Source organism: Nuphar pumila, chromosome 9, assembly GCF_984573655.1.
Source record: "Nuphar pumila chromosome 9, dmNupPumi1.hap1.1, whole genome shotgun sequence".
NCBI classification, from domain to species: Eukaryota; Viridiplantae; Streptophyta; class Magnoliopsida; order Nymphaeales; family Nymphaeaceae; genus Nuphar; species Nuphar pumila.
The window spans coordinates 5,864,243-5,936,331 of NC_143257.1; the positions used below are offsets into that span (position 1 = coordinate 5,864,243).

At 37.9% G+C, this 72,089-nt stretch overlaps 2 protein-coding genes across 5 annotated transcripts; one reads left to right on the forward strand and one right to left on the reverse strand.

Annotated features, from left to right (window-relative positions):
• Window positions 1-4,388: 4,388 nt before the first annotated feature.
• Window positions 4,389-32,855, forward strand: LOC149828299 (KRR1 small subunit processome component homolog). Of its 3 annotated transcripts, XM_090017501.1 has the most exons (13): window positions 4,389-4,666; window positions 5,891-5,967; window positions 14,777-14,887; window positions 22,783-22,851; window positions 28,801-28,857; window positions 28,939-28,977; window positions 29,103-29,204; window positions 29,296-29,378; window positions 29,486-29,567; window positions 30,641-30,784; window positions 30,960-31,034; window positions 32,311-32,464; window positions 32,583-32,855. In XM_090017501.1, the coding sequence occupies exons 1-12, from the start codon at window positions 4,465-4,467 to the stop codon at window positions 32,416-32,418; spliced, it is 1,149 nt and encodes a 382-aa protein (XP_089873627.1). In that variant the 5' UTR covers window positions 4,389-4,464; the 3' UTR covers window positions 32,419-32,464; window positions 32,583-32,855. The 3 variants fall into 3 exon arrangements, with proteins under 3 accessions (XP_089873627.1, XP_089873626.1, XP_089873628.1); XM_090017500.1 differs by having other exon boundaries at window positions 32,311-32,855; XM_090017502.1 differs by lacking the exon at window positions 14,777-14,887 and having other exon boundaries at window positions 4,407-4,666; window positions 32,311-32,855.
• Window positions 32,856-58,672: 25,817 nt separating this feature from the next.
• LOC149828300 (uncharacterized) lies at window positions 58,673-60,317 on the reverse strand. 2 transcript variants are annotated; one of them, XM_090016811.1, is made up of 2 exons: window positions 59,116-60,317; window positions 58,673-58,914 (listed from the first exon to the last, which is right to left on the reverse strand). In XM_090016811.1, the coding sequence occupies exons 1-2, from the start codon at window positions 60,007-60,009 to the stop codon at window positions 58,876-58,878; spliced, it is 933 nt and encodes a 310-aa protein (XP_089872937.1). In that variant the 5' UTR covers window positions 60,010-60,317; the 3' UTR covers window positions 58,673-58,875. The 2 variants fall into 2 exon arrangements, with proteins under 2 accessions (XP_089872937.1, XP_089872936.1); XM_090016810.1 differs by having other exon boundaries at window positions 58,673-58,924.
• Window positions 60,318-72,089: the final 11,772 nt, after the last annotated feature.

Below are 72,089 nucleotides of genomic sequence, written 5' to 3' on the forward strand. Positions count from 1 at the left end.
GGAAGGAATTTGGTGTTCATATTTTGAGAATTTGTCTCTGACATCTTAGGACAATTCTAGTTAAATTTTTAGGGTCAAAACTACTCTCTGTGTTTTTTTTTTCAAAAACAGTAAAACACGAAATCAAATTTCTATAAATGCTTGTAGTAATTTATAATCATTTTGCTATATTTCTAATCATGATCAGTGATAGATAAGACCTATTTTATATTGTTTTATGCATAAATGTGTATCATGTTGAATCATGCATGTTAAAGAGTTATGTATCACGTTACATGATAATGTGCATTATGTATCATTACGCATGATATTAAGATAGGATGAAGACATACATTACCATGATGGATAAGTATGATAATTAACCACATAAAGTAAGATGCCAATATGTGAGCATGTAAATTAGTGCATACTTGTATGCTTGATGATAACATAAAGTGTTATGCATGACTTAAAAAGTATAGCATTATCAATGAGCTTAATGAGGTAAAATTGATATATGAAATGCATTGTTGTGCATTATTGTCTCAAGTTGTGTTTTTTTTCAAATATGTGGTATGGTATGTGTGCATGGCTCATGAGTGGGCCTCAGTTCAATGGAACACATAAGTGTTTGTTGGACACTAAGCAAAAAAAAATATATAGTAAAACATGCACATAATTACATATGCTTAAAGGAGACCAAGCTCAAAGTTACTCAAAGAGGGGGCATGTATGGTGAGCTGTTTGAATGGGTTAATGAATGACCTTGTATTATGAAAGCATCCCATAGTGGAGCTTGGGCTATGGAGCTCATGTGCTAAGAGTACTTGAAATTAAGTTATGAGCATAATTTTAAATAACACCTAATGACCTGTTCAAACACAGGACCACCTTAGAGAGGGTGAATGTACATTTTACTAGTCGACCATTTGTTAGTTTAGAGAGTTAGGTATCTCTATTAGTCTCTAGTAGTCGAACTACCATGTGACCTAAGTGGTATGTCAAAAATATATGCATAATAGGAATCAATTTCGTATGGACCATTATAAATTCTCTCGGTCATGGACCACTTTAGTGGAAAACTCCACCAAGAATTTGCAGGTTCTTTAAATCAATAGGGCTAATAAATCACATGGCATATTAGACACCCCATTTACTTGGTTGAATCAAAGTTAAAATCCCTAAGTGTATACCTTTAGCTTAAGAAAAGAGAAAGAAAAACTAAATTACAAACTCATTCGCATTAGTACAATTTGTATGTGCATGTAGGGTTTATTATGAATTGTTGGTTTACTTATGAAATTATGCATAATAGGATACTTATTTTGAATATTTATATATAATCATGACTTAATTATGAATTTGTGAAATATGATTATGTCTATGCATTATGCTGCATGATTTGAATTTTTATCAAAATTTTGACATATATATATTTCTTGTGTTTAGACTATCCATATTTATATCGTTGGTGTATCCTATTGGGGTCATGATTTAATACCCCTTATTTTAAAATTTTATAGATAATGCATGAGCTTGCATGATAGAGGGTTGCTTGGTGATGTGAGACAAATCATCATCGTTCTCCTTCTCGGAGAATCCAACTTTATTTTATATATTTTCATATTAATTTGGATTTTGTTGAGACTTATAAACTTTGAATTTATTTTAGTATTTGTTTGAATTAATCTCTTTGATCAAGTTATTTAAATCTTGTTGTACACGTGTTTTAGTTTATTATAACTCGCCCAATGTTTAAATCAAGTTTAAATTAGCTATTTTGTGGTGCTTACAAAAAAGACAAGTCAAATTTAAAAAAAATCAATTTTTTTTAATACAAATTTGTGGTGTTACAACTCATGCATCAAGGTTGATCATGTTGAGAAGACAAATATAGCCAATATGAGTTCTTAGTGATATATTTCAGACTCACACATACGCCACCAACTTTCATGGATACTATGAATCGTACGTTTAAGAGTTTTTTGGATTTGTTTGTTATGGTATTCATTGATGACATACTAATATAATCAGTAATGAAGAGTGATACATTGTATATATTTTTATCTTGTTAGCAACGTTGAGAGAACATGATGGTATCCAAGCTCTCGAAATGCGAGTTTCGGCTAGATCATGTTATGCTTTAGGGCACATCATTTTTGGTAATGGCGTGGAGGTAGATCCAACCAAGGTGGAGGAAGTGTTGTCGTGACGACAACCCCAAATTATTTATGAGATTCATAGTTTCTTAAGATTAGTTGGATATTATCATTGATTTATCCATAAGTTCATGAGGATAACAATTCATATTACAAAGTTATTAAAAAAGGTAGTCAAGTTAGTGTGAAATTCTCAGTGAGAGGAGGGATTTCAGAAATTCAAGGAGAAGCTAACCATAATGTTAATATTAGCATTGTCAAGTGGATCAAGAGGCTTTGTCGTATATAGCAATGCCTCAAGCATCAGGTTGGGTTGTGTGTTTATGCAACATGTAAAGGTAATCACTTATAGCTCCAAGCAGTTGATTATTCATAAGCAAAATTATCTCACCTATGACCTCGAGTTAGCAATCGTGGTGTTCACACTAAAGATCTAGTGTTACTACCTGTATGGTGACAAGTTTGATGATCGCAAGAACCTCAAGTACGTATTTTCAGACAATGAGCTAAACAAGAGGCAAGGAAGATAATTGGAGTTTCTGAAAAAGTATGATTATTCTATCACCTAGGAAAGACTAATGTAATCACATATGCCTTGAGCATGAGTACTATAGCCTCCTGTTTGATTAGCCATAGTTGGGAATTGGCAGAGGAATTATAGCCTGACAACCATTTGTGGAAGAGTCAGGATGAATCCAGTGTTCAAACTTGAGTGCATGATCAAATTTGTTTGATCGAATCACCCAGTTATAGAAGTCGGACATGGAGTTCGAGAAATTTGTGGTTGCTATGCGGAATCCCGAGCCCTAATTCCTCTATGATGAGGATGAGAGTATTAAGTTTATGAGAAGATGGTGGATCATGAGTGATTGGGTCTTGTGACAAGAGTTGTTTGCAGAGGCACACAAATCCAAGTACTCTATCCATCCAGAGAATACAAGGATGTTTAAGTATCCGCAACATACTTTTTGGTATAACGGAATGAAGTACAATGTCGCTGAGTTCGTATTCAAATGTCTAATCTGCTAGAAAGTAAAGACAGAACACCGGAGGCCAGGTGGTTTGTTATAGCATTTAGAGTTTCCAAAGTGAAAGTAGGATGATATCACCAAGGATTTTATGGTTGGGTTGCCTCAAACCCGCAAACATTATGATGTGATATGAGTGATAGTACATTGTCTGACTAAGTCTTCATACTTCTTATATGTTAGAATGAATCAGACTTTAGACTGTTTGGTAGATTTATACGTTAAAGAGATTGTTCGGCTGGTTGCACAGAGTGCCAGTGCCACAATCTATTGTATTTTATTGTGACTCGCGGTTTACATTGTGTTTTCGACGACAATTGCATAAGGCTTTGTGGATAAAATTATAGATTCACACTACATTTCACCCGCAAACAGTTTGATAGTCATAAAGAACCAAACAAACATTGGGGGACATGCTAAGGGTGTGTGCCTTGGATTGTTAAGGTAAATGAGATCGACACATGAAGTTGGCAAAGTTTGCCTACAACAATATCCATCATGTAAGCATTAGGATGGCACCATGTTGTGTTGAGCTTGTGATAATAAAAGTCAGAGAATGCACTTGTGCTTGTAGATGAAAGTTGATGAAGGCTACTATTGAACTTACGACAACAAAAGTTGAAGTTGTTTGCTTATTGTTTTTTTTTAGGATAATAACTTATGTATATAACAAAGAATGAAGTTGTTTGATTGTTGATTTTTGAGTAGAATGAATTGTTTATATAAAAAGAGATTGATTAATTGATTCATTTATGACAATGAATTGTGTTTTTACAATTTGTTATTTGATTGCCACATTTCTTCTGTAATTAAGCACCTTATTCATATTGCAAAAGACTTTAAGATATAGGTTGATATGAGTATACATGATTTGACATGTAAGCACATATACTCACACTTACTATTAATATTATAATACTATTATAATATTTTAATGATTTAAAGCATTATTTCAACAAAAACTCATTTTTTAATATTAAAGTATTTAAAATTAATTTTTATTAAGAAATAAAAAATTCCTTGTCCTTATGTCCTGTGTTTAAAAAAAAAACCAAACTTGAACGTCGAATCTGTATCACGCGTCCTCGTGTCAACGTGTCTTTGGGACAGATTTCTCACCCTTTCCGTTGGTCGGGAACCGGAAGCTTCACCCGGCAAAAAGCCGAACCGTTCAACAAACCAAACAAACTGCAAGGGCATAGAAAAACCATAGAGAGAGAGAGAAAGAGGTGAAGTGAAGCGGAATAGCAGAGAAATAGGGCTAGGGTTAGGGCAAGAAAAAGAGGGGAGCGAGGGGAATGGAGGAGGATGGAGTCGCAGGAGGAGGGGAAGGAGAGCAGCAGCAGAGGAAGCCGAGGCACAAGGGGAAGCACGACAAGCCGAAGCCGTGGGACGACCCTTCCATCGACCACTGGAAGATCGAGAAGTTCGACTCCTCCTGGAACGAAGGCGGCATGCTCGAGACCAGCTCCTTCTCCGTCATGTTCCCCAGCTACAGAGGTATATCAACCAAAACCTTCCCTTCAGACCCGATCTCCTTTCGTCGTCTTATCTCGATCCCCGTTGAGAATGAACAATTCTGGGATGTCTTTCCCTGTGAGGGAAGCAAGGTTAGCACAGTGGTATCGGTACATGCATTGGTTGGGGGTTGATTTATGACTAACTGAGGTTGTGCAGGTAGTGTACGAATTTCTGGTTTGGTATGTTCGGGATGCTGGTTTTACTGGGGATAATTGGTGCAGTGCCCGTTCATTTTTTTCACACTCACCAATGAGTAATGACCATTCGTTGTCGGTTCTTTATGGGAGTTCTTGGTTGTGCTAGCTTATCCGCAAGAGTGGGATAAGCTTGTAAATCTCATTTTATTCTATGATGTGAAATTGCTGACTATCTCACTTTTCTCGGTAAGTGGATGCATTTGAAGGCCCTCTTAATAGTGTTAGGCAGAGGTATTGTTGTATCTGATTTCTATTCAAAATGGTGGTATAGGCTTTCTGTTATCTTCCCCAAAAATGCTGCCTCGTAGTTGAGGTTCACTACAAGGATTTGTATCATTGGTGACAACAGGATTTCTGTTATGCAGTAGGCAGATTGTATGTCATCTCCAATGCGTCGACTCCATACATGTGGATGATGAAGTCTCGTTGCTGAATGTTTTCAAGTGGCTGTAGGTCGTGCGTAGTCTTTTCGAGGTCTGAACTTATGGTCATTATGTGGAAGAAAATTTGCAAGACTGATTTGCCAGAATGTGTAAACAAATGATCAGCTGTTTTCCTGCTGGATATCTTGGATTTTTCTTTTTATATGTTCAGTACTCGCTTAGGGGAAATTCACAGTTTGGAATGGCCGAAGGTTGTTACTTATGGCTCATGGTCACTGCTGAGGATATGGTGATACAGCCATTTTTATGAAGTTTTGTATATGCCTTTTATATAAGGGGATACTGAATGGTAGTCAAAATGGAGCACCCATGTTACGTGCGTTGTCTCATGCAGGCTTGCGTGACAATAAAAAATACTTTGTGAAGGAATTTGACACATTATTAATGCTTTTGGCGTAGTTTCCATTGCTAATGATGCTATCAATGGCACAATTTATTTTTTCAGTGCACAGGATTTGGTTAAAATGTCTTAATGAGCATTTGTTCTTATAGTGTTGGCAGATATATCAGCAGCAATGAGCATATGCTCCTTGTTGACCACCTTCGTGGGTATTTTGTTTCAGAAAAGTATTTGCAAGAAGCATGGCATATTGTGAAGCAAGCACTGAAAGAGTATGGTGTTGCATGTGAGCTCAACTTGGTAAGAATAGTCTTTTTTTTTGTTGTGATAGCATGGCAATTACAAAAACTTATGATGGATTGGTTACATTAGTAAATATGCTTGAAATTATGTAAGTTGTGAAATGATTGGCTGTTTTCCTGCTTTCTTTGGTTTATTGTAGTTGTATGCATGTGAAATAAAGAGCATATGAATGGCATCCAATACACAGTAGGATCATGATCAGCTGTTTTTGTTCATCCAAGTGCATCTCTTTTCTGGACCTTTATATTTTTTTCTAATGCATTTTCTCAATCTCTCTTTCAATTAGTAGACGGCACCAATTTCTATGAGAAGTACATCATCTGGTGAAATATAAAATTTTGATGGTATCTTGATGAGAAGTTTGAGTGCAACATTGAAACACTATGGGAATAGGTTCCACTGTATGCATCATGATGATGTGTGATTTTATGAGGCATAAGGATGTGCATAAAACACATGATAATGGAAGCATTAGGATGAACATGAACTGTATCAAACTGGAAGCATACTATGTGGAAATCTATGTCACATAGATGCGAGTGCGGGTGCGGATGCAGCGCTTTAAAAAAACTTGGGTGTGGGGAGGGTATATATATATAATTTTTTTAACAGTTTTAAGTTAACACTACGTGTATGTGTGTGCATTTATGTATATATATATATATATATAATATAAATAAAAATAGACTTGATTAGGGTTAACTGAATCTACTTTTGGATAGAAATTGACCTCAGTGTGGTGGACTTCTCCTAACACAAAGGAAACTGTGTCCAAGTGTTGCACCCGCCTGGGTGCGGGTGCGACGCAAGTGCGGTGCCCTGTTAGAATAGTCCGTGTGACATAGGTTGAAAGGATATTTTTCTTTCAGAAAACTTGAGAGCATTGAACCAGCCAAGTATGGATTAGCACATACGACTTTTGACTACATCACGTTCCTACCAAGTAAAATCACGAGCAATGTCTAGATTCTAGAAGTCATTTGTTTCTCCATTTCTAATGATATTTTGTTGTGCATCTGTGGCAGCCTAAAGTTTGAACCTTCTACCAAGTTCTTATGGATATACATGTAGTTTACAATTTACGAGAGATGTACTTTTCAATATAGAAACATTGTTTTTGTTTGAACCACATTTACCAGTTTCTATATTTTGATAAGAACCCTTGTCCCGTGACTTACAAACCAACATCCATTTTTTTATTTCAAATGATCCTACTCCCATTGTTGGATGTGGTTGCTTTGGTGACCCACAACCTGCAACGGAGGGCCCTAGTGACTATGATATGAACCACTGTCACTGATATTTTGAAAATATTGTAATATTATCATCATTTTCAGCTAGGCCGATAATATAGGCAAAATGTTGCGATATTTTCAATACCGTGATAATCTCACAATATTTTTGTGATATTGTTTAAAAAATCTTATTTTTATAAATTTTAAGTTGGTTTTTTAATAGAAATCCTATTATTTTCCTATCATTCGTATTATTTATATTTCTTTAATCATTAAAGGTTTCAAGATTTTCCTGAGAAACATCACCATTTGAAAATGTCTTCGAGCAAAAACCTTGCCGAGAAATTACCTTTAACAATATAGGTTACTATGATATGAACCAATGTCATAGTTTTTGTTATCAATTTTTTTTAATGAGGAAATTTTTTAGGACAAATAGTCACCGATATAATGAAAATATCACAAAAAATATCAGCAATTTCGAGACAAATGTTAGTAATGGGAATATATCGGCAATTCACGATAATATCGCGAGATATATTGCTACAGAAACTGCATGATTTTCAGTTTTTAATTTTTTTAAAAATGCCCCAAATTTATTATAGATAATTTTTTGGAAAAACCACTATCATTTAAAGAAAAAAATGAACTTGGCCTCAAAATTTTGTTAAAAACCAAATCAAATCGATGTGTTTTGCACATTTCGTGTTTTTTTCAAAAGTTCTAGTTTTCAACAATTATGAAAAATGGAGGATTTTAAAAACAAAAAAATTGCTATTAATTTCTATTAATAAAAACATAATGATTTGACATAAAACATGGGGTTTTAAAAAGTTTAAAAGGGTAAAATAGGAAATAAAAGTAGGAACGTGTTTTAAAAGTTTTTTTAAGAGACATGAGGACCTCGACTGGCTCAGTTGGGTGGGTTATGGTGAACAACAACAAGAGGAGGAAAGGAAGAAGGAAATGAAGGAAAGGAAAGAAAGGAAAAGAAGGAAAGAAAAAAAGGAAGGAAATGAAAGAAGGAAGAAAAATTTACTTAGTTTTTTATTTTTTTTCTATTTTCTGTATTTTTACTTATTTTTTAGATTTTTTATTTAATTTTTAATATATTGCCGAGATATTCCCTAGATTTATCAATTTTTGAAAATCTCTCCGAGAAATACCCTCGTCGGGAAACTACCTTTAACGATACATGTGACTATGGGATAAATTATTTTTGTGTGGGAACCTTGGTAAACTCTTGACAAATAAATTTTTAAAAATCAGGAAATGAGTAAAACATAATAATTATAAGATATAAAAATTAAAAAATGTTTTAATATCATGCTGAAACCATCGTGAATATATTGAGATTTCATTTCATAACTAAACTCTATAATATTTTGAAAATATCTCTGATATTTGTTCCATAGGTTTGATTCATCTCTTCCCATAGAAGCACTAAATTGGTCTGAGAATTATCTATGGAACTCATACTTCATTTTGTCGCCATGCTTTAACATTTAAAGACTTGTCCTGCAAGAGTAGTTACTGGATCAAGGGGCCGAAATATTTGAAGAAACCAAAAAGTTACTGATAATAAGAAAAAAAACATGCAACTATGTCACCTGGGTATGGGTACGACACGACAATTCCAAAAAATGTCGGTACGGGAACACGACTAAATATATACTAAAAAATATATATTATCAACAACAACAAACAACAACTACGCCTTCATCCCAAAACAATTGGGGTCAGCGATATGAACCAAAAAAGAAATTCATTTTGGGTCTTCCACATGAATCCTTTTCCTCCAATCATTTCTATCCAATGCCATGTCCTCGGTGAGGTTCAAAGCATTCATATCCTTTCCTATCATCTCCATCCAAGTCTTCCTAGGCCTACCCCGACCTCTTTTAACTAATGTATTTTCCCATTTCTCCAACCTTCTAACTGGAGCATCATTAGGCCTTCGCCGAATATGTCCAAACCACCGTAAACGATTCTCTCGCATCTTATTTTCAATGGGTGCAACACCTACCTTCTTACCTATCTCCTCGTTCCGAATCTTATCTTTTATTGTATTTCCACACATCCATCTAAGCATCCGCATCTCAGCTACACTCATTTTTTGAATATGATGTCTCTTGGCAGCCCAACATTCCGTACCATATAGTAAAGCGGGTCTAATAGTCGTCTTATAAAACTTTCCCTTCAACCGCAATGGCATTCTACGATCGCACAACACTCCAGTTGCACTTTTCCATTTCATCCACCCAATCTTTATCCTATGATTTACATCTCCATCAATTTCTCCATACTTTTGAATGATGGATCCCAAATATTTGAAATAATCATTCACCGGTATTTCTTGCTCACCAAGCTTCACTACACTCCCATCACTACTTCGATGCTTACTAAACCGACATTCCATATATTCAGTCTTACTCTTACTCGATTTAAAACCTCTAGCTTCCAATGTCTGTCTCCATAATTCTAACTTAGCATTAACCCCAGCTCTAGACTCATCAATCAAAACAATATCATCAGCAAACAACATACACCACGGTACATTTTCTTGAATTGATCTCGTAAGCTCATCCATCACTATCGCAAATAGGAAAGGGCTTAAAGCAGATCCTTGATGTAACCCAACCGTTATCGGAAAATTGGTTGTCACCCCTCCACAAGTGCGGACATTGGTTACTACTCCTTCATACATATCTTTAACTATACTAATGTACTTGAGAGAAACACCTTTCTTTATCATTGTCCACCAGAGAACGTCCCTAGGTACTCTATCGTATGCCTTCTCTAAATCAATAAAAACCATATGCAAATCTTTGTTCCTCTCTCTAAAATATATATTGTATATCTAAAATATATATTGTATATCTAAAATATATATTATATATCTAAAATATATTATATATATATATATCTTAAATATATATTATATATCTAAAATATATCTTATATATCTAAAATATATACTGAAAATATATAATATAATATAATACAATACAATACAATATAATATAATATAATATAATATAATATAATATAATATAATATAATATAATATAATATAATATAATATAATATAATATAATATAATATAATATAATATAATATAGGACACAACAATTGCCGTGTCCAGGTACCCAGTACCCGTGTCAACATGGATACGACACCTTAAGTGTCGTGTCCCGGTCACATAGACAAGCACGGACAAATGATGGTTGACCAAGAGACCCAATTGTATTCACAAGAACAAAAAAAATAAGTACCAAATAATGGTTTCAACCACTTTTATTCATTCCTATCTATGTAACATAGACACGCCATATGGGCTGCCGTACCCGTGTCGACATGGCAAGACACAGGTATTGGTACCGGACTCAGTGCGAGAGTATCACGTCATATCCATACCTTTGTGACATGAGGGGGTAGAGTGACCATACATTTGACCAAGCTCTGGACATATTAGTTTGGTGATTCTTTTCTTTGACCACTTGAGAATCATAAAAAGAGACATGAGGTAGGAGAGGGATGCATGCCAATGCAAGTTTTACCAAGGTAGCATGACCAACAACCAATTTTCATGATTGGAGTTTCATCACAATCCTCTCCTGCACCATCACCCAATGAGTAACTCTCACTTGACTTTTGATGAGTGGTATATCGAATACTTCAACAGAAGTCATCCCATCTTGCATCCAAAATCTAAATCATTACCCTGCAGCCAGCGGAGTTTCACAGTCTGAATTAAAATCTAGCAAATGGTATTTTGCTTCATTTATGGTAAGACTCAAAAGCAAGTCCAAGTTATTTAGTAGAAGCAGAATGCAACTCATTTGAGGAATAGATGCATCACTAATCATTAGAACATCATCTACGTACTTGATAATGGTAGAAATCTGGCCATGAAATGTAACTAGGGTGATGAATCTTAACTCAACCGCTTTCCTTGATAGATTTGGAGACCTTCAATAATGATATTAAAGAGCTGTGACGGAAGTGAACATCCTTGCCGTAGCCCACACTGCATTTCATAATATTCACTGGATAACATAGACCACAATTGAGGATGTGGTGATCAGCTCCTTTAGAATTCAAGTACAAGGCACAATAGTTGATCCTACTACACCTTTAAAAGAACCAACTCAAAAGGAAAACTACTTCAAGATGAACTTGTTTGAAAGGTAGTTCTGTTTTGCTTGACTGACATCATATTGAGTCATTACTTTCATGATTCAACAACCTCAGGATGTAAAACACTTGTTTTTTAGCGAAAGATGTCATAATTTGGAAGATTCTGTCTTATCTATTAATTGACAACTACTGATTTGACATCAGTGTTCTGGACTGTAGACTTCTTTGTTCAGAAGCAGAACCTAGGTTAACTTCTGAAGTATACAATGAGATGGAGAAAATATTATGCAGTAATTTTAGTTATGTGGTTAAAGAGCTTAAAGATTAATTTCAAAGGTAAAATTAAGACATGCATGATACAACAGGATAGAGAAAGCAGATGTGACTTTTTTGCTTTCTTCTGGCAATGATGCGAAGGTCAATTGGATACTATTATGAGAGCCAACTATAGTTACTTATCATATGATCATTGGCTATATGATATGATTTAGTGGGGTTTAAATTATTGTGAAACATAGTCAGAGATATCGCCGATATTTTGAAAATATCACAATATTAAAGTTGTAAAATGGAAAAATGATATTAAAGGTTAAATATCGCTATCGCAAACCTCAGCAAACGATTGTTGTTATTTTTTCAGAAGTGTTAGTGTAGGGGTATTTTGGGATTTTAGAAAAAAGGATATAAATGTTAGTAGTTTTTTAAAAGGTTACTTTTGGAATGAGTTTTTTAAAAGACCCCTTAGGGTTTTAAATGTTTTAACATAAGGGGGTCTTTGATTGTTGACCCTCGATACTCGGTGGCTGCCTTAGACAGGGAAAGAAAAAAGGAAGAAAAGAAGGAAGGATGGAAGGAAGGAGAGAAACAAGAAGGGAAGTAAGAAAAGAAGGAAAGAAAGAGGAAGGGGGTCTCGGTGTCTGCCCCTACATCAGGGGAAGATATAAGAAGGAAAGGAAGAAAGGAAGGAAATAAATAAAGAGGAAGGGGGTCTTGGTGACTCCTTTTCTTTACATATAATTTTTTCTATATTTTTTCAATTTTTTTCGTTTTATTTTTTAAATCCTAAGATTTTCCCAAAATTTATTGGAAAACCTATAATATCCTGATATTATACCTCGCCGATACTGATATTTGTGACTATGTTCTGAAATAAATAATCACTTGATTTAGAAAACTTTGATTCCATTGCTGTTGCTACAATATCATAGGATAAGATAAAAATTTGAATGTGAATTTATAAGAGACTATATGCAAGATCTTTGACATGTTAGAACAACATGGGTCACACTCTTCTTGGCTGGTTTTGGCTTCTAACATGACCAACATACTTCTAGAGGAGACCAACCAACTGTTTACAACAAACTGGGGCCCATCCATATCAGGCTTCATCAGCACAACATTATTCTTGGAGAGATCTATGGCAGTCATTCAATAATGCCATGTGGTAATCATTATATCAGAAATGTTCAACCCTTTGACTAGGCTATTTCCATTGCTGAACTTCACTTTCTAACAATCATTCACATAGCAGGTAAACCAGTTTGTACATATATACTACATAGCAGCAATAGAAGTATCTGGTCAGTAGCTCATAGAACAAACTTCTGCCCATTCCCATGGTTTCTCCATATCTAGCTTTCATCCATTTAGATGCTGACACAATCCTATCTGAATTTCCATTTGATTAGAATGACCCCTATATAAAGGCTACTCAATAGTCTCAACTGTTCCAGTAATACATGAAAAACAAAAAAAAAAGGTTTCCTTTTAGTGATGACCTTTTATTCAAATTTCTCACCCCATGCTATTTCTCAAAATGTTCAGAAAATTGAGAAATCTTAACCACAGGAAAATTCCTATTGGAGAACCAACTGAGGTGCAAATCAATCATAACTTGCACATGCCACTTTCGGAAAACCACTTTGTAACTGCAAATGTGAAAATCCACTAACGTTGGAGACTGGAGCTCAGGTGGTGCAAGTCCAACTACGGGCACAAACCCTTGCTACATCCGAGTTGTCCATGATCAACATCTTTATTTGAAACTTGTGAATACTTGATTGATTCTAACTAATGTACAATTTGAGGATGGCTGTTCATTGAGCTTGTGGTTATGAGTGTGATTGAGCAAGTTATACTGATTTGTACAATGTCAAAAGTTAAGTAATATGCTATTATTTGTTACTTTGTTTAGTTTCACATATAGAGAATATGCAATATAGTTTCTGGAAACATCACAAGATGTAAATGGTGAAGGTCCATAGAAGTTTAAAGTTTGGCAGCATCTTTTCCTTTTCTTTATTTGTTTCTTTTAGGAGTTCAGGTACAGTAACTTTTCTGGGGAATCTTCTTCTCATACTTGTTTCTATTAGGTGCACTTGTGAGATAGGTTTGGGAAACTTCTACAAATTTTTCTAATATTAATGAAATATATATAAGCCGGTGGTTTCTTCAAGTTATTGGTGAAACAGGTTCTAGGATTATTGATATCTCAAAAATAGTCACAAATATCACTGATAATTTGAAAATATCGCGATATTATCATTGTAAAATGGAAAATTGATATTAAAGGTAAAATATCGTGATATTTTCAAAATATCAGAATTTTATATATATCGCAATAGTATTGGTATCGCAGCCGGCAACAATTGTTTTTTAAAACTGTTAAGGGAGGGGTATTTGAGGATTTTTAAAAGAAAGGGGATATGTATGTCCTTATAGATTTTTTAATAGGGTATTTTTGGTATAAAATGTATACCTTTTTGTTTAGGGTTTTGGGTTAACTTTTAAAAGTTAAAACAGAAACGTAAGGGGGGTCAACCCGATATTCTCGAGTTCTCTAGGCTGCCTCAAGGCCCTCAATGTCAACAGGGAAAGAAAGAAGGGAAAGAGGAAGGGAAGGAAGAAAGGAAGGAAGGAAGGAAGGAAAGAAGCTCGACTTCTTGAGAGGTTGCGGCTGGTGCTGGAAGGAAGAAAAGAAGGAAAGAAAGAGGAAGGGAGAAAGAAAGAAAGAAAAGGGGCGTGGGTGGCTGCCCTGCGACAGGAGAAGAAAGAAGGAAGAGAAAAAGGGAAGGAAGAAAAGAAGGAAGAAAGGAAAGAAGGAAAGAAAGGGGAAGGGAAGGAAGAAAAGAAGGAAAGAAAGGGAAGGGAAAGGGGGCGTGATATTTTTTCAAATTTTTTGTTTGATTTTTTAAATCCAGAGATTTTCCCGAGATTTATTGGAAAACCTATAATATCCTTATATTATAGCTCACCGAGATATAGCCGATACCAATATTTGTGACTATGATCTCAAATGAACTTTGTTTTTTGAATGATACTGAGATATACTGATGTATTGCCTTGTGTATGATCAGGGATTTGGCTATGTTTATATCATAAGGGTGCTGTTGGTTAATATGAGTTTGATTACAAATTATCTTTGTTTGCAGGTTGAGGGCACCATGAGTATTTCAACAACTCGGAAGACAAGGGACCCATACATCATTATAAAAGCTAGAGATCTTTTACGGCTTCTAGCTCGTAGTGTCCCTGCACCTCAGGTACATACATAAAACGCTTCCATTTGTTAATACTTTCTACCAATAATGAATTTCTTATTTTCAGACACATGGTCTCTCTATCTCTCTCTCATCTGCAGACATGCACACACACAATCACTCTTCCTTCCTGTATTTCCTGTGATTATGTCAAGCAACCTCTCACTGTTAATATATATATATATCAGAATACCCATCAGGGATATTCCGGTCATTTCAGTTGTAATAGGCGTCAGCCCATTAGGGGCTGACTATGTTTTTTGTTTTATTATTTTTTTGCACCTTTTTTACTTTTGATAAAGTGATTGGGCAGCTCCAACTAGCTGTTGGAGCTGCTCCCCAATAGCTAGTTGGGCTGCTCTCTTGTGGCTCCTTGTATTATAAATAGATCTCTAAGGCCCATGTATTTTCAATGCTTTTAGAGAGCATTTTTATGCAATACAAGAATATTTTAACCCTTGTGTGGGTGGTGTCGCTTGATCAATCAAGTATTTTTCTTGATTGATTGTGTTCTTGCAAGTCCATAAGTGATGTCTCTTTATATTTGCTTAATTTCATTACATGATATCAAAGCTTTGGTCTTCTGGAGGTATTATTTATTCGGATAATATCAAGCGGATCGTGAGCTTGGTGGAGTATCTGTTCGTGGATCGTTGCATCGAGAAGTGCACTATCAAAGTGCTCCTCAACAAATCTTGTGTTATCTTCCTCTCTTTCTCTCTCTCCTCTCCTTATTGTAAAACATGAAAAATAAAAGAGAAGTGATCGTCTCCATTCTCTTGCGACTCAATAATACGAACTATGTGATGTGGGTATCCATAGTGAAGTACAAAATATGAGAAAAGGGTCTATGGGGTTTGGTTGATGGTACCGAAAGAGAGCCTAAACTCATTCTTACCAAAATTGAGAATGGAAAGGAAGTAGCTCTTCAAGGAAAAAAATGTTTAAGGCCGTCTCCGATTATGAAAATAAATGGAAATAGTGGAGGATGGGTCATTTCAAGATAATTGGATGACTTATCAATAGTGTGGACATCCACAACTGCTCTAGCTTAGCGAAATTTGATTTCCCTAGTGATGCATGAAAATATCTTAAAGATATGTATAGTCTCAAGGATATTGCTCGTTCATGCAATGTGCAAAACAAAGTGAGAACTATGATACAAGGAGAGATGAGCATTGGGGAATATTAGAATTCTTCTTTGGGATGAATTGACTATTCTAGAGCCAAAATTGAATAGCCCCCAAGATGTAGAACTCCGTGAAAAACAAATTAGAACAAAGCATTTCTACCATTTTGTTAATGGGCTTAGACCCGAATTTGATGGGACTAAGTCTCTTCATAGAGGGAGTTGTACCTACCATAGTTGAAACTCTTAAAGAGTTAACTATGAAAGAAAATAGATTGAAAAAACCATCCGCCTTGAAGGATGAAGAATCCGTGCTTGTTATGTCAAAGCCCATAAAGCACACTAGGAGTTATAAACCTCCTCACTTTGTAAAAAATGAAAATGAAAGAAATTTCAATGACTATGAAAGAAGTCAAAGTGATAAAAGAAGTGATCATGAATACAAAAAGGGTGGCAAAAGCATATGCTACCGTTGTTATGAATCGGGACACATCAAACCATTTTGCCCCTAAAGAAGAAAAAAAGATCAAAGAGATGAAAAAATGGTTGCTTCGGTGAGACCATCCTTTGAAAAAAATGGTGTAGACGACTCCAAATGCATCGACTCATTGTTTTTGGCACAACTAATAGAGACACTACAATCAATGTTAAAAAATCAAGCTTCTTCCTTCTCAGGGGCGACCATATCCACAAGTGGTGATCCTGGTAAGATTCCTTGGATCCTTGACTCCGGTTCCTCTTTCCATATGTCTCCAAACAAGTCCATATTATTCGAATGTCATACTAACCCAAATAAATTTTATGTTTCAACTGCTAATGAAACTTCCTTAAAAATTAAAAGTTTTTTTTTTTAAAAACAACAAACCTTTTTTATACCAAATATTAGAGTAATACCAAAATTGAATTTAAATCTTTTATCTGTTTCTCAAATTGCGGATCATGGATGTGAAGTTTTGTTTTTAACTAATGATTTTTTAATACAGGATCTCCAATTCGGGAAGCCGATTGGGCGAGGCCATAAAAAATGAGATTTCTATATTATGGACAATCTTGAGTTATCAAAACATACTTTTTGTAATTTTGTGGAAAAGAAAGATATAGAAAATTTGTACAAAAGACTAGGACATTCTAGTGTGTCCAAATTACACTTGTTTCCATTTCTTACAAGTTATAAAAAAAGAGATTTTGTTTGTGAAGATTGCATCCTTATTAAAATTAAGGCTTTACCCTTTGAGCTAAGACATTTTATTTCTAAAAATCCATTTGACTTAGTACATTCGGATGTATGGGGATCAACTCCGGTTGTATCAAAATGAGGCGTATCTTATTATGTTGTGTTTGTGGATGATTATAGTAGACACTCTTGAATATTTTTTCTGTATTTGATTGTTTTAAAAAATTTCATTGCAATACAAAGACTCAATTTAAAACCAATATTCAAATCTTTAGAACCGATTTCAAGGGAGAATTTGTGTCAAAAGAGTTTAAAAATTAACTTGACCTACATGAGATTATCTATAAAAAATCTTGTCCTTATACTCTTCAACAAAATGAACTAGCTGAAAGGAAGCATAAACATATTGTTGAGACCACTAGAACACTTCTTATATCAAGAAATGTTTTAAAAATGTTTTGGGCCGAAGGCAGGGCCCTTACAACAATTTATGTGATAAATAAAATGCCTTCAAAAAATATTGAAAACATCTCTCCTATTGAAAAATTATTTAAAACATCTCCTGATTATAAAAGGTTAAGACTCTTTGATCTAAATGTTTTGTCCTTACCAATAAAAATGACAAACTTTTCCAAAAGCAGTTGCTTGTGTTCTTTTAGGTTATGTCGAAAATCAAAAGGGATACAGATGTTATGACACTACAAGGAACAAATTATATGTTTCAAGAAATGTTATTTTTATTGAAAATGAAAATGGTTTTGACAATGAGAAAATCCAAGAGAATTGTGATTATTCATTTCTTTTTGACCTTGTCAATGAATATGAAAGATGTGAAAACATTCATGATGTGCATGAGAGTGATAACGAGGACACTCATGATGCATATGGGAATCTGAATGAGGGTCTTGATGATATAGACCTATCTCATAATGAAATACAAATCTATTCTCGATATACCGAAGACCATCCATCATGTGCTTTAGAAAGATATTCTCAACATCAAGATGTAGATTCTTCTAGTCAGTGTTATTAAAAACGCGCCTCAAGGCGCAAAAAGGGCGCCTCGCCTCAAGGCGAGGGGCTTTATGCCTTGAGGCGCGTATATAAAGCGTAAAACCCTCGAGGCGTGCGCCTCATACGCCTTGAGGCGAGGCACGCCTCAAATTGAGGCATGTACGCCTGAGGCTTTTGGTTAAATGACAGTCAAATCCCTCATTTGACCAAAAATTAGGGTTTAAAGTTTAAACAAACCCTAATCTTTTATGTTTTCACGCAGACTCTCTCTCTCTCACGCGAAGTCTCTCTCTCACACGCAGACTCTCCCTCTCATATTTTTCTCACACAGGTACTCTTACCTCTCTCACACGCAGTCTACTGCTTTTTCTCATTTTCTTTTGGAGGAGGGATCACATGGGGATTGGGGATGTTTTCATCATGTGTGTGTGTATCATGTGGGGATCACAGAAACAAATTTACTAGTTTTGGGTGAGGTTTCATTTAAGAAAATGAGACTTGTGAAACTTATGGATAGAGAAGACCAGAAAATATTGCTTTTGGGCAATGGTGCATCGTGTGGCATGTGGTTCAGTTAGGCATTTTTTCAGAACTTTCAGCACTGTGCAGCATGTGATAATAAAACATATCTCTAGAGAGGGCTGTCTATTAAGAAGGGTATGTCCTATAGTATTTCAGTATGTGTATTTCAGAGTTTGAAGATTTTGATGCTATAAAATGTAGCAGTAGCTTGCTAAATTGTGCATGATATCCCAAATTTTGGTGCTGTACATTCTGACTGGAGAGTGCACATACCAAACTGTATGTTTGATGAATGTGTTATAGTTCAGGATCTGGAGCATAAGGACTGTTCAGCCTGTTTTAATTGTGAGTCAAAGGTTAGTGATGCCATGAGGTTTGGTTATAATCACAAGTGACTTGATTAATGTTGCTTATAACATGGGTTATTCAGTAAGGGCACTCTTTATCGCTTTACCATAGTTGAACCATAACAAAATGTGTAGGTTGGCTAACAAAACCCATTCATGATGTGTATATATGTAATCACTAGAGTTGGTCAACATTTGGGAGTGATATAATTTGTGACATCACATTTTTTTGTAGGTTACTTAGTCTTTGATCTGGTGGAAATAATGAGTGTGATTGATTTGGTTATGGTTATTAGGACCTAGGGCTGGCAAAGAACACCACCCGCTCATGGTTATTTGCATTTTCTAATTATGACATGATGTTGTTAATGCTAATATGCATTTCGTTAATGTTAATTTTTTATTGAATGAATACTCATATTTTATTTCTTAGATACTTACATAGATCAAGTTGTTACATTAATGTTATTTTTACATGTTAATCTCATATTTTTCAGTATTTATTTGAGATTTTTTATTTCTTGTTGGTTGTTGCTTCATCAATAAAACCTTTTTTATTTATTTATAATTTTAGATATTTTTTATAGTTTTTTTAAGTTAATTTTTTTTGAGGCTTACGCCTCACCTCAGATTTTGTGGAGCGCCTCACTACGCCTCAACGTTTTTTCACAACACTACTTCTAGTATTAGAAAATTCATGAGAACTTCAAAAGATGCTAGTAGATTTGTATTCTATGATTCTTTTGAACCTATGTATAAATCGTGTCTAATGACTATACACTCGTACCTAGAACCAACATCCTACCGTGATGTTAAAAATCATCAAGAATGAATTAAGGCAATAAATGATGAATTAAAAACTTTAGAAAAAGGCAAAAAGTTGAGAAATTCAAACATTACCTAAAAGAAGAAAAACTATAGGATGTAGAGGAGTCTACAAGATAAAAACTAAATGGGTTGGGACATTAGAAATATATAAAGCTAAGCTAGTAGCCAAGGGATACAATCAAGAATATGGGATAGACTCTCTGTCACATGGGTGCTGGTGCGACACGGGTGCAACACAATTTAAAAATTTTGGACACAAGAACTCGGCTATATATATTTATATATATATTTTAAAAAAGTGCACAGTCTCTGACTGTGCACACAACACAGTCACTGTGACTGTGTACACAACAGTCTGGTTATATATATATATATATATATATATATATATATAGAGAGAGAGAGAGAGAGAGAGAGAGAGAGAGAGAGAGACTGTGCACACAACAGTCTGGTTATATATATATATATATATTAAAAAAACATATATAAAAATTCAATTGTTTTTAGTTTTTTACCCTAAAAAATGGACGAATATAGACTCGATCAACGTTGACCGAGTCCAAAACATGGACGAACTCGGCCCCAGTGTGTTGATCGAGTCCGACTCTTCGTTGACTGTGTCCGCCTTGTGTCCGAAGCTGCACCCGTATCGGGGCATGTCGACGCGGGTGCGTCGACCCTCTAGCTGAGTCCGTGTGACCTAAACCATGACGAGACATTTGCTCCAATCGCTCGAATGATTGTTAGAACCCTTATTTCTATAACATCAATTAAAAAATAGTCAATCTTTCAAATGGATGTAAAAAGTGCATTTTTGAATGGTAATCTCAGTGATGAAGTTTACATCGATCCTCTATCAAGCTTAAGTTTAGCACATAAAAATCCTTTGGTTACAAAAAAATTTGTATAGTTTAAAACAAGCCTCCAAAGCTTGGTATGATAGGTTCAATAGTGTGATGACACTTCATTTTAAATCTTGTTACAATAACACTGCATTGTTTGTTAAGTCTTCTAATGCAGGAATGATAATATCACTTCTTTACGTTGATATGATTATTACATGAGGTGACAAACAGAAAGTTAATCATATCAAAGATGTGCTCAAAGACAATTTTGATATGATAAATCTTAGTTTTTTACGATACTTTCTTAGAATAGAATTGGCCTACTCACCTCGTGGTTTTTTTTTGACGCAGACAAAGTATGCAGAGATCATAAAATGGTCATGACTCTTAGATGGAAAATGAGTTGATACTCCAGAGGTTATAAATGCGAAAATGAAGAAAGATGATTTAGAACCTCAGTAGGATCCAACTTCATATAGACAAATGATTGGAGCTTTGTCTTATCTCTCTACTACTCGCATTGATATTTTTCATGCTATTCATTATGTTAGTCAATTTCAACATGTTCCCATTACAGTACATATGAGTGTTGTAACGAGAATTATTAGATATATTAAAAATTCTGTTAATTTTGGATTATTTCTGTCATCTTCTTTCTCGTTAGAAGTTATTGCATATTCTGATTCAGGCTGGGCGGATGTAAATGATAGATGCTCAACCACTGGTTCCTGTGTTTTTGTAGGTGATTCTCTAATTTGATGGCGATGCAAAAAGCAACAGAAGGTATCCCTCACTTCCATTGAAGCAAAGTACCGTGCCATGACAATAACTACATTTGAGTTAGTATGGTTAAGAGTCTTGAAACAATTATTAGGCGATTTGGGAGTTCACATTTGAAGAACCCTTAAGATTATGTTGTGACAACAAGAACGATGTATACATTACAATCAATCATATATTTCATGAGAGGACAAAACACATTGAAATGGATTGCCGCTACGTTCGTGATGAATTCTTGAGGAAGACCATCACATTACCTTACATTCCATTTGAGTATCAACTGCCAGATTTCTTCACTTAAGTGCTCCTGGAATACCCATCAGGGGTATTCCAATCATTTCAGTTGTAATAGGCATCAGGCATTAGGGGTTGACTATGTTTTTTGTTTTATTATTTTTTTGTACCTTTTTTACTTTTGATAAAGTGATTGAGCAGCTCCAACTAGCTGTTGAAGCTGCTTGTGACCTATAGGAGCAGCCTAACTGCCAGTTGGGCTGCTCCCTTTGGGCTCCTTGTATTATAAATAGACCTCTAAGGCCCATGTATTTTCAATGCTCCTGGAGAGCATTTCTATGCAATACAAGAATATTTTGACCATTGTGTGGGTGGTGTGGGTGGTGTGGCTTGATCAATCAAGTATTTTTCTTGATTGATTGTGTTCTTGCAGGTCCATAAGGGACGTCTCTTTATATTTTGCTCCATTTCATTACACTCACCATAATTGAAAAGACATGTTCTTTCTTAGTAATTTACAAAAAACCAGCAAATGTATCAACTGTTTACAAAAATCCGCCTAACATTTTGATAATTGCATTTAGCCATATGCTCTGTAATTTATGTTTTGAAGACAAGCATGCTCTTAAAATCACTTAGTTGACCTTTGTTTATCAAAGAAAGCCACTAAAACTCCAGTTTTTGCTTAAAAAACCCATAACATTATATGAGATGTAGTTTTAAAAAATGGACAAAAAATTGCCATTTTATACCTCAGGCGTGTATTTGAAATGCATTCAGATAAAGTAGGCAGTTAAATATAATAACACAAATATTGGGTGACTTCTAGCAGCTGATAACTTGATAAGTTAGGAATTACTCTTGTTTTTATTTATTTATTGGCCTGTTCTGTCATCAATTGCTGTACCTTAATATATTCATAGCAGTTTCATGCATCTACTTTAATTGGCTGTGTTTCCCGTGCATAAATTCTGATTATAGATTTACAGCTAAGAAATTGCTAATTTCTTTGCTTTTTATTGTAGGCAATCAAAATTTTGGATGATGAAACACAATGTGACATCATACAGATTGGCAACATTATTCGCAATAAGGTACCTATCTTTCTTTCCCCCCCCTCTTTTATTGTGCCTCTTTATGTTAGTGGTTCATTATATGCGTGCATGCATGTCTGCATGTCTTTTCACACTTGTTTTCGTAGGCAATTTCGTAAATACCTTTGTGTCAAAATGCTGCATTATTGGTGCCTTTTCTGCTTTCAAGCATTTGTTACACTCTCTCCCTCTCTCTCTCTCTCACACACACACACATACACACACACCTATGTCACATGGGTGCGGGTGCGGGTGCGGGTGCGGGTGCGACACGGGTGCGGCGCAATTCCAAAAAATTTGGACACGGGGACTCGGCTATATATATATATATTAAAAAATATATATTATAAATATATATATTTTAAATATTATAATTATATATATAACAATAAATTAACACATAAAGATTGTAAATTTTAAAGCAAAAAAAAAACAATTCTTAACAACACAAACTTACCAAAATATAACACATAAAGAAGCTTGTGAGTGTGATAAACAACAAAACTTATCATAAATCTGCCTCATCGTCTGAATTAGAAGAACAGGATCGAGGTAGTCCATGTTGAGAGTATGTAAATTATGTTCTCCCTCCAAGTCAAAATCTTCTGGATTTACATCCCAATTCTTGGATGGTCCACAACTGCATCAAAAAATCACTATATTAGTATCTAACTTAAAACTTTGAATACAAATATGAAATATTTAAATACAAACTTTGAATACAAAGAAAAAAAAGTACCTATACTCTTCTTTGGTGCGGCAAGAAATTAATCGTAGATTTGAGTGAACATATACCAAATCCTCTGCTCTTTTACTAGTGAGTTTGTTTCTTTTAATGTTGTGAATTTGAGCATATGTACTTCAATTTCTTTCACAACAAGATGATGTAGCAGGTTGGGATAACAACTTCATTGCAAGACGTTGCAGATTTGGTGTCTCTGATCCATATGTTGCCCACCAATTAAGGGGATCTTCCTCGTCCCTTGCCACAAGTGCTGCTAAAGAATCAAATCTTCCAGTAGAAAACTTGCCAAACTCACTATTTACAACCTTAAACATGTGAGGATCATTAAAAACTCTTCCCAAATATATCATTCTATTTCTTGATATCTCAGGATCTTCATTTGGAGAAACACGACCAACACCTGCTGTCAACCATTTTTTTGCATAGTATTTTGGATTGAGAGAGTGTGCCATGCAATGCAAAGGTGTATTGCTTTTATCCCATCTTCTCACTAAAACTGAATGTACATGATTGTAAAATTCTGAATCATCAAGTGCAATATCTTTCTTCTCATGTTTAAAAATGATACTTTGAACTTTTTCAATCATATTGTCCCACATTTCATAAATTCTATGAAGCATGGGTACATCTCTGTCAACTTCTCTCAGCATTTCCCAAATAGGCTCTGTAAATTCAACAAAATATGTAATTTTATCCCACCAAAAATCATCACAGATGCATTTTTTGATAGCTTGAGCCTTGACATCATCTTCAGTACGATAAAAATCCCAATCTTGATCAGCCACCATCATCATTAATGCATTCTTGAGTTGCTTAATTCTTTTTATCATAACAATTAGAGAAGCAAAACGAGTTTCAGCAACTTTCAGTAACTTGAGATCAGAATGCCTATTAAATATAGAAAGGGCATGATGATGGTTTACAACAAAATTTCTAATATTTCGAACATCATGCTCTATTTCCTCAATCCATCAGCACATTTCATGTGCATGTGCATCATCTTTTGATGGATTGCATATACTCTTAAGTGCCAAATTTAAACTGTGTGCTGCACAAGGAGTCCAAAAAATATGTGAATATGTATCTTCACTTGCCAAATTCATTCCTGCACGACTGCAAACTGGAGCATTGTCAGTAATGATTTGCACCACACTTTCTTCACCCACTTCTTTTATCACTTCAACAAATAATCTCTTTAAATATTCAGCATCTTTATACTCTCCAGATGCATCAACAGTCTTCAAAAAGATTGGCCCATTTAGTGAGTAAGCAATGAAGTTTTTCAGTGGTCGCCTTTGTATATCAGTCCACCCATCAGAAACAATCGACACTCCATGTCGTTTCCATGCAAATTTTTGGGTCTCTAGCAAGTCTTCAATTCTATTTTTTTCCTCTGCAAGAATGACTGTTCTTAGTTTTTCTGAACTAGGAGGCACATAACCACTCAAATTGCAATTAGCCAAAGATGTAATCATATCTTTCCAGTATGGACTTCTAGCTACATTAAAAGGAATTGAGCTTGAGTAAAAGAATCGACCAATCTTTTTATCAATTTCTGCTCTTGCCATGTTTTTGAATGACGCTTGTATTGTTTTATTGCTTTCCATCTTTCTTTTCTTTAAAAGCTCTTCTTGTGTATCACTAGCAGTAGGAAAAGACAAATTAATCGAATCGCTTTTCATCTCTGCAATTTTCTTCTTTTCAGCTTCCTCTTGTTCTTTTTTTAATTGCTTTAACATGTCTTTGTCAACCTCAGAACATGCCCTAATTCCTTGACCACGAATATGCAAAAGATGTGCTTTCACACGCGTATAAGAACCTGTGAAAACAGTCTTACATAGATTACAATGAAACTGCACATTCCCACCACCACCACTACTAGCTTTTATCCCTTTTGTCACAAGCCTCCAAAGTGGTTGAGAAACATCTAATTCAGGGTTAGAACTTGAACCAAATGTATTGACACTACCGTTAGAACTCGCCATTATATCTGAAAAGTGAAAACTGAAAAGAAAATAATTAAATAAGTAAATACAATAATGTTAATAAAACAGGGAATATTGGAGGGGCCGAGCCCCTCTTCTGCGAGCAGAGGGTGCAGGGAGGGGGGCCGAGCCCCTCCTCTGCGAGCAGAGGGTGCAGGGAGGGGCCGAGCCTTTCCCCTACGAGCAGAGGGTGCAGGGAGGGGGGCCGAGCCCCTCTTCTGCGTGCAAAGGGTGCAGGGAGGGGGGCCGAGCCCCTCCTCTGCGAGCAGAGGGTGCAGGGAGGGGGGCCGAGCCCCTCCCCTGCGAGCAGAGGGTGCAGGGAGGGGGGCCAAGCCCCTCCTCTGCGAGCAGAGGGTGCAGGGAGGGGGGCCGAGCCCCTCCCCTGCGAACCGAGGGTGCAGGGAGGGGGGCCAAGCCCCTCCTCTGCGAGCAGAGGGTGCAGGGAGGGGCCGAGCCCCTCCTCTGCGAGCAGAGGGTGCAGGGAGGGGCCGAGCCCCTCCCCTGCGAGCCAAGGGTGCAGGGAGGGGGGCCGAGCCCCTCCCCTGCGTGCAAAGGGTGCAGGGAGGGGGGCCGAGCCCCTCCCCTGCGTGCAAAGGGTGCAGGGAGGGGGGCCGAGCCCCTCTTCTGCGTGCAAAGGGTGGAGGGAGGGGGGCCGAGCCCCTCCTCTGCGAGCAGAGGGTGCAGGGAGGGGCCGAGCCCCTCCCCTGCGAGCAGAGGGTGCAGGAGGGGGGCCGAGCCCCTCCTCTGCGAGCAAAGGGTGCAGGGAGGGAGGCTACGAGCAGGGTCGACATACCTGACGGAGGGGGAACCGGTGGCTGCCTGTCGCCGGAGTTCGGATCGCCGGCGTGGTTGCAGGAGAAAGCTGCAGGGGCTGAGGGGGAGAGGCAAAATCGAGAGGGTAAGCCCCTCTCCCTGTCGATAAACCCCTTTTAGGGTTCGGCTGCCAAAAAAAATTTGGATCTGGGTCGGGTTTGGACCCGACCCGACCCGGATCCAAAACAAAATTTAAAACTCGAACTGGACAATTTTGGACTCGGTCAAAGTTGACCGAGTCCAAAATGTGGTCGGACTCGGCCCGGACTCGTTGACCGAGTCCGACTCGGAGTTGACCGAGTCCGGGCCGAGTCCAAAGCCGCACCCGAGTCCGCACCCGAGTCCGTGCGTGTCGACGCGGGTGCGGCAACCCTTTAGCCGAGTCTGTGTGACATAGACACACACACACAACCTGCCCCAACCCAAACCTTAACAACCCTTCCTCTCCCAGAAAGAGAAAAACAAATGCTGTTGGGACTTGCAACATTTTGTTGTGAAGGAAGAATAGAATCTTATTTCACAATAGGGTGATGAGAACTCACCAAAACTAGAAGACAAAACATAGACGAACAACATTAACCACCTATCCTATCAGAACCTATCCATGTTAAGTCATATTCTGTCCATTTTGCAATTGCTCACGCATGAACATGGTGGTGGGTGAAAGTGAAGAGGGAAGGTACCAACTGAAAGATGTGGGATGAGAAAAGGGGAGAAAAGTCACTCTTTTAAAAGTTAGGAATGACAATTACTGCCACCTTGGAATTCAAATAAGATGAGAAAAGGGGAGAAAAGGGGAGAAAAGTCACTCTGAGGACACTGGGAATTTTCAGTCGATTTTCCAAAGGAAACCCAAAGACAAGAACCTTATGTCATGGCTATGCTAGGTGAAGGCTGATGATTCTCATTCTTCTGTTTTCTACCCTATTCAGATGTACCCACTTCGGTGAGTGGGAGAAATGATTTTTTGGCTACAGCTATTGCTGGATGAGGCAACTTTCATGCTAAGTCACGTATGGCTATTTACAGATCAAGGCATGTGCAAGGTCTAAATTCTTGGTAGATGGGCTGTAGATGAGGTGCAATGGATCCTCAAATAGGGTTCATAGGTTGAGCTAATGGTTACATGGAAAAAGTGCAACTTAGTATGATAATATTGGATTTATCTCCAATAAATGGGACAACAAATTCTGTTTCTGGTGCCACTGTTTCAGAACCTGCAATATTGACTGTAAATGGGGGGGGGGGGTCATGGCCTATGTAACTGGGACACAGCACTTAGGGTGCTGTACCCGTGTCGACACGGGTACTGGTACCTGGACACGGCATTTGCCATGTCCTATATTATATTATATTATATATTTTTAATATATAATATTATATATTTTCAATATATAATATTATATATTTTAGTTATATAATATATGAGTCTAGAGTTGGGGTTAATGCTAAGTTAGAATTATGGAGACAGACATTGGAAGCTAGAGGTTTTAAGTTGAGTAAGAGTAAGACTGAATATATGGAATGTCGGTTTAGTAAGCAACGAAGTAGTGATGGGAGTGTAGTGAAGCTTGGTGAGCATGAAATACCGGTGGATGATTATTTCAAATATTTGGGATCCATCATTCAAAAGTATGAAGAAATTGATGGAGATGTAAATCATAGGATAAAGGTTGGGTGGATGAAATGGAAAAGTGCAACTGGAGTGCTGTGCGATCGTAGAATGCCATTGCGGTTGAAGGGAAAGTTTTATAAGACGACTATTAGACCCGCTTTACTATATGGTACGGAATGTTGGGCTGCCAAGAGACATCATATTCAAAAAATGAGTGTAGCTGAGATGCAAATGCTTAGATGGATGTGTGGAAATACAATAAAAGATAAGATTCAAAACGAGGAGATACGTAAGAAGGTAGGTGTTGCACCCATTGAAAATAAGATGCGAGAGAATCGTTTACGATGGTTTGAACATATTCGGCGAAGGCCTAATGATGCTCCAGTTAGAAGGTTGGAGAAATGGGAAAATATATTAGTTAAAAGAGGTCGGGGTAGGCCTAGGAAGACTTGGATGGAGATGATAGGAAAGGATATGAATGCTTTGTACCTCACCGAGGACATGGCATTGGATAGAAATGATTGGAGGAAAAGGATTCATGTGGAAGACCCAAAATGAATTTCTTTTTTGGTTCATATCGCTGACCCCAATTGTTTTGGGATGAAGGCGTAGTTGTTGTTGTTGTTGTAGTTATATAATATATATTTTAGATATATAATATATATTTTTTAGTATATATTTTAGATATATAAGATATATTTTAGATATATAATATATATTTTTTAGTATATATTTAGCTGTGTCCCCATACCCACAAGAGAATTTATGTTGATAGAAATTAATTTATGTAGGAACGCTTCCACAAGAGAAGACAACGCCTCTTGGGTACCAATAACACCACTCTGAGGGTATGTTGATGATTAACTCTTTGCAATTTATGAATTACCCTTGTTGGAAATTTTAAAATGAATCCCTTTTGGCAAATGCAGGCCATTGAGTTGGTGACTGGTTGTTATGTTTTGGTTCAGGTTTGCAAGCATGGTTTGTTATTTGTTCTTGGCATCAGTTTTCTTTTGCCTTTCTGATATATTCAATTTGAATCCAGTTGTGGGATCAATTCTCTTTCCAAGGGCTAAGTAATACCTTTTTCTAGGGATATACTGTTGCTGCCATGGGGTCATTCAAGGGCTTGAAACAGGTTAGAAGAATTGTGGAAGATTGCATGCATAATACACATCCAATATATCATATCAAGGTATACACAAGGAATTGCTTCCGTTTCTGGTAGTAAAATTTCTTTGTCTGCAGTTGCTGGAGACGTGCATTAATATTTGTCTTGTTGCTAGACTCTTATGATCAAGCGAGAGCTTGCGAAGAACCCTGCACTTGCAAATGAGAACTGGGACAACTTCCTTCCTAAATATAAAAAGTGCATTATCTTTTAAACTATCTACTGATTGCTCTTTGCTGCTACTCTTTTGTTTTATTTATTTATTTTTTTCACATCTAATGGTACTACATCCTCTCTTTATTTAGGAAAAATGTTAAGCGACCGAAGGTGAAGACTAAAGAGAAGAAACCATATACACCATTCCCGCCACCGCCAAAACCCAGCAAGGTTAGATATTTTGCACTCCTGTGTACATGGTCCTTGAAATATGATTAATGTTCTATGATTTTTAGGCAAGATCTTTGTTTTAAGATTTCTCTACTGCATCTCTGGATATCAGTTTGCCCTGCAGATGCAAAATTTGTTTTTTTGCTTATAGTGCCTAGTGATCTTTGTTATCCGAAAAAAATAAAAATCATGAGGAATATGATATAAAAAAACATGTTGATTTTTAGATCACTGCTGTCCCCATGCCACAACGAATTTGTTCCTCTTATAGAAAAGAGGGATCAAACTTTGTAGAAGAGGAGAGAAGAATTGATTAATAAATTCTTAAAGGTCATCTTTGAGATTTAAATAAATTCTTAAAGGTCATCTTTGAGATTTGATAAAAATTTAATGTCAAAACTGTCCATGGAGTTTTAATGATTAACCATAACAAAGTTGAGGTGCATTTTTTGAAAATTTTCGAAGGTTCATTTTTGAATTATGCTAAAAACTTAGGTGCCAATTTGAAGATTTCACTTTGTAAAATAATGCATTTATTTGAGTTTCTAGTGACGCCTGGGAAGTTAGGACGCTGGTGCCTGGGTATCACCTAGTGCTCTTGATTTATAGTTGTGTAGCAAGTTTTTCATCTATTTGTGTTTCTTTTGTTTCCCGCGAAACCTCAATAAGACTCTGTTTGGGAGTTGGTGTTGGGGAGAAGATGAGAGGGGTGATGGGAGTGGAGAAGAAAATGGGAGATGAGGCTGGAGTTGTCAACAGCATCCTTGTGAGGATGTAATTGGAAATGGGCTATCTCCACTCCGAAGTTCGGAACACCATTCTCTTTTTCCAAAATAGGGTTACACCATTCTCTTTTTCCAAAATAGGGTTCCCAAGCACCTGTGGGGGTTGGTGGTATTTATTAAATCCTCCTTAAATACCGTCTCCCTTCTCATCTCTGGCTCCCAAACAGAGAGCCTAAACGAAGTTTATTACTGTTTTCTTGCTATTCTGCATGCTTGATTTTTAATGTTTATTACCATTCATAAACACCAGGAGCAGCTAAAGTTACTGGTTAAATATTGCATTTTTAGATTGACCTCGAAATAGAAAGCGGTGAATACTTCTTAAAAGCTGAAAAGAAATCTAGAAAGAAGTGGCTGGAGAAGCAGGAAAAGCAAGCTGAAAAGACAGCAGAAAAGAAGAGAAAGAGAGAGGCTGCATTTATTCCTCCTAAGGTTCAATCTTGAATTGGTTTCCTCTTTTTTTTTTGAATTGTGTATGTTCCTAGTGGCTAGCACAGGTCAACTCTCTCATCTGTGTGTGTATGCATGCACATGAGACAGTTGCTGCATTTGTTTCTTGAATGGTTTTACATTCTTCTTTTGATAGTCTTTGGGATTCTCTATGCAGGAGATATCTTCCGACTCTATTAAGCCATCTGGGGATGGCAACAGAGAGTTGGCCGAGATGGCTGCATCCTTGAAGGTATGTCTATAGAATATGCTCTTATTCTTTTGTTTTTATATTACAAGCTATATGACTAAATTTATCATTTTTCCTCGTAGCGAAGTACCTTCAAATATGTGCATTTTCTTTTAGTTTCAGAGGCCAGAGTTGAACAGAGGCAAAGTTTATATATGCTATGCAAAATACAAATAAATATAAACGTGGGCTTGGTTCTTGGAGTTAAAAATTAGTAGCATCAATTTTTGTTTGTTATTTGTGTGGTCTGTAGCTCTGTATCTATGTAATATGGGTAGTAATACCAGCCCCTTGTACCTGGCTCCTACCCACAGTGGTACTTGGGTACTTCAGGTATGGGCCAACTGAGTTTTAGGCTTGTATCATTTTATCTATTTATGATCCAATCAATGTGTAGATAATACTGGGGATCAAAAGATCCTAAATGTTTTGATTATTAATTGTTAGTTAACTCTTCATCTTGAACATGTTTTAAACCTTTAGTAAAACTCTGTTGTAGAGCATTTTGTGCTATATATATATATATATATATATATATATATAGTCACCTGTATTGTTAAAGGTAATTTCTCGGCGAGGGTATTTTTCTGAGAGGTTTTCAAAACTTGATAAATCTCGGGAATATCTCGACAATATATAAAAAATTAAATAAAAATTCTAAAAAACAAGTACCTTAAAATAGACAATATAAATTGATAAATGAGCAACTAAGTTAGCAGCTAACAACTAACAAACAATAAATTAGTAACTACATAACACAAGTAACAAAAAAATCATGAAATGTGCAAAACTCATCGATTTGATTTGTTTTTTGAACCAAATCAAACCAAATTTTGGGGCCAAGGTCTTTTTTTTTTTAAATGTGTTTTTTTCCAAATTTTTATTTTTAATAATTTTGTTTTTTTTAAAGAAAAATCTGAAAACAGACAGTTTTCTGTAGCGATATTATCCCGATATTATCAGCTACCATTAATAATTGCTAGGTGACTGCTCCACTTATAGCCTATATTCAGATTTAAGTTGTATGGTAGCTTTTGTGTGAGTTCGCTCGTGTGTGTATGTGAAACTCAAAGACGATAATCATTCTTTATTGCTTTACATTGCTAATTGTGGGCGTGCGTGCATGCATGCAACCCATAAACTAGCTTAAACTTCACTCTGTTGCAGTTCAAACTTTTTGACTTATTTATTTGTACACCACTCGAATAGCATTGTATTTTTATGTGGACCGTTTGTGGGTACACTAGCTCATTGCTTCATTGGTATGTTCTTTTTGCAGGAGAAGGCAAAGGCTCATCGCCAACAGAATACGTTTGAAAATATAAATGCAGAACAATACCTTGCTGTACCAGAAAAACATTCAAAGAAGAAGATGAAAGAGACTTGAGTGTCTGGTGTTATATGGGATTTTCCCTCTCCTGCATGCACAAAAGGTCTGGTGATTGGTGCTGCCTCATTTTGGAGATTACTGTTATTTATATTGCATGATATTTAACTACTTACAATTACATTTTGGGGTTCATCAAATGAGGCTTCATTCTTTAACTTCAGTTTTGTCCCCTTTTGCTGGTCATCATTGTTAATAACTGCATTGGATACATCAACTGGAAAGGGACGATCTGACAGATAATCAGGCAAATGCTAGTTGCAAAATGCTTGAATTTTTTGTAAATCACATTAGAGTTCCTGAACTTTAATGAACGATGCTATTGATTGTAACACCTTTATGAAATTGTTTCAATTTTTGTTCTTATACACTTTCTGTAATTTACACGAATGACAAAAAAAGAAAAGAAAAAGAAATCGGAAGTTCTTTATGGTTTTGTAAGTGGCAAGGAAGCAAACTGCAAGAAAAACAGCATCTGGGGGTTACCTTTTCGCAAACAGTAAATCTCTCTCTCTCTCTCTCTCTCTCTCTCTCTCTATATATATATATATATATATATATATATATATATATATATATGAGAACTGAACATATTAGACCCTCTTTTCTCGTTCTGCCCGGTTAGGCCCAATAGTTTGAAGTGTTTTATGATAGATCTGAACCATTAGATGTGTTTATATGAGAACTGAACATTATATATATATAGGGCATGTGCTTAATACAGTTGATTGTAGATGCATTCTAGTGGGAATCTCAGGATTCTGATTGTTTTGATTCAATCTAACCCCATGGAGGTGTTCAACATTGTTGATTTAGTGGGATTTGATCCTTGGATTATGTTTTTCGAAGAAAAAACAGGTATTTTATAAAAAAAAAATCAGTGCACCTGCCTATAAAAAAGAAAAATCAATGCATCTACGACCATTGAGTTTTTGCATAATCAGAAAAACTTCTACACGGGTTGGATTCCGGCGATTCAAGTGTTGTTTGGACTAAAAAACGAAAAAAAAGAGAGTTTTCCAAGTTTGTACGTGAATTTGTTCTATGGATATGATTTATATGGATTGTCTGTTTTATTGAAGTATTCTCTCTCATGACTTGCTGTTGTACTACTGTTTGCTAGGGCTAAAAGCAGCTCATCAGTGGTGGTGCCACCATCAGGTTCATTGGTGTCCCAACTAACAAATAAGCTGTAGGGGACTTTAAAAAGTTCTGTTGACAATATAAATTTCTCAAGGATCTGTTCATTGTGCAAATGCCTCTTTACTGGGTTGGATCCGACCGTATCTGGACCTGGGCACCACCCTGTGCTTTCCCCTTTTATGCAGAAAAAGGGGAACCCCTGACTCTCTCTCTCTCCTCGCTGTTCTCTCCCATCCTGCCCTCCTCTCTCCCCGAGCTCCGCCTCTCCCTGGTGCCTTCGCTGGTGACACCCAGCTGACCTCCTCTCAGGTGAAGTCTCATCTCTCTCTCTTCTCTCTTTGTTCTTCGATGGGGGCGCCGGGCCTCTTGCCTGCACTTTTTCCACCCCTTGTCCTTTTAGCAGAGGAGCTCCTCCCCTTCCTCCTCCATCTCTTAGCAGAGGAGGGGTTCTGCCCCTCCCTGCTCCCTCTTTTAGCAGGAGAGGGGCACCACCCTTCCCTGCTCCCTTTTTCCAGCCAGAGGGCAGGGGCAATGCCCTGCCCTCCCTGTTTTCCTCCTTCAACAGGTTCCTTTTATCGCCAAGCAAGGGGAGGGGGGGGGGGGGGGGGAGGGAACGCCCCCTGCCTTCTTCATTTTGTGGCCAGCGGGCAACGCCCCCTTGCCTCCTCCCTTTCTGGCCCGAGGGCAGGGGCGCAACCCCTGCCCACTTCCTCTTCTTTTGTCAGGCTGGCGGGCAAGGGTTGCACCCTTGCCCCCTCTTGCTTTTTGACAGGCCAGCGGCAGGGGCACAACCCTTGCTCCCTCTCTCTTTTCTGCTGTCGGCAGGAGCACGACCCTTACCCTCATTCTTCCTTTCGAGGACGGTGGGTAGGGGCGCAACCCCACCCACCCTTTTTCGACTTTCACCCTTCGTGACTCAAATGCAACACATGATTCTTACTTTTTTTTGCCGTACGACAAACTCATTAACGCACTTCATTGGCGCAATAGTCTCTATGCGTGCATCGAGGCATGGGCCACTGATCACCTACACTAAGAAACGTCATCATAGTTGACATTCTTCGAGATAGGAGAAAGTTACACGAACAATAAAGAAAAGGACAATGCTAAAACTTGTCAATATATATATATATACACACACACACATTTAATTCAAGGATGCAGTCTTGCGATCCTTGTCTTCTTTTCTTTATGTCATTTATTTTGCCGTCACACTATCTTGTGCACAGGCTACTGTTTATACATTTAATTCAAGGACGCAGTTTTGTGATCTATGTCCTCTTTTCTTTATGTCATTTACTTTGCCATTACACTTTTATATAATTGGGGTACAGTTTCGTACTTCATGCACTGTTTACATATTTATTTGCTTTATACATTGCCATTACGCTATAATTTGCACAAGTCTGCATGATGTAATGGATGTATTTTCCTATATATATATATGAAACCTTGTAGGATACACAAATGTGTATCCTTTCTTACCCTATATCATGCTTGTGCTTTTACAAAAAGACACGGATTTACACATGAACGTAAAAACGTTATTGAATAAGGGTTTTCTTGTGAGAATTCAGCATTCAAAAAATGCATAGTTTTGAAATGCAAGTTTCGAATACTTGGGAGTTGTTTAATTGCAACTAAGCTTTTTCTAAAGCGGCATGATAGGAGGAAATGTTTTAACTGTAGTTTAATATTTGATATTGCGACAAACCCATATCCTCTTTTATCATAAGCGATATCGCAAGACATGCACCACATGCTTGATACTACGATAACTGGATTAGAGATTCGTGGTGATCTCGTATTGTGCAAGTTACACAATGATATACAAGTGATTTAAATGATCAAATCATGTCAAACTAAACTAAATAGTTGCATCATTTCTTTTATGAAACATTGAGTTGAGGTTTCTTTTCAGAAACCATTACTTCTCTCTTCATAGTTGTACTTTTAAACATGCACGACATGTTTCTACTACAATGTTTGGATGAGGGGTTTGTGTAACCTCAAAGTGTGTGAATAGTACATTTTAAAAATTATATAATGGTGATGATTGCCTTCACAAGCAAGTTGCTCGAGCTGGTTTGAAAGACCAGAGCATGTAGAATGAGTCTTCAGTTAAATAACACTTGACGTACCCATTCACCTCTTGTTTTCCGTCAAGAGAGATGATGAGATGATACCAAAACTTTGATGGAAAGGTTATTAACAACCACCCGTCAGGCAAATGACTCAGTGTCTCCAGTCATCAGAGTTAGAGGACAAAACTAACAAAAAATATCTTAGGTGGTGGATCTCATGAACTTTTGCAGAAGTTGGATGCATAATTTACCACGTATGCCTTTGTAGAATCCTCTCTTGGTCACCGACCGTCCCCTTAGGAATAAACCCAGCTATCTATTCAGAGTATCGAAAATACATAGCATAACAAACTCTTAGATAATCTCAGTTATTTTTATGTTTTGTTCCTGTGCGTACCCGCATGACAGCTAACATCGAAACAAAGTTATTTTATTCACATTACTTATTGAATTGCGTATCATATATGAATTAGAATGTATATGCTAGAATTGTTCACATTACTTGTTGAATCGCGTATCATGTATGAATTAAATGCATATGCTAGATTTGTTCTATATTATCATACTTGTGCACCTACTAGTTTTTTTATGAAACTGAACCATCTTATGGGTATAAGTTATTATTAGTATTACACGATAGACGATGACGCGATTACAAGATGGCTTCAAGATCTCACTGTTTCTGCTGGTATTTCGTGTACTGGATACGTCTTTTGAGTTTTGAATTTTGTATAAAGGTTTTATCAGAAAATCTCATTTTGTATACACTTGAAATTATCTTTTAATGTATATGATTTCTAAATGTTGTTACGAAGATACAAATCTTTTGTGAAATAGAGGTTTTACGCTAATGCGCCCAAGGTTGTCAATTTGTCTTTTCTCAAAAACCATTTTCACTGATTCACTAAAACAAAAACTCTAAAAAAATAGAGAATTTCTAGTCTCTTTCAAGATATTCCAAAAGTTTACAACTTCAAAATTTTGGAGCGTTACAACTTGGTATCAGAGCCAGGTTAAACACTAATTCTTGATCATCGAGCATCCGCATCACATTGTAAGTTCTCTTTACTTATAATGTAATTGCAAAGATTAGACTAAATAGAATTTTCGTCTTCTGTTTGAAGTTTCTGCTTAAAGATATGAACCCTCTTGCTGATGTCAGAAGTGACTAAGGAAGTGACATGCGTAGGACGCGTGACCGCTCAGTAAGGGGTAGGGGTAGGGGTCCTATCATGGAAAGAAGTAGACATCTATCGACTTGGTCAGACTATTGGGCTAACAAGCCGACCCCACCCACGTTTACTGATGCTTGGGGTTTTGCACTCCCTATTGCCTACCAGGTGCCGTTAGTCGTGACATGGGTAGCAGTACACTTTAGGAGGACAATTGTGTTCTGTCACATGTACTGGTAAACCATCACGTCGTATCAGGTGCATCGATGGTGGAATGCCCCAGTGGAGTGCATTTTTTGTGGAGAATTGGGGCACACTTTGGATACTTGTCACCTCAAGGAGGGTTATGACAGAAGGGCATTGGTAGCACAAGGACACGAGGATGAAATTTCCTCAGTCCAGGGTACTTTGGGAATACTTGAGTACGACGGGTTACTACGAAACCCAGCAGGTGCTCATGGCAACATTTCACTCATCTACATGCCCTCACCAGATTCCCCAGTCTACACTCCGACTTCACCAATATATTCACCGGACACGCCATATTACACACCCACAACACACCTTAATGAGCAAGGAGTCTCGAATGGGGATTTGCACTCCTCTTCTCCTCTGCGTAGGTTTAGGCACACTAGCAACAAGAGAAAGTATCTTAGACAATTTACTAGCCATCCCCGAGGGGAGTTAGTATCTGTATTTTTTGTTTAGGAGTCTGCCAACTCCTTTGTTTTTGTGGCTAGCCTTTATTTTCTGCATTTTCCGCCAGCGTTGCTGGGCTTTTTTAAGTTGCTTATGCAATATATATGAATATGAATCCTTTTTTACTTCGTCTTTTCAAGTTCCTGGAATCTTTATTTGTGCATCCTTTGTTATACATAAAGGATGGTGCAGAGCACGAATGACGATTCAACAGATGAATGGTCGAAACAATGTGGATTCATTATGGATTCTCTTAGTACCCTGGCTGAGGCAATTCAGAGTTAGGTTCGCACGCAGCAGGATCAAGTACCTTTTGCTGAGGTATGCCATCATATGACTGTGACATATGAAAAATTCCTAAAGTTTGATCCCCCGACCATCGTTGTTAAGGCCGATCCCGAGATGACCGAGAACTGGATCGAAGAAGTTGAGCACGCTTTCCAGGTACTGAAAGTTTTGGATGACAAGAAGACATTATTCGAGGCATATCGGTTGAAGGATAACACCAACAAATGGTGGGACACGGCCTGGGGCATCTAGTTTCCAATGACCTCGGTAATTCCTTGGGAAGCCTTCATGAGGGCTTTCTTAGGAAACTACTTTCCCCCTCATGCGAGAGATAAGAAGAATGTGAAATTTCTTAAGCTATGCCAGGGCAACACGAGTTTGGTGGATTACATCACCAAATTCTAGAACCTATAGCGCTACTGTCACAACCTGTTCGAGGATGATTGTGAACGGGCAGAAAGTTCATTCGAGGGCTGAAAGAAGGACTCAAACACCGGGTCATGACTAGTATGCCTTTGACCTTCTTTGCGGCAGCTACCCTCCTGAGTGATGATTGAGAACATTCTAAGAACGTCCAGAGCAAGAAGCCACATGCTGCGGGTGGCGATCAAAAGAAGGTTTCCTGTGACGGTCAAGTTAAGTGGCCGCCCTTCCATGGGAAAGGTGATGGAGGAAAGAAACATATTCCTTCGTCCAAGAGACAGTGGTCACAGGGTAATCCACCACCCAGACAACAATCCGATGATGTCTGCCCCAAATGCACACGATCGTATACCGGGCAAGCTTGCCCTCGTGAGACAGGCAGTTGCCTGTATTGTGGCAAGATGAACTACTATATACGAGAATGTTGCAAGAAGGAGGCCGACGGCCTCAGGTGGAATGACAGAGTGTCCCATCCCCCTCGACCTCCTCAGCAGCAGTAGCGACAATAATAATAGCAGTCAAGCGATCAGAAGAAAATGCCAGGGCGCGTCTACACCACCACAGTCGAGCAATTAACCAAAGGAGAGCTCGTGCAAGGTACCATCCTGGTCGCTAACTAAGCGGCTCTTGTACTTTTCAATTATGTGCCACACATTCTTTCATTTTCGTTAATTTTGTTAAACAATTGCAAATACCTGTAAAACCCCTGAATAATATTTTGGACGTGTACAACCCAATAGAGAAGAACACAGTTTGTGCGACCTACGTACTAGTTTTGGACATGGTTTTGGCAGATCGACATCTGCCTGCTTGTGCTATCCTGCTTGATATGATGAAATTTGACGTCATACTAAGTATGAATTGGTTACACAAGTATCACGCCAAGGTCTTTTGCTGTGATGCAAAGGTTGTGTTGTCTTCACCATGTTTTTTCTAAGGTGGAGTTCAAGTTTTTTAAGTCTGTCCTTGTGGGACAAATGATATCATTGTTGAAAACGCATAATTATTTGCGAAAGGGATGTACTGCCTTCTTAGTCAGTGTCGTATAGTATGAACTAATTCTTATTACATTTGAAGATCTGAGAGTGGTTCCAAAATTTTCAGATGTGTTCCCGGAAGAGCTATCAGGACTTTCTTCGCTTCGTGATGTAGAATTCAACATTGAATTGATACCAAGCATCAAGCCAATCTCAAAGGCACCATACCAGATGGCGTCAATCAAGCTCAAGGAACTCAAGAAGCAGTTGCAAGAGCCGATGGATCAGGGATTTATTCATCCAAGCTTCGTCCTGAGAATCACCAATATTGTTCGTAAAAAAGAACATATCATTGCGGTTGTGCATAAATTACTGTATGCTCAACTAGGCTACAATATAAAACAAGTACCCGTTGCTTCGCTTAGAAGATCTGCTGGGTCATTTGCAGAAAGCTATTTTTTTTTTCAAAGATCGACCTTAGATCGAGGTGCCATCAACTCATAATTAAGGGAGATGACATCTTAAAGATGGGTTTTCAGACCAGATATGGGCACTACGAGTTTATCGTCATGCCCTTCGGACTCACCAACGTACCTGCAACCTTTATTGACTTTAATAATAGGGTGTTCAAGCCATATTTGGACACCTTCGTGAACATGTTTATCAATGACATCTTGGTGTATTATGAAAGCCGAGAACAACATCGTGAGCACCTGAGCATTATTTTGAAGACCTTTTAAAAGCAACACTTATTCGCCAAGTTTTTTAAATGTGAGTTTTGGTTCGAGGAGGTTATGTTTTGGGGGCACGTTATTTCCAAGGCAGGAGTGTTCGTGAATCCTCCCAAGGTAGACGCCATGCTGAATTAGTAAAAACCGAAGAATATACGTGATATCAGGCGCTTTCTCGGATTAGCTTGATATTATCGAAGGTTTATCCAAAACTTTTTCAAGATCGCTCTACCGATGAACAAGCTGCTGAAGAAGGAGGCTAAGTTTGAATGCAACGATAAATGCGAGAGTAGTTTTCAAATGCTGAAGGAGCGACTCACCACTGCTCCTATTTTAGCTTTACCTATGGGTCAAGATGGATTCGTTATCTACAACGATGCCTTTGGGTCAGGCTTAGGTTGTGTTCTGATGTAGAACCAAAAAGTGATCGCTTATGCCTCGCGCCAACTTAAAATTTATAAGAAGAATTATCCGACTCATGATTTGGAGTTAACCATGGTAGTTTTTGCATTGAAAAATTTAGCGACACTACTTGTATGGGGAGTAGTTCAAGGCCTTTACAAATCAAAAGAGCCTCAAGTACCTATTCTCTCAGAAGGAGTTGAATATAAGACAACGATGTTGGCTGAAATTCCTCAAAAATTATGACTTTACCCTCTCCTACCATTCAGGAAAGGCGAACATAGTGGCCAGCGCCCTCAACCGAAAGGCCCATGGAGTTTGGTCAACCTTTTGTATCCAAGATGAAAGCTGATAGAAGATTTGGTTTCCTGAGAATTGTTTGCTATCATGCAAGGTTCGATCAGTTTGTCGAACCTAGTAGTTCAACCTGAGCTACTCGCTAGAATAATTATCGAGAAGAAAATTGATGCACGTTACGAGAAGTTAAAAGCTCAAGCACAACAGGGCGATATCCCCTTCCGTCTTAAGGAGGAAGGAAGCATATGGCTGAAGGATCACCTCTGAGTTCCTAATGACCCGAGATTGAGAGATGAAATTCTATCTGAGGCTCACAAATCCAAGTACACCGTTCACCCAAGAAGCACAAAGCTGTTCAAGGACCTTCAACGAAGATATTGGCGGAACAAGATGACGCAATAAATATTTCTTTACGTCTCAAAATGTTTGACATGCCAGCAGATCAAAATCGAACACCAAAGGCCCGACAAAGTGTTACAACAAATATAAATTTCACAATGGAAGTGAGAGGACATCATTATGGACTTTATCGTGGGTCTGCCGAGAACTCAGAGGAAACATGATGCAATTTGGGTGATCATTGATAGACTCATCAAGTTGGCTCATTTCCTGCCTATTCGCCTCAAACAATCACTGAACAGTTTGACAGACCTTTATATCAGAGAGATCGTAAGGTTGCACGGAGTTCTGGCCTCGATTATTTCTGATCGTGATCTGAAGTTCACTACTAGGTTCTGGGGATAAATTCAATCAACTCTGGGCACGAAGTTGAAATTAAGTATTGCCTTCCATCCCCAAACAGCTGGACAGTCTAAACGCACAATTCAGACTTTGAAAGATATGCTGCGAGCATGCATGTTGGACTGAAAGGGAGAATGAGATTCTCATACTAGTCTTGCTGAATTTGCGTATAATAACAGCTAATACGCTAGCATCGGGATGGCCCCTTATGAGGATTTATATGGCCGACCTTGTTGATCACATGTCTATTGGGATGAGGTTGGCGAGTGAAAGTTGGACTCATCGATAATGCTACAATATTATGCTCAACAAGTTCAATTGATATGGGAACAACTCTGAACAGCTCAAAGTCGATAGAAGAGTTATACTGATCAGCATTGTCGAGAACTCACACTCGACAAGGGATAGGGTTTTTGTCAAGGTATCCTCGACGAACAACGTTTTTTGATACAGGAAAAAGGAGAAGTCAAGTCGCAGATTTGTCAGACCTTTCAAGATCTTGGGCCAGATCAGTGATGCATCATACCGTGTGACGCTACCTTTTCAGTACACTCGAATCCACAATGTCTTTCATGTATCTTTGCTGAAGAGATACGTTTACGACCAATCACATATCATCCACTATGATGATGTGGACATTCGATGAGACTTGACCTTCAAATAAAGACTTGTGCAGATCATAGATCAGTGAGATCAAGTGTTAAGGTCAAAGACTATCTCTCCCATCAAGGTTCGCTGACAGCATCATGGAATCGAAGAATGCACCTAGAAACCTGAGATAGACATTAAGGAAAAATACCCTGACTTGTACTTTGAGCGTTAGATTCTATAAAATTTTGTGGACAAAATTATTTTAAGGAGGGTAGGATGTAAAACCTATTAAAAAAAAATTTAAGTTCAGATCCAAGTTGGATTCGACCAGATCCAACCCAGATCCGGACCTGGGCACCACCGCGTGCTTATAAATAAGCACGCAGGGGTTCCCCTCTTACGCAGAAAAAGGGGAACCCCGACTCTCTCTCTCTCTCTCATAGCTGTTCTCTCCCCTCCCACTCTCCTCTCTCCCCGAATCCGTGCTTCCCCTCTCCCCGACGCCTTCGTCGGTGACACCCAGTCGACCTTCTCTCAGGTGAGCTCTCAGCTCTCTCTCCGTTCTCCGATGGGGGCACCGATCTTCCTGCCTCACCCCTATCTCTGTCTCGTTTTGCAGGGAGGGGGGGTGCTGCCCCTTCTCTGCACTATTTCCACCCACCTCTCTCTTTGACCTTTTAGCAGAGGCGGGGCTTCCATGCTCCCCTTTTTCGGTCAGAGGGCTGGGGCAACGCCCTGCCCTCCCTGTTTTCCTCCTTCAGAAGGGGAGGCCTGCTCTCCCTTTTTTCGGCAAGCAAGCAGGCAGGGGGGCACGCCCCCTGCCTTCTTTATTTTCGGCCAGCAGGCAGAGAACAATGCTTATGTGCCTCCTCCCTTCCCATTCTTCTGTCAGGCTCGTGGGCAGGGGTTGCGCCCCTGTCCCCTTCCTTTTTTTGCCAAACTGACGGGCAGGGGCGCAACCCGTGCCCCCTCCCGCTTTTTGACAGGCCGGCGGGCAGGGGCGCAACCCCTACCCCCTCTGTTCTTTTTCTGCTGTCGGGTAGGGGCGCGACCCCTGCCCTCCTTTTTCTTTTGAGGACGGCGGGTAGGGGCACAACCTTGCCCTCCCTTTTTTGGGTTTCTTCCTTGGTGACCCAAATGCAATGCATGATTCTTATTTTTTTTCGCAGTACAACGAACTCGTTAGCGCACCACAATAAACTTTATGCGTGCACCGAGGTATGAGCTACTGATCACCTATGCCCAAAAACATCAACATAATCAACATTCTTCGAGGTAGGAGAAAGTTGCACGAAGAACAAAGAAAGGACAATGCTAAAACTTGTAAGTAATTATATATATATATATATATATATATATATATTACGCATTTAATTAAGGAACACAATTTTGCGGTCCTTGTCTTCTTTTTTTTATATCATTTACTTTGCCATCGCGATATCACGTGCACAGGCTACTGCTTACACGTTTAATTCAAGGACACAATTTTGCAATCCTTGTCCTCTTTCCTTTATGTCATTTACTTTGCCATTGCGCTATCACATGCACAAGCTACTACTTATGTATTTAATTTAAGGACAATTTTGCGATCCTTGTCCTCTTACCTTTATGTCAATTACTTTGCTATCGCGCTATCAAGTGCATAAGCTATTGCTTACACATTTAATTCAAGGATGCAGTTTTGCGATTCTTGTCCTCTTTCCTTTATGTCATTTACTTTGCCGCTGCATTATTACGTGAACAGACTTCTGCTTACACATTTATTTAGTCGTGGTAGGGTTTCACACCTATTTCACTGCTTACACATTTATTTAGCTATGGTACGGTTTCATACTTCATGTACTGCTTACGCATTTATTTGCTTTATACATTGCTGTCACGCTGTAATATGCACAAGCCTGCATAATGTAATATATGTATTTTTGTATATATATGAAACCTCGTAGGATACGCAAATGCGTATCCCTTGCTACCCTGTGTCATGCTTGCACTTTTATAAAAAGACACAGATTTACGCATGAGCACAAAAATGTTATAGAATAAGGGTTTTCTTGCAAGAACCCAACATTCCAAAAATGCATAGTTTTAAAATGCAAGTTTCAAATACTTGGGGGTAGGGATGGCAGTGGACCGGGGGAAAGCGGGGCCCCGCCTCACCTCGCTTCGTTTGGACCGGGGATGAAGGGTATGAAACGGGGATGGAGGCGGGGACGAAGGTTAAAATTCATCCCCGTCCGGGGGTGGAGGCGTGGATGGACGTGCACTTTTCCCCGCCCCGCCGCGATCCCCGCCTCATCCCCGCCCCAACCACTTTTCCCTGCAATATCCCCACCCCGCCCCGCCTCATCTCCGTTTGAACCGGGAATGGAGGACATGAAACGGGGATGAAGGCGGGGGTGGAGGATAAAATCCATCCCCGCCAGGGAGGCGGGGCAGGGGTGGAGGATAAAATATTGAGGCGGGGCGGGGGTGGAGACCTTGTCCCCCGCCCTGCCCCGCCCCACTGCCATCCCTACTTGGGGGTTGCCTAATTGCAACTAAGCTTTTTCTAAAGCGACATGATATAGGAGAAAATGTTTTAACTTTGGTTTAATATTCGATATGACCCAGATATCCCTGAATGGGAGCATGAGAACGTGTTTGCTTGGGGTTTTTTCTGAGAAACCCATACCCTCTTTTATCGTAAGCGGTATCGCAAGACATGCGCCACATGTTTGATACTAAGATAACTGGATGAGAGATTCATGACGATCTCGTATCGTGTAAGTCGCACAATGATATACAAGTGATTTAAAGGATCAGATCTTGTCAAACTAAAATAAACACGTGCATTGTTTCTTTTACGAAACAATGAGTTGGAGTTTCTTTTGAGAAACTGTTACTCCTCTCATCATAGTTGTACTTTTAGACATGAATGGCATATTTATACTACGATGATCGGATGAGAGGTTTGTGTAACCTCGAAGCATACGAATGACACATTGTGAAAATTACATAATGGTGATGATCGCCTTTACAGGCAAGATGCTCGAGCTTGTTTGAAAGACCAAAGCATGTAGAATGAGTCTTCAGTTAAGTAACACCTGGCATACTCATTCACCTCTTATTTTTCGTCAAGTGAGAGGATGCGATGGTACAAAAACTCTGATGGATAGGTTATTAACAACTACTTCTTGGGCAAATGACTCGGTGTCCCCAGTCATCTGAGTTAGGAGATGGGGCTAACAAAAATTATCCTAGGTGGTAGATCCCATGAACTTTTGCAGAAGTTAGATGCATCCTTTGCCACATATGCTTTTGGGGAATCCTCTCTTTGTCACCGACCATCTCCCTAGGAATGAACTTAGCTAGCTGTTTGGGGTATCAAAAATATATATCATAACAAACCCCCAAATAATCTCAATTGCCTTTACGTTTCTCTTTCGTGCGTACCCGCAGAACAACTAATATCGAAAAAAGTTTTTTTGTTCACATTACTTGTTGAATTGCGTATCATGTATGAAGAATGTATATGCTAGAATTATTCATATTGTTTGTTGAATTGCGTATCATGTATGAATTAAATGTATATGCTAGATTTGTTTTATATTGTCATACTTGTGCACCTACCATTTTTTTATGAAACTGATGACCTATCTTATGGGTAGAGGTGATTATTAGGATTACACGATAGACGATGACGCGATTGCAAGATGATTTCAAGATCTCACTGTTTCTGCTGGCATTCTGTGTCCTTGATACATCTTTTGAGTTTTGTATTTTGTATAAGGGTTTTCTCAGAAAATCCTATTTTGTATAAACTTGAAATTATCTTTTAATGCATATGGTTTCTAAATATTGTTACGAAGATACAAATCTTTTGTGAAATGGAGGTTTTGCGCTAATGCGCCTAAGGTTGTCAACTTGTCTTTTCTCAAAAATAGTTTTCGCTGATTCACTAAAACAAAAACTCCAAATAAAAATAAAAATTTCTAGTCTCTTTCAAGATATTCCAAAAGTTTAAAAGTTCAAAATTTTGAGACGTTACCTGGCTCGCTTGGCCAGCAAGTGGTTACGAGGGGTGCTGAGATGAAGGCACCATATCAAACCCTGCTGGTGCACAACTGTGTCCATAGCTCTTAGAGGTGGGCCACGTTAGGCAGGGTGGTCGTGGGGCCCTAACCGGGGTTTTCCGGGCATGGGCGGGGTTCCTTGTCATACAAAAAACAATGTTATTCCTTCGGTTGTCAAGTGACACTTTTGAGGCTAAAGTAGGTATGGTCAAATATTAGTGTTGGAATGATGTTCTATTTAAAGGACTTTTGGGTTTGTTTGCATTTAGTCATTATGATCTCTTTCTGTCCATCAGGGTGTACTCCCTGGTGGCCAAGGGGGTTCATAGTGACAAAACGTCTCCTTGGGTAAATATTGACAGCCAAAGTCTCCTGCTATTTTTTTTTTATTTTTTTATTTTTCTCACATTGCTCTGCAAAAATTGACAATATTCATCATTATTCTAAGGTTTTACTCCCAATGAGCTTGGTGAGTAGGGTGGTCTTTTCATGGTTATCCAAAAAAATGGTTAAAGATGACCATAGTTAGGGGTGGCAATCGGGTCGGGTTGGCGTGTCAGCATACCTCAACCCGAACCCGACCCGTTTATTAAACGGGTCGGCTGTGGCAAACACGAACCCGACCCGTTTAATAAACGGGTAACCCGACACGACCCGCCAACCCATTTAATAAATGGGTTGGGTCTGGTAAACGGGTTTTCAGGTTCGTGGGTCGGGTTGGCGGGTTGACGGATCGGGTTGGCAGGTAGGCAGGTTGACGGGTCGGCAGACGGGTTGGCGGGTTGACCCACCCGCCTAACCCGTTTATTAAACGGGTCAGCCGGGTTGACGGGTTGGCATACCCCCAACCCGAACCCGACCTGTTTAATAAATGGGTTACGCGGGTCGACCCGTTTATTAAACGGGTTGGCTTAAGCCCAACCCGAACCCGCCTAAGAGGCGGGTTGGCCGGTCGTGTCAGAAATTGCCACCCCTAACCATAGTGGCTATGCATCACAATTGAACATCAAAAAATAAAATAAAAATGGAAGGGTTTCATGTTCCAAAAATTGCAGTCTGAAATGAAAAGATGAAAGATCTGAAAAAAAAAGAAAAGGAAATGGTTAAAGGTAGAATATCGTGAAAGTGATAAAAAAATGTGTTTTTATTTTAACACGAGAAAGCAAACAAAAATATTTTATCGTTTAATAAATGTTTGGCGTATTATTAGTAGCATTAGTAATTGCTCTGTTCTTTGTCTCAAAATTATGTACGGGTCCTTGTAATATTGGCCTCATTAATCTAAGGCTGCACAACGAGCCAACCTAGCTCGAGCTCGGCTTGGGCTCGACCTATTTAAGCTTGGCTCGAACTCGTTAGAAAATTAAACGAGCCAAGCTTCAACAAGGCTCAGGCTCGATAGACATAAATGAGCTGAGCTTGATTAAGATCGACTAGCCCGATTAAGCTCGGTTCATATAGTTAATAATGTGCCTGCGTTGTGTATATGTTGATAATTATTCAACAAAAGATGTATTACCCTCTTGCATTTAATTCCAACGTTTTTTTTTGAAGTAGAGGTGTTCAGCTCGAGCCGAGCCTAGCTTAGCTTGAACTCGACTCGAGCTGAACACGGACATGTGCTATGCAAGCTTGGCTTGGAGCTTGAACAGTCAGTTTTTTTAACGAGCCCAGTTCCTGCTCGTGTGCAGCCCAAACCTTATATACTAATATTGTCTGAACCAAGTTTCTGCCTGACAAAGTTTTCAAACCAAAATGTTTAAGTTTTCCACTTATCCCGGATTAGCTTAAGTTTTCCTCTTAGCTGGGATTAACCAACTCGAATCAGCCTCTTAATAAAAATGTCTTCCTGCCTAAGTTTTCAAACTCAAGTTTCTAGAGAGAAATCTATACTTTTCCAAAAATGTTTAACTGCAAATTGATCATTGTGAAAAACCAATATGAACTTTTTTTTTTTTTTGAATTTATAACCCGAAGAGCCTGCACCGGGCACGAAGACCTGGTCGCGCTGACTTGGCCTGCCATACTTACAGTCATCATGCCGACAGCGTAAAACTCCGAGTCTAGGACCCCTGCCTCTGGAGCCTATGCTACACATTGGCTTGTGCAGAGGGGCAACACCCATGAGGATCGAACCTTGACTGCCCGTGTAGCAGCCGAGGCCCCACCCCACTACGCCAACCCCCCTTGGGGCCAATATGAACTTATATATTTAAAGATTAGGGTAAGAAGTGAAACCTCTTGTGATTGGGGGGCTTGTGGACTTGGCTTTCTCATTGGTTTTGGACTTTGGGCTTGGACATTTATTTTCATATTTTGTCTGGGGAAACCGCATCCGAGACTGGAAATAACATTACCATCCTGGCGGTGTAAAATGCCTGGGCTAGAACCCTCACGGCTCAGTGGCTCACCCGTAAGGCCTATGCTGGGCTTTGGCTTATGCAAGAGGATAGCGCCCGCCGGAGTCGAACCCTGACTGCCCGTCCGACAGCTAAGGCCTCCTCCAACTAGACTAACCCTTTTGGGGTGTACTTTGGGCTTGGATATTGAACCTTGTAATTAGGGGTGGCAATTTCTGACACGACCCGCCAACCCGCCTCTTAGGCGGGTTCGGGTTGGGCTTAAGCCAACCCGTTTAATAAACGGGTCGACCCGCGTAACCCGTTTATTAAACAGGTCGGGTTCGGGTTGGGGGTATGCCAACCCGCCAACCCGGCTGACCCGTTTAATAAACGGGTTAGGCGGGTGGGTCAACCCGCCAACCCGACCCGATTGCCACCCCTACTTGTAATTAGACCACAGTTCCCGTAGGTGTGGTCCTTTATGGGTCTTCTTGACTATTTGAGATAGTTATTGACCCTTTAAATGATCACATTGAATATTTTTGAATGTTCTAACATTTTAGGTTCATTCTTGACCTGCTCACAAATCAGTTGGATCGTTCACCACACCCAAACCTATCTGAGTGTTTGACCTAACCATTGTGGATTCATTCACTGGGCCCTATATAAATTCAAGCCCCTCGAACATTTCTAGATTGGTTTTTTTCAAGTTTTCTCCTCTCTCATTTTTGCATAAATTATCAAGTTCATACTTTATTCTTTAAAGATAGCTACCTCCAAGTCAATTTCATCGCATTTTGATGAATCGTGTAAGAAAACGAACAGGGATCCCATCATTTGAAATACGATGGATTTCATCATACATCCAATCAACGGCTAGATGGTTCTGCTGGATGGCTAGGATTGAATGTATGATGAAACCCATCCTACTTCAAATGATGGGATCCATGTTCTAAAAAAAACATGATAAAGAAAAGAAAAAGCCAAAGCAGAAGGTAAAAAGGTAAAAAAAATAAGAAGAGAGAGAAACTGCTCCTCAATCCATGGTATGTTCTTTGTTGCACCGAAATGATGAAAGTGATGTGCAGCTTTTGGGCAGTCACTACATTTTGGCGTGGAAAAAGCACAAGAAACATTGGCCAGTTGGTTCAAAAAAAAGAGGTTGGTGATGAATGTCTTTCCCATTCCACCTGCCCAACCATCGCCTTGTTAAGCTCCATAATTTTCGCCAAAAGATGAAATGTGTGCACTTCTCAATAATTAAAATTAGAGAATTGTTGCATGAAAATAGGTGAAAGTTGTTTTGCCCATATCCGCGGGTTCTTTAATTGCGCTTCTCCCTCATAGAGGAAATAAGGTAGTTCGATGGTATACTATCTGTATCTGCTTATTTGAACTCCTTCTAATGACCTACGTATTCTGCTATCATTTTCAATTGGATGATCCATTAATCCAATTGGAAGAAGATTTTAACTGGATAAATCATTTTGATTTTCACTGGAGACTCGGAATCGACGGACTTTCCATAGGACCTATTTTATTGACAGGATTTATCACTACTTTAGCTACTTCAGCGGCTCGGCCAGTTACCCGAAATTCGTGATTGTTCCATTTCCTGATGTTTTTTTTCATTTATTACACAAGAAACCGCACCCTCGAAATCGTGACCATGCTCTAGATTGATGTAGGAGTGGCAGTAAGACACTACTGGGTCTATAGGATCCATTAACATCTATTTTGTTTATTTATTTAGTTTAGGACCATGTTTTGGATCTTATTTGGTACTAGATCTATCTCATATTCATATTAGGATTGGGGTTTCTCTTTTGTTGGCTCTAAATGATCATTGTAGAGATGGAGAAGACAAGTTGATGATGAATTATTCATGAATTTTAGTTATTTTTAGCAGTTTTCAGTTATTTTTTTATTAGTTCTTGCTTTGATAGGTGATTAGGGTGTTAGTTAGGGTATCAATTTTGCATGGTTCATGAGCGATCTTCCTATTCATTGCATCACATATGGATAGTTGTTTAGGCAGCTTAAAACTCTATGGACACCTTTTTTGACCTTCATAGAACCTCTTATCCATTGGGTTGTAAATGAGTCGGATCGAGGAAGAGGAATTTGCAAAATTTGACCGACTCCCCAATGTATTTAGGATCCAAAACCCAACCTGTTTGCATCCCTACTTATCCGACCTAATCGGGCTCAGATTAAGATGGAAAAGTTAAAACCAAATAAGGAACCTGAATTCAAATTTTAATTGGATCCAGATTTGGCTACCAAATCCGATTAATTGGATTCGGATTCAGGTTGGATGTTGGGTCACATCCGACCCCTTGACATCCTTAGTGAAAACTTGTTCTCTTCTGATGCCTACCATCTCGATTGGATTTGAACAAAGACAGCTTGGGAAAACATATTCCTAGAGTCTTGACTTGGTCGTGCAGCTGGGATGCATGTTATCAAATCAATTTTCTCATCCAGGGATTGCAATTTACTTTCTTTTTTTTTTGAATTTATAACCCGAAGAAACCACATCCAGCATGAAGACCTGGTCACGCTGGCTCAGCCTGTCATACTTAAGGTCGATGACCGGCACCGTAAAACTTCGAGGCTAGGACGCCGGCCCCAGAGCCTATGCTAGGCATTGGCTTGCGCAGAGGGGCGACATCCATGAGAATCAAACCTTGACTGCCCGAATAGCAACCAAGGCCACATCGCACTATGCGAATCCCTTTGGGGCGATTGCTATTTACTTAGATTTTTAAATTGATGAATGATGATCTAACATTAGGGCTGCAAACGGATCAAGATATATTCGGATGTTCGATCCAAGTCTGACATGTTTTTCAGGGTATGGATCCTTCAAGTAAAATACGAGTGTGAATTTGGACCTATTCAATCAGATCACTTTCAGATTCAGTTTGAATTTGAATTAGCAGTTTAATTTGGATCTAACAGTGATCTGAACCAAAATCCCATCTGCATGCAGTTTTTACATGTAAATTGCATGTTTTATTCTAATTTTTCCAGATTAAGTACTACCGCATTTTTTTAGGATTTGGGTTCAATATAACCTCTTCATATCTTATTCGGATCCAAATCTAGATTTGGATCAGGCAGGATCCAGCCCAAATTCGACTAGTTTGCACCCCTAGAGAGAGAGAGAGAGAGAGAGAGAGAGAGAGAGAGAGAGAGAGAGAGAGAGAGAGAGAGAGAGTTCCTTCTAATGGTAGGAGGGTGCGGGCGAGTTTAGATCAAAGGAGCTGCTAAGTGCCATAGCTAGCCAATCACATGACAACATTGTATGGAGCCCACAACTACAAAGTGCACATGAAATGCTGTTATGTGATTTGTTCGTGGCACTTAGCCGCTCTCTGGAACCCTGCTCGGGTGTGGATAACATTGCGACAAAAGTTGAAAACGGCAAAAATCTCAGCAGAAAAAAAACTAGGGAGATTTTGAAATTTCTCCTAAATTTTGCATTTTGGCAAAATCTTGGAAATAAAAAATTAAATTAAAAAACTATAAATTTTTTGTATAATAAAATATAAATAAAACACATTTAAAAATAAAAATCTCAAGATTTTAAAGATAAATATTTTAAAAAAATACAAATATCATGAAATTTATCACGGTTTGCAAATCTCATGAGAAATTGCCGTTTTAAGCTTTTAGGCAATTTCTCGCAATATATCGGCAAGATTTTTATAAATCTCACAATATATGGGCAAGATTTTTATAATTCTCGCGATATTTGTCAGGACAATATTAATCTTTTATTTTTTTATTTCTTTTCTCAAGAACCTAACCTTGAAGATGACTAGTAGGAATAGGCTTTTGGATTATCTGATTACATCGTTTGGGTAGGTTTTTATAAGGCTTTAAAGGCAGACATTCAAAACTTTTATAAATTACAAAACTCATAAAATCATATTATTTATTACAAAAACACGATTCAACAGTCGATTCCTAGTAAATGAATCATGCTAAATGCATCCATGAGGCCAAATTTACCATGCATGGCTGCACCATATGAACGATTAGGGGGAACCATTTATATATGAAAAATTATTTGCTATACAGCTAATATATTTATTACACTTGTTTGTATGTGTAAATGAGTTGGGATCATGTTTGACCCAATCCAATCTAGTAGATGAGTTCAACATATTTGACTTCTTAAGGATTGACTTTTAGATTGTGTTTTTTTTTTATAAAAATTGAGTTTTTTTTTGTGCCAACGAATTTTGGTGAATTTATGACTGCCGAATTTTTACATTTCCAGAAAATCATGCTCACAAGTCCAAATTCAATTCTACACTAAATGGGCAATGTACATCACGCGTAGGATAAAAAATGTAAAAAAAATGAAAAAAGAGATTTGTTAAGCTGTTTGTACATACAGATGACTGTAACAAATACATCGTCAAATCTCTCTCTCTCTCTCTCTCTCTCTCTCTCTCTCTCTCTCTCTCTATATATATATATATATATATATATATATATATATATATATATATATATATATATATATATATATATATATATATATATATATATATATAACTGAACATATTAGGCCTCATTTCTCATTCTGCCCCCATAGGTTTTACGTGTTTTATGACAGATCTCAATCTTAATATGTTTTTAGCATGCTCAATTTAGTGGGAATCGACTCTTGGATCATGTTTTTTCGATGAAAAACACTTATTTTTATGAGCTAAAAAAACCAGCACCTTCATAGCCATTGATTTTGGATTACTGAAAAAACCTATATAGGTCAGATTCTGGTGATTCAAAAGTTAGTTTATACTAAAAACAAACCTATAGATCACATCTACAGTGTTAGACGTGAGAAAAAATACTTAAAACCATGATTTTTGAAGAGGCCTACCGAGACCTAACAAAAAAGAAGGCCTAAGGAATGCCTTGTTCACACACACACATGAAAAATAGAAACCTACCCAATAAGAAACATTTATCAAAATTTTAATATTTTTCAAAATTGTGACATTACAGATGTGTTCAACATGATTGATTTACTGAAAATCAACACTTGGATCATGCATTTTGGATGAAAAAAATGGTATTTTGAGTTAAAAAATTATAGGCCATTGATTTTTTTGAAACCTTATAAAAATATATCTATGCATTGAAATCAAATGCTCCAAGAACTGATTCCTATAAAAACAAGCACAAAGATCAAATATGTAAGGTCAAATTTTAAAAAAAAACACCAAAAATCTGATAAATGTTTCTTATTGGGTAAGGTTTTCATTCCTATATATATATATATATATATATATATATATATAGAGAGAGAGAGAGAGAGAGAGAGAGAGTGAGAGAGAGAGAGAGAGAGAGATGCTGCTCATTGGTTAGGTGGTCAAAGAGAGGTCACTCGTTATGGACGCTCAAAGTCCTTTTTGCGCAAAAAAAAATTATTGGCGCTATTTTAGCACTAGTAAAAATCTAAAGTGTCTGCTAAGACTTTTAGTGGCACTATTTTAACGACACTAATAGTTTTTTTGCACAAAATAATGCTGAGCATCCATCGCGCAGTGCGATGGATGCTCAACGTGAGTGACCTCCAAGCGCCTAACGAGTGAGCAACTACCAATTTTTGTATATATATATATATATATATATATATATATATATATATATATATATATATATATAATGCATTCCTTAGGGCCCTTTTTCGTTAGGTCTGGTTAGTCCCTTTCAAAAATATTAGATTTAATTATTCTTTCTCACATCTAACAATAGATATGATCTATAGGTTTTGTTTAATGAGAATAGACTTTTGGATCGCAGGAATTTGATTTGTACAGGTTTTTTCGGTGATCCAAAATCAATGGCTATGAAGGTACCAGTGTTTCCCGGCTCATAAAAATATATTTTTTTGTCGAAAAAACATGATCCAAGAATCAATTCCACTAAATAGAGCATGCTAAACACAGTTCAGATCTATCATAAAACACTTGAAACCTATGGGGCAAAACGGGGCAGAATGAGAAATGTGGCCTAATATTCTCTCTCTTTCTATATATATAGAGAGAATGTTTATTGGTACAAAGGCCTCTAGATCTCCATGGCCTATATTCCTTTGACCCAACCTTCCTCTAGAACTACCATATTCTAAGTCATCGTCCATCATTTTAAGTATGCACTTAAATCATATTTTTCAAGAAGTGATAGATACGGAAGCTATGCGTGAAGCGAAAACGGGTGTTAAAAAGTAGCATGAAGGGTAAAGCAGGATTCGTTTTAGAAGCGTTTGTGGATGCGTGTGAAATGTGCAAAAGGAAACACTTTGGAAACAAGAGAAATCAAAGAAAAAAAAAGTGGGAAGCTAGGGGAAATAAAAAAAAAAACATAAAAAAGTGAAAAATTAATGTGGAAGTGAGGAGAAAATAAGGGAAGTGACTTTTCCCACGCTTCTCCCAAAAGGAAAAAGCTTGCACTTCCTGCGTCAGAAGCGCGCTTCTCCCAGGCACTTTCGGTAACTATTGCTTAAACTCTAAGTAATGGTTTGAAACCATTACCAAAGTAAAAAGTAGAGGCAAGAAGCAATGCATAAGGCATGAAAAATATATACCCAACAGAAGGAAGTTGAACTTCATATTGAAAATAACAAGCCATTTGCAGAAGGCTACCTAACTTGTCATTTATTTACAAGAAGCTGCCCAATGTTTGTGTTATTATGTTCAACCGTCTATTCTATCTAAAACATTTCCATACCCGATTGAGGTATAAAATTATACTTTGTACACCTCATCTGTTCTTTAGTCACTTTATTTGGCTAAAGGTTAACTGAATGATTTTAAGGCCAAGAGTGCCTTTTTTTTCCATGATAGACCGGAAAACTACCTGCCCTTGTCCCGCCGGTGTAAACCCGTGGTGCACCGCCCCTCACCCACCGGAATCGATTGTGGCTTTGGCTGAGCCAGGCTTATCCTTACTCTCATTAATGCAAGGGGATAACGCTCATGAGAATGAAACCCTCACCACCTGTCTAGGGAAGCAGATCAGGTCATGCTGAACATGAGCGTTTTTGCTCATGCCGACATCGTGGCCATCCGATTTGCATTTTAAAAAGCTCAAAAGTCAACAAAACCACGTGGCATTCTTCCAAAATGCAAACAGACGGCTACGATGTCGGCATGAGCAAAAACACTCATGTTCAGCATGACCTGATCTGGTTCCCCTGTCTAGTGGCCAAGGCCCTTCTACTGCCCCAAGCCCCAAGTTTGCCTTTGAAACATAAAACATGAAAATAAGTAGTTAAATGTATTTATCAAAATGTGAAACGGCTTTCTGAAATAGTTAATAAGCTTGACAGCTTTATAAAAAAACCAACCATTTATTTTTCTAGGAGCACACTTTCCAAGGAAACGCCTATGCTATTGAGTAACTTACAGCAACCATTGGCCCTTCTGACAAGAATCAGATTCACATGTGAATCTCATTCACACCTATCAATCAATATGGGATTCACATTGGTTTGTGTAAATGCTATTTAAACGTGAATCTTTTACTCACATGGGTCGTTTGAGTAATTTCCACATGTTTCCAACTCCATGCATAAATCACATTCAAATGTGAATTAGATTTAGATTTACTGGGAATTTAAAAGAGGGTTTCTACTAAACCAAACATGTAAATCACCTTTGGAAGATCAGATACACTAAAAAAACGCAAAAAAAAAAAAAAGTTTCACACTAGAAGGTTTGGAATCCGTGAGGGCAACAAACAATTTTCCCTGAAAAGTTCCGAATGAAAAGGTAGTAAAATTTTCTTTCAAACTAACAATTCCTACCTTATATGGGTCTCATCATACTTGGTAAAATCAAGTCCACCACCACGTGAAAGTGGTCAAAATCTGTCTCAACTTTTCTTCTGTCTAGAAAGTCCTAAAATTTCTTTTATTGATTAATAAATGCAATAAAATAGTTCCATACAGTCCATTATTTAATATTCTACCATCAATGCATATTTGCTTATTTTGTAATTTAAATAGTCATTAGGATGTTGAGGGCACGAAAGAGTCAAGTGGGACCCACCATGACACTCCAACTAGCAGTGTCAATGGGTCCGGTTTACCTGGACCTGACCCAGACCAGATCCTATAAGGTCCGGGTATGGTGATAAATAAGAAGACCAGATTAAGATCCAAAGGTCCGAGTAATACATTGATCCGAGTATAGTTTGTGAAATCTTATACCTGACCTGGACCCTACCCGAGTTTCGATTAAGACCCATGATTTTTCAATGTAAAAATTATAAAAAACATTATTTTACTGGGGTATGGTCCGAGTCTGGTTCATGTAGTTTTTATCAGGTTTGGGTATGGTTTCTCTTATAGTGGACCCAATTAGACTCGAGTCCCGGCCCAATACCATACCCAAAAATCAGGTAAAAGTCTGGTTTCACTTGGGTTCAAGCCAAACCCAACCCGTTGACACCCCTAACTCCATCCGTAGCCTGTGACTCACTCTCCCATGTATTAAAAATTCCGTCTGTCATTTACTGGCTCAACCTCAGTGGATGACCCAAAAATGAACAAAACTATATATATAAACATATGGTAATACATATATTGATAAAATAATACATTAAACATATTATAAAAGATATCATATAATGCATATTCTATATCATACATTAGTAATATACTATAAAATATATATAGTATATATATATATGTATTACATATTTTATATAAAATATAAAGTAAACATGACCCAGCCAAGTCCCCGGATTGACCCAGCCAAGTCACGAGTCAATCAAGGATGAGTCCGAGTGAAGAGTCACTAGGTTTTAAAACTATGGCGGGCGCGCACACACACACAATATATATAGTTAAGGGCAAATAAGCATTTTCAAAACAAAACTTAACTCAAGTAGTGAAGAGGGAAATTTATCAGATAACAGCAAACAGAACATATGCAGCCTTCTTTACGTGTCTCAGTTAACACAGTAGGCTCCATGATGGGGTCAATTTAATAAAGAAAATTTAGCAGAAGATTTTTTTTTTTGATATTTGGACTAAGAAACCACCCCAGGATCAGCTACCTAGCCGCGCCAGCTTTGCCTGTCATATTTAGGATCACTGTCCTGACAGCGTAAAATTTTGCGAGCATACCCCTTGCCGCAGAAAGTTACCACGCTTCGGCTTGTGCAAGGGGTGACACTCATGAGATTTGAACCTAGACCACCTGACTAGCAGAGCCAATGTCCCATCCCACCCCTTTGGTGCTTAGTAGAATAAATTGCCTGGCCATTTTTAGGGCAGTAGATATATGGTTTATATTTGCCTAGTTAAGGGTTAACCTCTGAGTCGACTCGGCTCAGCTATAAGCCGATCACCAAGTGGTTTGTTTTATAAAAAAAATGTGTTTTTTTTAAAGTTGATAATATACCAGCTGAGCTTAGTTGAGCTGAGCTTTTCCTGTTCATACCCGGTTTGGACATCAAAACCAGCTGTCTTTGAGCTCCCTTCACCAAAACTTTACTCGGGTTCTGCGACCCGGCTAAGCTATAAGCTGATCACGAAATGGCTCATTTTATAAAAAATGTTCTTTTCAAAATTTGATAATTTAAGAGCTGAGCTTAGCTGAGCCAAGCTTTCTTTGTTCATACTCGGTTCGGATATCTACGCAAGCTGGCTTGCAGCTCAGATCACCAAACCCTGCACTCGAGTCCGGATCGGGTGCAATCACATGGCACAAAATTTGTGCATTACGCACCTGATTCCCCACAACTGACGGGCCTGTCCCATACTTGATGCACAAATATTTGTGCAATCATATTGCACCAGATCTTTTCACCCCCGTGCCGTCTCTTTCAATGAGAAGTTTTCTTATTTCTCCATGCAAGAGTATGAAATGACCAGAATGTTTGAACTTTACACAAATGAGAGGGACAATTTTGTCTCTGTAAGGCTGATCATTTTGAGATTTGAACTTTTTTTTCCCCAAGAAAAATACAAGGTTTGAAATGAAATCTCCATCACCAAAACGTAGTTGATCATGACTGCCCTGAGCAAAACAAAAGATTCACATGCAGGAAGAAGACTAACAGCCAACTATATTTGTCTCCAAATGGATACAAAATTCAAAAACAAGTTAGAAGCTACTGCCCAAAATGCCCCTTCTTTTGGCCAATAGAGTGTGAACCTTAAATTCATGAGTGTTTTTTTATGCTAGAATTCAAAGCTCAAAGAACAAGGTATATTTTTACAGTAAAAACTATATGAAGACAAATCTCTCTAAGAAATGGAAACAACAGGATTCCATGAATTAAAAAATCAAATTATATTGCTTTCTTTTGACAATTGGAAGCCCCATCCATGACATGGGGGATGATGATGATGATGGCAGGTGTATAAAGCAATATGAAGAGAGAAGATCAGCTGTCAAGAGACCCAGTTTAACAGACTGGAACCCATAAATTAATTCCTGTGAATGATGATGCTTCCTGAACACCTCTTGCTGTCTTGCATTATGAGCTTTCCATTTTGGTATATAGAAAAATAAGAATCTGAGCTTGGCTTCATATCCATACAAAAAACAGTGGAGAAACAAAGGAAAACCCAATAATGTCAAAGCCACTTAATTCCATTAGGCATCATTAAATACAACAAACAAACAGATTAATCCCATTCTTGAGATGTTAATGGAACATGGTTTTTTTGGTAACTGGTTTTGTATTTGCTGGTGGAGAGGATTGCAATGGGAGTACCTGTGCAGACCCAGAAGGGTTTTGCTGAACATGTTGGTTCTCTGTACTTTTGTTGACGATGATGGTAATGAAAGACCCTTCTTCCACATTTGCTTGAGCCCCAGGTGATGGACCAGAAAAACTATTGGGATTGTTCATCATTTCCTCTGAAACAAACCCACAATTTTTGTGAATCTTCTGAGCTTCCATGAGTCTTCTGCTGAGTTTTTCCTCTGCATCCCTCAAGAACTTGAATTTTGGAGGTGGGGATGATCTCAACCTGTTGAGCTCCCCTTCTAGGCTCAACTCAAACAGTGGGTTGAACCCATTTGAAAATGGGAATTTGGGGTGATGGTAATCCATGGGAGTGAGAGGGGGAGTGAAAATTTGAGGAGAGGAAAGTGGGGTAGCAAATGGGGTCTCAACAGCAACTAGAAGATCGCCCAAACTTTTTGATCTAGACCCTTTTCTGCTCCTCCCACACCTTGATCTCCCATCTTCAGATTCTAGATCTTCCTTGGTCTCCTCTTTGATGGTGAAGAGAAACCTAGGAGGGCCAGATAGATGGTGAAGCCTCATGATCTCACATTCAATACCCTCTTCCCCAAAAGGCTTGAGAAGCAGATCCTTTCCCGAACCTGATTGCTGGTTCTCTTCATGTAGGATGTGGGCACCCTGGTTTCTCACTGAACTGCAAATCTCTTGTGGGTTTAGTGCAGTTGAACTCAAAGAAGAAGGTTTCTTCCTGCAGAAGAGATGAAAGAGCTCCCTTGCAGAGCTGCTGTACTCATCCTCAATCTCCCTGTTCAGCCTCTTCTTCCACCACAGAACATAGTAGAGCTCAGCTAGCAGAGCCAAAAGGAGACATCCACACACAAGACTCAAACCGATACCCAAACTACTCAAAGACCTCATCTTTTTTTCAAACTTATCTATAAAACCACCAACCTGAAAAAAACCTCATTCTTTCTCTCCTGAATCACAGACCCCTGTACTGCAGAAAGAAGTCACATTCACACATCCAGAAAACAACCATGTTGATAAATATCAAAGAAAAAGCCATATTGACCGCATAAACAAAATATTTAGAGGCTTCCAAGGTCAAACTCCCCTGAAATATCTTGAAAAGATAACAAAACTCATGAGGACCTCATTTTTTTTTGATATGTGAGCTGTTGCTCTGAAATTTTGGTGGTTGGCAGAGGAAAACCACAACAATGGTATTTTCATAATGTCCCGGGAGTATGGCAGAAGGGATCATCTTTTGGTGGTGGTTTTGATGAAGGCAAGGAGATGGGGTACCGTTGGAAGTCACATCCGTTCACATGGGCCTCAAAAAGGAGAAAAAAAAACCCATTTTTTTCTCAAAGGATATGACAAAGGATTCACATCAAACTTTTGCCCCTTCCTAGATTAATGATGTCTTTCCCTTTTCTTCTTTTTTTCCGTTCTTTTATTTTTCTGACCAAACAGCCCTTTGGTTTGCATGAAGGTGGAAAGTCAGCATTGGCAATTTCCTTGTTTGAGAAAAGGTAGCAATTACAAGCAAAGTCTTGCCTAATTGAGATTCTGCTTCATCAATGGTAGGTTAGGTGATGGCAGTGTTGTCAGAATCGGTTTGTAGATCGAGTCAATTTTTACAAAAGAATCGGATTAGTGCATTCGAATCGAATCATTTTGAATTTGTTCATTTAAGAATTTGAAATTTCTAAAGATAAAAGAAGAGACATACAACAGAAAAAAAAGGGTTAATACAGTTGAATCGGGCCAATTTGTAGGGGGCTTGAATTGACTCCTGTTAAATTGAAGAAAGGCTGACTTGTTTGATTTTAATAACATTTAAATTATTTAAATGATTCTTTCAAAACATAAAAAGTAGGAGGTATTTTCCATTACTGCCTGGAAAAGAAAAGAAAAGAAAAGAAAAGAAAATACTGACATGGCCCTGGTCCTTTCTCTTCCCCAAAAAAGGCGGACTTGTTTGATATGAGCCATAGGTTTCAATAGAGACCTTAGGGTATATGGGCTTGTGTTCATTGATGAGGATGCCTCTCTCATCTTCTTAGAAGGCAGGCTAATTGTTTAAAAGAAAGAGAGTTTCAAACGACTTCACATTATATCCACATGCAGGACCTGCCTGACAACCATCCATCTTGGCATTTCTCGAGATGGGCCTGGTGTCCATCTCTAGAATTGTTAAGATGAATGGTCAGCATTAGTGGAGCTGCACCCCTGCATAAAAATGGCCGCTTTTCAAAGTGGTATCTAAACTTTAAATAATTTCAGAATGATACCTAACATGTGTAAATTTTTTGAAAAAAACTCCAAAGCTGTTGTTGATGTAAATAAAAGCAAACCTTTTTCAAAATGAACTTCAGTTACTACTATTCTATTTGGCTCAGTGCAAAAATATTACAGTTTTACACTCCCATTTGTCCCCGAGTTCACAAGGCTTATGAATAAGGGGAGATTAATTTCACATCTTTATCCTCAATTTTTTATTTTTACTGTTTTAATTTATCATTCAAAATTATTGATATTTATATCATCATCATCCCCATGCCACAAGTTGGTTCCACTAATTAGAAAAGAGAATCCAAAGTTTGAAGAAGAGAAATAAGCGATTAATACATTATTAAAAGTTATACTTAGCATAGTTCTATAAATATATTGCCAAAACTGTGCTTGAGTTTTTTATTAACCACAACAAAAGTTTAGGTGCATTTTTGGAAATTTGCAAAACATATGTGCATTGTGGAATTCCACTGAAATAGGGGTGCCAATTGAAAATTATCCCAAAAGAAACCAGCCCTTCTAGACGGGTTAGTAGCTACTCAATCACATAGTTTTTTTTTTGGACTAGAGTTAATTAATAAGAAGATATTAGGAGACAAAATACCACCATTTTTTAAGAAAGAATTATTGAGTCAATCTACTTCTGTAAACTGTAAAACAATTAAGAATAATAAATAAGTATAAATGGATGTTGTCCCAAAGGGGTTTGGCACAGTGGAATGAGGCCTAGGCCACTTGGCAGGCCGTCTAGGTTTCAAATCCCATGGACGTCACCCCTTCCTGAATCCAAAGCATAATGACTTTCTAGGAGAAAGGTGTAAGCCCACAGAGTTTTACACTGTCAGGACAATGACCTTAAGTTCGGCAGGTAGAGCCCACAAAGTATTTAAATGGATGTTGATTGAGCAATCAACTCACTCGAAGGATGTCAGTTTAGCCCTTAATTTCTGAACTTTGAATTGGACTAGGCCCAACTTCTCTTGAATTTCTAAAATTGTTGGTAGTTGCATCTTACTCTAATCATGTACGGCTTAGTTGCAGTCCAGCTGGTAGCTTATGCAGAAATTTTACAGTTAGCATTAAAAAATATATTTAAGCTTAGTTGGGATCATCTTGTGGGTACCTAAGGATGTACCACTACATTTGGTTTCACATAAATTATTTTCATCTTTTTTGGATTCACCCACTTATCCGGATAACTGAGATAATTTGAAGACAATGCCTTTGTTTTTCTGGATAAGTGGGTGCATGTGGGGTATTTTACTTTAGATCTTGATGGAGTTGTCAGACCTACCTTGCCAACCAAAGATGACGAAAATCTCTATACCTAGAAAGCAAATAGATTCGTAATGACTCTTCCAATTCAAGTATGTCTGCTTTTGTTTTCAAATTTGAAAAATGTTGTCATGAAACATCAGGTGGGTCCTACACAGTTTGTAGGTTGGCAGCATTTGTTGTGATGATCATAAGCCCATTGGTAGCTTTTCTGAATTTAATGAGAACTGAAAATCACTTTTCCGGGTAACAATAGCTTTTGGCTCCACATACTCGAAAATATTCAACTATAGTGGGTCACAAATAGAAGCAAAATTGATCAATGAGAAGTTTTTTCTGAAATCTGATAAAAGTCTCTATTTTTTGCAGATCCAATTTCGTGGTAAGTTAGCAGAGGGTTGAAGAGTAGTTCTGTAACTTTACCTTAAGGATTATCCTAAAGTTTTTTACTCTAAATAGGTCTCTATAGACTCCTATTTAAAGGAGACAATTCCCCTTTTATAATATCTAAATAAAGAAATTCGGTATGATCATGGACGTAGGTAACTCTTGTCAAATCATATAAAATCCTTATTATGTGTGCGATTATTATTTTTTCTCATCTTCTTCTGTTTCTTCAATCTATCAATAGTGCGATCTATCTATAGTGTGTTGTATTGTTTTCCAACAACTGACATTAGAGCCTCGGTTCAGAGGAAAGTGTGGCAGTGTTGGCGACGAAAGAAGAAAATATGAAGATCAACAGGTTTGACAACAAAGTTCTAAAAGAAGAATAAGATACATCAATCTCTTGCTAGAGAGGAGCCAGAAAAGATGAGTAAGGAAGATTGGAATATGTTAGAGAGACATGCATTGAGAGTTATTCTATTGGTGTTCAATATAAAGGGCGAGAAGACTACGACTGGTCTCATGAAGGCACTCTCAAACATGTATCATAAACCATCAACATCAAATAAGGCATATCTAATGTGATGTCTCTCTAATTTGAAGATAACTAAAAGTGTCTCTATTGCAGACCATATCAATAAATTTAACGTCATTATGAGCCGACTGAGTTTGGTAGATATTAACTTTGACAATCATGTTCAGTCATTGATTTTGTTATCCTCTCTACCAGATAGTTGGGGTGTGACTATAACTGCAACAGTTCTAGTTTAAACAAGTTTAAGTTAAATAAAGTTGGATAACTGATTCTAAGTGAAAATATCCACAAAAGAGAATTAGGTGAATCTTCAGGTTCTGCCTTGAACACTGAAGACAAAAAAAAAAGAAATCAACAAGGTCAATATCATGTTTGGTTTAACTCTAAGAAAAGAAATCAGTCTAGACCCCAAAATAAGCAAGAAGGTCCCAGTTGCTGGAACTGCAGAAAGAAAGGCACTTGAAGAGAGATTGTAGGGTGCCTAAGAAACAAAATAAGAAGCATAATGAAGAATCTACTAATGTAGTAACACAGAAAAAGTTCTTGATGCCCTAACCTTGAGTATTGATAGTTTTAATTAATCATGGATCTTGGATTATGAAGCATCCTTTTACTCCACCCCATGCAGAGAAGGTATGGATAAATATGTTGCTAAATTTTTTGTAAAGGTTTATCTGGCTGATAATGAACCTTTCGATATTGTGAGAAAGTGTGATGTCTGAATTAAGACTAATAATGTCACTCTATAAAAGTTGCATAACGTCAAACATGTTTCAGGCTTAAAGAAAAATCTAATCTCTATAGGACAACTTAATGATGAAAGGTACGTTATAATCTTTGTAGGTAAATTTTAAAAAATTGTCAAAGGTGCTATGATTGTGGCAAGAGACAACAAGATGAATACCTTTCATGCAACCACAAATATGAGAAACACTATTGCAGTCCCTGATTCAACACTAGATTCTAAAATCTAGCACTATAGACTTAGACATATGAGTGAGAAAGAGATAGAGATTCTTTCATCAAAGGAGAAATTATCTGATTTGAAGTTTGTGAATGTTGATTTTTGTGAGGATTGTATTTTTAAAAAATAAAAAATAATTAGTTTCGTGAATACCGAAAAGACACCAAAGATAGAAAAGTTGGAGCTTATGCATACAAACATATGAGGTTTTGCTCTTGCAACGTCTATTGGAGGCTCACACTATTATGTTACCTTCATTAATGACTCTACTCAGAAGGTATGCATTTATTTCTCAAAAGTAAATTTGATGTATTCTCTACTTTTAAGAAGTGAAAAAGTCACATAGTAAATGAGTCTAACATAAAAATAAAGTATTTGAGGTATGATAATAGGGGTGACTACAATAACAAAGAATGTAAGGAGTTATGTGCAGTAAGTGGGATTAGAATGAAAAAGACAATTCTAAAAACCTCACGATAGAATGGACTTACTGAATACATGAATAAAAGCTTGAATAAACGAGCCAAAAACATGTTGATACATGATGATTACTCAAAATAATTTGGGCTAAAACAATGAGTACAACTTGATCAATTTAGGGCCTCCTGTACCTTTAGATTGTGAACTACCAAAGGAGGCTTCAACATGTAAAGAGGTAAATCTGTCACACTTGAAAGTTTTTTATTGTATTTTATATGTGCATAAAGATTTTGTTGACGAGAATAAACTGCATCTAAAGTTCATGAAGTGTTTTTTCATTGAATATGGTAAAACAAATTTGGATATCAATTTTGGAATGATCAAACTAAAAGGTCATAAAGAGAGATGTTATATTCAATGAAAATGTCTTATATAAAGACAAATTTGTCACAAAATCTGACAATACAGGAAAGGGTGAGCATGTTCAATTATAAGATATTTCTAAACATGATATAGCAAAGAGAGTTTAGGAGAATCTTGAAAATATTGTGTCATAACCAGAACCTAGTAAACCTAATATTCAACTAAGAAAATCATCTAGAGCATCTAGACCTATTGAGTGATATTTTTCTTCTTTGCATTACTTACTGTTGACTGATGGTGGTAAGCCAGAATGTTTTAGTGACGCAATGCAGGTTAATGATCATCTATAGTGAAAGCCAACCATAGAAGAAGAGATGGACTCATTGCAAGTAAATCAAATATGGGTACTAACTTAACTGTCATAGGGCAAAAAGGCACTTTGTAACAAATGAGTCTATCAAATTAAGGAAGGATATGATGGCAACAAGAGATACAAAGCCATACTGATTGTGAAAGATTTTCAACAGAAAGATGATATTAACTACGCTGAGATTTTCTCTTCTGTTGTCAAATTAACAACAACCAAACTTGTATTGAATATTATGGCAATTGAAAACTTTCACTTAGAGCAGTTAGATATAAATTTTTTTTTCTTCATAGTGATCTGAAAGAAAATATCTACATGGTGCAACCAAAAGAGTTTGTTATACAGAATAAGTAAGAACTTGTGTGCAAGCTAAATAAAAGCTTGTATGTCTTAAAGAAAGCTCCCATATAGTAGTCTACAAAGTTTGATGGATTTATGTGTAGTCACAGATTCATGAGATGTCAGATGGATCATTGTTGTTACCTTAAGAGGTTTGATGATTACTATATTATTTTACTCTTGTATGTAAATGACATGTTCATTGTAAGACTAGCTGAAGAAGCAATTATCAAAGGAGTTTGCAATGAAGGATCTAGTGCTGCAAAGAAAATATATGGGATGATAATTCTTTGAGATCAAGAAGAAAACTCTTTAAAGCTATCCTAGATAGATTATATTGGAACAGTGTTAAAAAGGTTTCATATGCATAATGCAAAACCTATAAGTACTTTTTTGGCATATCACTTCAAATTATCGAAAGAATAGTCACCCAAGTTAGATGAAAACTATGAGTATATATTCAAAGTTCTATTTGCTTCAGTAGTCGACAACTTGATGTATGCTATGGTTTGTATCAGAGCAGACATAGCTCAAGCAGTGGGAGTTGTGAGCAATTACATAATATTTAGAAAAGGTATAACACAAATCCTTCGTTATATGAGAAGTACCACATATATGGCACTTTACTTTGACAAAAGTGACATGATTATGTTGATGCAGATTTAGGTGGTGATCATAAAAGCACCACATGTTAAGTTTACAGTTTGGGTGACATCATTATAAACTTGGTCCCTCAGTTACAAAAAATTGTAACTATCTCCACCATTGAAGCTGAATATGTTGCTATTATTGCAACAAATAGAAGATGATCTGATTAAAGAACTTTCTAGAATAGTTTATCAGAAAGTAGAGCAGTAATGTCCTTTTTTGCAACAGTCAAAGTGCGCTTCATCGGACAATGAATTCAACATTCTATAATAAAATGAAGTACATTAAGATAAAGTATCACTTTATTCATGATTTGTAGGCCTGACACTTGAAGATATGTAGATCAAAAGACTTGGCAGATATGTAGATCATAAGACCTAGTAGATCTGTAGGCTGATGGATTAGCATACGTGTGTTTGATTAGGTCATTTTATGTTTTTTTATTAAGGGAAAACCCTGGTTCAAGTGGTGGGACCCGATAGGCATTGATGCTTATATGGGCCACCCTAAGTTACAAGAGTTTTATGTTGAATTAATTAAGGCATAATCCAAATCATCAACAACTTAAATATAAGAAAAGTGTGTTATTTTTTTTGGATAATCCAAGGAAAAACCCTCTATCACCAACCACACCTTGGCTGGCCTCCGGTTGGTAAAACCCTTAAGGTCCCCTTGCCTATCAGGGAGTACACCCAGCTTCGACCTCACAGGAAGGGACACCACCTATGGGTTTTGAACTTATGACATCCCATCAACTTGATGACATTCACAAGTCGCCCTTACCATATGAGTGGAGCCCTTGTGGGCGGGGAGGTGTGTCAATTGTAAAAAATTTTTGATAATTTCCTATTTCGGTTAAGGACATGATGCAAGAGAGATTTAATGAAGTCTTAAATGTGTTTTAGCCAAGGGAGCTTTAACCATCTCATAACTGAGGATTTGAGATCCTCTATTTGTCAAACAAAGGATTTGGCATGGCTCCCATGCCATATCAGTCTCCGAGGTATGAGATCCGGGGGAATGTAGATCTTCTTTACTATGGAAATGTTCTCTGATCTCCAGCAATACCACAAATCTTATTCTCAGGTAAATCTTGTCATGGAAAACCTTGTGATTCCTTTGAAAAAACTGATTCCTCTTAAGAAAATCTCTTAATATTAAAAGAAATTTTTCTTGGGAAATTGTTGTCATGGTAAAATATGATAAAACTATAAATAGAAGTATCAGTAATAGAAAGAAAATAAAAAAACTTTTCTTATCGTGTAAAAATTAAAATATTTTCAAGGGGATATATATTCTGAACAACTTGCATTTTTGGCATTATATAGTTTTCAAAAATAAGAGCATAAAATTGTGATATTTTCAAAATATGAACAATATCTATGACTATTGAAATATTATGCATTTCCCATTTTTTGTCTAATATACAGCCAGAAGCAAGCCCCAGTGAAGGTGAGTACTCTGGATTTAGGGTTTGCCAGTTTGAAATCAGAAATAGAATCATCCTATTGTCCAAAAGTATCAAACCTTAAGGCAGGTTCAGGAAAAGGACCTTGTTTGGGGATGCTATTTTCTACTGCTACCCTCGCTCTCTCATGGCTGTGGTAATCATGAGAGATTTTTCAGGCTAGCAAATATAATGCCACATTCTTTTGTATCAACTTGATCACTTCTTTCATCTGACAAGTTTGGAAATTTCACTGAGCAATATATATATATATATATATATATATATATATATATATATATATATATATATATATATATATATATATATATATAGAGAGAGAGAGAGAGAGAGAGAGAGAGAGAGAGAGAGAGAGAGCTGAACATATTGGCCCCATTTTTCGTTCTGCCCCATTCCGCCTTACAAGTTTTAAGTGTTTTATGATATATTTGAGTTGTTAGTCGACATGGTTGATTTAGTAAAAATTGACTCTTGAATCATGTTTTTTTGACGTAAAAACATGATTTTATGAACCAAAAAAACTGGTACCTTTATGGCCATTGATTTTGGATAACTAGAAAAACCTTTATACAAGTCAAATTTAGGCAATCTAAAAGCTGATTCGTACTAAACAAAACATCTACAGTGTTAAAAGTGAGAAAAAAATACTTAGAACTATGATTTTTTAAGGAGTCTAAGGAGGAAAGGGCCTAAGGAACACATTACTTATATATATATATATATATATATATATATATATATATATATATAGAGAGAGAGAGAGAGAGAGAGAGAGAGAGAGAGAGAGATGAAACAAGATTTCAACATAGCCACAAAAAGGGTCAACAGAGTTGAACCCAAAGAGAACAAAAGCAGAGTAAAACAAACAAAAACAAGCAGAAGCAAAACAAACAAAAAATAAGCGGCTCACGCAGGAGCCGCCAAACCAAAAATGTCCGGGGGGAGCAGAGCGACACCAGCAGGAAAAGTAAGATCAGGAAGATAAATACGCAGAATTGCGTAAACGTCCACTAGGATTTTGTGCACAAGAAGATTAATGTGAACCGGAGATTCTCAAAAAATGGCATCGTTGCGCGCCATCCAAACAAACCACCAAGTGGTAAACAACCATGAACTCCAAATTAACTGCCACCGCATACTGCGCCGAAGGCAGACCAGACCTAAGATGAGGTCGAGCGCAAAGAACTTCTCCATAACCAGGATCTCTGGTTGCTTTCAAGTCCTATGAAAGATCTCCACAAAAGTAGAGCAAGACTAGAATAGGTGGAAAGAAGATTCTTCAGCAGCATGACAAAGCACACAACAGCTGGAAGCCCCACCTCTTTAAGGTGGAGTGAGTTTGAACCTTATCGTACAAGATTAACCAAGCCAGGAGCCAAGATCGAAGAGAAGGGCCCTTTGCCCATAGATCAGATTCGGACATCCAAGGCACCCCCGGGGGAAGCAACGATCTATAAACTTTGCTGGTCAGGAACTTTCCAGTAGGAGCAATAGCCCAATGCGCCCAATTACCAATATTAGTTGGATCATCAAAATAGTCGCTGAAGATAGCTAAAGCTGACAACCATGACTGTCGCAGATGGGAAAACACTCCAGGCCTCAAACGAAGGAAAACTGGAAGAAGAGAAGGAGGCCCATACTTAGAGAGAAGAAAACTAGCGCAAGGATTCTTCGGCTGATGAGCAAGCCAACATTGCTTAGAGACTAAGGCAATACTCCTGAGTCTGGGCACAGGAACACCTAAACTGGCCATAGAATGAGGCAAAACCACCGAACGCCAGCCAACCAGGTGGCGCTTACCCTTGAGATGACACCCAAACCAAAGGAAGCCTACCAACAGACGCGTCAACTGCTTCTCTACACCCACATGCATCAGAAACATGGACATGAAGAATTCTGGAATGGTCGAGAGAATGTGCTTCACTAAAGTTAGGCGACCATCAAACAAGAGATAAGAAGCTTGCCACAAGAGTAATTTGCGCTTAACTTTAAGAAGCGTCAGAGCCCAGGCCACAGAGGAAAGGCGCTTAACTTGTAACAACAAACCCAAGTACAACATAGGCAGCTCGGATGCAACACAATTAAAAATCTTCATCCAAGCAGCTAACATAGAAGGCTGGACGTGGAACATAGAAAGGAAACACTTTTGCTCATTGAGAGAAATGTTGGAAAGAGAGAGAAAAAGAAGAAGAATAAGCTTGAACCGAAGCATCTGCTGAACACTAGCACGGACGAAAATAATCATATCATCAGCATAAATTAGAGCATGAAAATTGAACTTCTGAACCAGTAAAGGATCAATAAAACTACAGATAGCGGCTCGCTTAAGCAGCACATTAAGACCCTCAGCGACCACATTGAACAATAAAGGCGAAAGAGGACAACCTTGACGCAAACCTCGCTCCAGCTTGAACTGTTCCCCGAAAGTGCTGTTGATATTCAGCATAGCCTGTGCATTCGAGACTAATTCCCTAACCCAGCCAGAGAACCGACAACCAAACCTGAAGTTCAATAACATTTGAAATAAGAAGGGCCATTGCACTGAATCGAAGGCCTTACGAAAATCTAATTTAAGAGCGAAAGAAGGCTGACCACACAGATGCAAAGAGTACACAACCTTGGTTGCCATGATAAAAGAATGATGCACCCTCTTTTTATGGATGAAAGTGAATTGAGAGTTCAAGAAGATCTATTAAGCCATCGATTTCAGCCTATTTGCCAAAATATTTGCAATCATACGGTAAAAAGCACTCATCACCGAGATCGGGCGAAACCGAGAGATATCCGAAGCATCAACATATTTAGGAATAAGCAAAATAATGGCTAAATGAAAATGGTAGGACAACCTGAAATTGCGATAAAACTCATCAAAGAGGCCAACCACGTCCGATTTGACGAAATCCTAAAAAATCCTTAAGAAGTCAACATGGAACCCATCAAAGCCGGGCGCTTTCCAACCAGACAGATCCTTGATAGCATGAAAGATCTCAATATCCGAGAATCTACTTTGTAGAACATAGGCTTGGTCATGAGAGATCGTCCGTAGCATGACAGACCCAATTTTCTCCTTTGCGACCACTGAAGAGGCATAAATGGACTTGAAATAGCACGTGACGACCGGGTTGACAAGTTGATTAGAGAAAGAGGCACCCCCAATGTTGATAGAAGGGATGGCCTTCCTCTGATGATGATGAGACACATAGAAGTGATAAAATTTTGTATCGCAATCACCGACTTTGAGCCAATTCAGCCTGAATCGCTGCTTCCAATGAATTTTATCCCTGAGTCTCCAGTTATTCAAAAGCATAGATAGCTCAATGGACCTGGCCTGAAAACTCAAAAGTCGAGGTTCTGAAAAACTGACTGGGGAAGACATAGACTGGTATAATTCAGAAAGCTCACGCTCTTAGGCATCCAAATGTTAAAATTTCACAACGTTGCAATTATGGATCCAAACCCTGATATCCTTAGCAAGACGCGAGAGCTGGTTGGTAAGCCGTAGAGCAACCCAATGCTCGACAGAAGGTTTAGACCAAGAGGCAGAAATAACCGAATTAAAATCTGACTTTTGTAGCCACCATTGCTAAAAAACAAAGCGCCTGTTGAAGGAGAAGCCATCCCTCCAAATAGTGATGAGCTGACCATGATCAGAGATAGAGGGCACCAACAAGACACATTTAACGTCAGGGATGAGGCCCAACAAAGAAGGGGTGACAAATACCCTGTCGAGAACACAACAACATGGGTGTGATCGCCTATTTGACCAAGAGAAGCGCTCGTCGGTCAGAGAAAGAGGATACAGTAGATGCCGGTGAACAAAGTCTTGAAAGCCTCGAATGAAGGGATTAGGAAGAACAATAGAATTAGAATCATGAGGAGAAAACAAATAATTGAAATCACCCATAATTAGGTGGCACTGATCATTAGAACTAAT

Excerpts from the sequence above, each read along its gene's own strand:
- LOC149828299 (XM_090017500.1), top strand. The coding sequence starts at position 4,465 with ATGGAGGAGGATGGAGTCGCAGGAGGAGGGGAAGGAGAGCAGCAGCAG. Across the intron at positions 14,888-22,782 it reads GTAGTGTCCCTGCACCTCAG|GCAATCAAAATTTTGGATGA; the intron begins GTACATACATAA and ends TTTTTATTGTAG. Across the intron at positions 30,785-30,959 it reads CTGCATTTATTCCTCCTAAG|GAGATATCTTCCGACTCTAT; the intron begins GTTCAATCTTGA and ends TTCTCTATGCAG.
- LOC149828300 (XM_090016810.1), bottom strand. The coding sequence starts at position 60,009 with ATGAGGTCTTTGAGTAGTTTGGGTATCGGTTTGAGTCTTGTGTGTGGA. Across the intron at positions 58,925-59,115 it reads ACCCTTCTGGGTCTGCACAG|CCAAGCTCAGATTCTTATTT; the intron begins GTACTCCCATTG and ends ATGGATATGAAG.